The sequence below is a fragment of the Euphorbia lathyris genome, chromosome 9 (assembly GCF_963576675.1).
Source record: "Euphorbia lathyris chromosome 9, ddEupLath1.1, whole genome shotgun sequence".
In the NCBI taxonomy this organism is placed as follows: Eukaryota; Viridiplantae; Streptophyta; class Magnoliopsida; order Malpighiales; family Euphorbiaceae; genus Euphorbia; species Euphorbia lathyris.
Window position 1 is genome coordinate 20,735,695 of NC_088918.1, and position 72,089 is coordinate 20,807,783.

At 34.5% G+C, this 72,089-nt stretch overlaps 4 protein-coding genes and 1 long non-coding RNA gene across 9 annotated transcripts; 2 read left to right on the forward strand and 3 right to left on the reverse strand.

Moving 5' to 3' along the window:
- Window positions 1–10,253: 10,253 nt before the first annotated feature.
- On the forward strand, window positions 10,254–13,175 carry LOC136206299 (uncharacterized). Its single transcript, XR_010676239.1, has 3 exons — window positions 10,254–10,388; window positions 11,038–11,316; window positions 11,414–13,175. It is a non-coding gene; the product is annotated as an uncharacterized lncRNA (long non-coding RNA).
- Window positions 13,176–14,188: 1,013 nt separating this feature from the next.
- Window positions 14,189–18,736, reverse strand: LOC136206559 (nuclear transcription factor Y subunit C-9-like). The gene is made up of 3 exons (XM_065997656.1): window positions 18,398–18,736; window positions 16,045–16,850; window positions 14,189–14,436 (listed from the first exon to the last, which is right to left on the reverse strand). Exon 2 carries the CDS (start codon window positions 16,833–16,835, stop codon window positions 16,065–16,067), a length of 771 nt encoding a protein of 256 aa, XP_065853728.1. The 5' UTR covers window positions 16,836–16,850; window positions 18,398–18,736; the 3' UTR covers window positions 14,189–14,436; window positions 16,045–16,064.
- Window positions 18,737–25,420: 6,684 nt separating this feature from the next.
- Window positions 25,421–28,805, reverse strand: LOC136206996 (cation/calcium exchanger 5). Its single transcript, XM_065998233.1, has 2 exons — window positions 27,818–28,805; window positions 25,421–26,370 (listed from the first exon to the last, which is right to left on the reverse strand). Exons 1-2 carry the CDS (start codon window positions 28,643–28,645, stop codon window positions 25,609–25,611), a joined length of 1,590 nt encoding a protein of 529 aa, XP_065854305.1. The 5' UTR covers window positions 28,646–28,805; the 3' UTR covers window positions 25,421–25,608.
- Window positions 28,806–31,426: 2,621 nt separating this feature from the next.
- Window positions 31,427–38,562, reverse strand: LOC136205669 (uncharacterized). Of its 5 annotated transcripts, none has more exons than XM_065996364.1 (13): window positions 38,427–38,562; window positions 37,487–37,832; window positions 37,266–37,416; window positions 36,343–36,671; window positions 36,126–36,276; window positions 35,608–35,948; window positions 35,355–35,505; window positions 34,426–34,760; window positions 34,246–34,357; window positions 33,666–33,991; window positions 33,449–33,599; window positions 32,703–33,040; window positions 31,427–32,140 (listed from the first exon to the last, which is right to left on the reverse strand). In XM_065996364.1, the coding sequence occupies exons 2-13, from the start codon at window positions 37,817–37,819 to the stop codon at window positions 31,631–31,633; spliced, it is 3,228 nt and encodes a 1,075-aa protein (XP_065852436.1). In that variant the 5' UTR covers window positions 37,820–37,832; window positions 38,427–38,562; the 3' UTR covers window positions 31,427–31,630. The 5 variants fall into 5 exon arrangements, with proteins under 5 accessions (XP_065852436.1, XP_065852435.1, XP_065852437.1 ...); XM_065996363.1 differs by having other exon boundaries at window positions 37,487–38,125; XM_065996365.1 differs by lacking the exon at window positions 38,427–38,562 and having other exon boundaries at window positions 33,666–33,988; window positions 37,487–38,420.
- Window positions 38,563–45,566: 7,004 nt separating this feature from the next.
- Window positions 45,567–58,546, forward strand: LOC136207284 (uncharacterized). Its single transcript, XM_065998572.1, has 10 exons — window positions 45,567–52,584; window positions 52,980–53,420; window positions 53,597–53,650; window positions 54,212–54,316; window positions 54,445–54,672; window positions 54,748–55,147; window positions 55,976–56,613; window positions 56,728–56,778; window positions 56,969–57,778; window positions 57,872–58,546. Exons 1-10 carry the CDS (start codon window positions 49,825–49,827, stop codon window positions 58,544–58,546), a joined length of 6,162 nt encoding a protein of 2,053 aa, XP_065854644.1. The 5' UTR covers window positions 45,567–49,824.
- The last annotated feature ends 13,543 nt before the right edge of the window (window positions 58,547–72,089 follow it).

Below are 72,089 nucleotides of genomic sequence, written 5' to 3' on the forward strand. Positions count from 1 at the left end.
GCCACTGAGTCTGGACGAAGAATCATCGACTCAGCTCAAGCCCTACTTCAGGATATTCATCAGCCTTATGCCGATGCTGCTGGGTCTGCTACTGTTGAGCCAACACAGCTTTCCTCTGTCACTCAACTTTTAACTGAAATCAAGGGTCTCAAGGACCTGATGAGTGTCATGACATCCTTCGCATCTCAACAACCCAAGCAAGAATCAATAATGAAGCTGGCTGAACTCCAGCTGACAATGGTAAATCATATGAATTCTATCCAGGGCCAACTCAACACTTTGTCAGCTGTGAACTCAATCTATGCAACCTCTGCTGAGGTTAATCAACTTTTTACCCAGCTAACTTCTGAGCTGATCGGAACTCGTGAGTTAATCTCCTCCTCCTCCCAGTGTTCCATTGAGCAAATTAGTGAAGCTGTTCGACTACTTAACTTGAGTATAGAAGAAATGGATACTGACCAAGTAAAGACAAATGAGATTTTGCAGTACTCTCAAGCCACACTTAAACATGTCCGGCATACCAATGCTCAGCGTCAGTTCTATGATGCTGCGTTGCTCAAAATGTACCATCAATCTTATGCTAGGCTGATAGACTCTATCACTTGGATCGGGAAATCACAGGAATATCTTTTGAGTATGCTCAGTTCCACCATCAGGATACTCGCTTCCACTCTAGATGATGGCATGGCAGTCTTTGACGGTCTTCGGGAGAGTACGAGTCAACTCCAAGCGTACTCATCCAAACTGGCTCGTGCTGTTCTTCGCGAGACATTTATTCCTCCCTCATCTGATGATGGAAAAACGGGGGAGAAAGAAAAGCAAGCTGCTGGAACTCAGCAGAAAATGAGAGAGGCATCTGGTTTCGCAACTCAGAGTCAGCAACAAAGAAACGCCAAAGGCAAAGGATTAGCTAACCAAGCTCAAGTCAACAGGAAGAAATAGATTGACTAGTCTTAGTACTTGACTTGTAATTTCATATGGCGTGTTCTATTTTGTTAATGCTGACCATCTATATATATTTATGCATCCTTTATTCAAATTGACATATCGTATATGATGCTTACTTACTTATTGTGTTGTGTGCTGATCTGTCTTAAATGAACAAACAAACAAAATTAAAAAGAAAAATACTCAGTACACATTAGCTCTGATACATCCCTTCATAACTCTGATACCTAAACTGACTATGTATCAAACTAAGTAAACATATGTGTCAAGCATTGAACTCTTCTGAAAGCTGACCTTGGCTCATCTGAATTAGATCTTGGAAGGTCTAGAATTGAACTAAGTCAGTATAGGCATGTCTTAATTTTACTCGATTAAATCTTAGAAGGTTTAGAGTTAAGTTAAGTCAATAGATGCAACCCTTATGGGGGAGTAACTTCAGAAGTATAAAAAGAATTTCAAATCATGGGGAATCTCAATGTTGAGTTCCATAATTAAATATTTTGCCAACATCAAACCACCGTGACTGGCAAATAAGCACGAACCAGAGTGGATGATTTGTTGTTGATACAACAACAATCACAATGGCATATCAAATAATAAAAAAGTCATATGTCAGTAGACCAGTTATAAGAATTGACTAATTTTTTGGGAAATGAAAGGTGAAGACTGTTGAAACACCTTTCCACATGATTTTGATTTGACAAAATTATTTAAGTTAATCCATGATTAAAAGGCAATTAAATTTAAGTGCTTTGATTTAATTATACTAATATGTTTGTTCAATGTTGAGTATAAGTATAAATGAAAACAGACATAAAAAGTAAGACATGACGAAGTCAGCATGAGAACACAGCACAAGCTGAGTGGAGTGTAACTCAGCATAGTAGAAGAAAAGTCATCTTCAGAACAAACGCTTGAAGATGAAGCTGACCAAAGAAGCTGAGCGAAACGCAACTCAGTATGAAAGAAGAGAAGTCTTCCTCTAAACTAAAGCTTGAAGAGGAAGCTGACCACGGAAGCTGAGTAAGAATATGACTCAGAAACAAAGAACAAAAGCAACGTCAATAAAGTCAAGCTGAGTGTTCGTCAGGATAGCGCGATTGATCCGTTTGCTACAAGACAATATCCGACAACTGTCTGCACCAATAACAGAAGCTTTGGAATTACGCAGAGAGTCAATTTCGAGATGCATGGGTCAACTGTCTGTTAGCTAAAAGACGAACTAGTGCTAGAAGACGAACCTGCCGGAAGAAGACAAGCCTGACGCCTGCTAATTTCAGACGACAGGATTGGCCTGCAAATCTGAAGCTGACCAGAACAATGACGCAAGAAAGAGCCGTTTGAATTCAACGGATAGATCCAGATTCAAATGATTGAGACTTCAAATTTCAACTATAAAAGGACAAGTTCATTCTTGGATCCTTTACCGATAGCCGAAAAATACAAGAGAAAAAGAGCATACATACAAAGCACATTCAAACAAGAAAAAGATCTTACACCAAACTTCTATTTCTGTGTAAAAGCTAGATTGAATTTGTATTCATCTAAAGTGTTCTTCATTTAGAAAGAACAAGTTTGTATCAATTGTAAAATTGAGAGAGTGGTGTTGAGTACTCGATTTTAAGTACTCAGTGGTAGAGAATCTGAGTGTTCGGTTATAGCGCTCAGTAGGAGTTGAGTAGACGAATGGAGGAAGGTACTCTTGCATATTCAACTGCCTTGTAAATGGTTTGTGCTCTACCTTTAAAGAGCTCAGTATTGGATTGAAAAAGCCCGGAGGGATTCTGGGGACTGGACGTAGGCGGAGAGGCCGAACCAGGATAAGTCTGCTGAGTAATTTCTAACTCTCTCTCAGTATATATATATATATATATATATATATATGTATGTGTTGCTTGATTAAATTGCTCAGGATATAAATTGTAAAAGCTGACACTGAGTAATCTTGGTGCTGAGTTGGAAGTTGACCTCAAGTGTTAATTCCTAACTTACAAGTAAAACGGTTCTAGTCAGCATCTGACTAAAACTGTCTTACATTTCTTGGCCGTGCTGACCTAAACTAAGTTAAGTAACTTAAAGAATTGATTAAGTCAGCATAATTAAACGAAAAAGTTACATTAGTTCCTACCCCCCCTTGGAACTAATCACACGGGACCAACAAAGACGTGGAAGTTTTATACACAACCAATTGTATGGTTTAAATGGTGTATAATGCTCTATAGTTTTATACACAACCAATTGTATGTGAAAAAATGTCTCAATATTTTTTATTCTTTATCCTCGTATTTAAAAATTTAACCACACCTTTTTATTTTTTTTGTGGACGTTCTAAAAACTTCAACTACAAATTTGAAAAAGAGCGTCAATATTTTTTTAAAGTTAAAAAAAGTTTAGATTTTGTATGGATATATAAAAAGGGTTACATTATTTGGGTTATATTTAATAATAAATTAATGATACTTTTAATTTATTTTTTGGTATTTAACTAAAAAAATGCTGATATTAAAAAAAGAGTTAAAAATGGTTTAAATCAGGGCTACGTGAAGACTAATAGTTTGGATATGTTATTGGCAAAACTAATATTTTTTATAAGTTAATTAGTACTTTTGTTTGTAAAAAAGTTATATCTTTAATGTTTTTTTTTAGGAAATATATCTTTAATGTTAAATCCCATCCCATTTAAAACATAAACTTAAAATTATTATTTTATTTCTTATAGTTTGGATATGTTAGTGGAGTTAAACGTGGTGCACAACTAACTTCCAACAAAAAAAAACCAATCATCCTAATTAAATACAAACCAATTATAACCCCCCACTCACCTGTGGTGATTTCTCTTTCTCTTCATTCTTACTTTATTGTTACTCTAGCACGTTATCTACTCCACTATTTATGGTTTCATCTCTCCATTTATGATAGCCGAACCTATTTCAACTCCCCCCATTTATGGTTTCATCTCTCCATTTATTGTTACTCTAGCACGTTATCTCCCTCTTCTGAATCTTGACAATTTTCTTCTAATTTTTTGTTTTTATTTTTTTCCTCTGGTTTTTTAACTCTTCATGTCCTTTGTTTTTATGTTGGTGATTTTTGAACTGCATTAGAAATTTTTAATTTATGAATCTGACTGTTAATTTTTTTGTTTTTAGATGAGCATGGTAAAGATGGTAAAGATGGAAGAACCGAAAGAGAAGAATGATGTTGCTGATATAAAGGAAGAGAGGACTAATTTGTATTTGTATTTGATTTTCAATATTTGTAACGATCTTATGTTCACTTTTGAGCTTGAACTGGTTTAATAAAATGTTATAAAGAATTATTTATTTACATTCGGATACTCTACATAATTCTTCATATGTAATTTTGTATTACTAATGTGCCAGGTTGAGATTATATTTTATTATTTCAAGTTAATGTTAATAATAATGATGACATATTTTAATTAAGACGAGATTATACTAGATAGTAAAGAAATTATATTGAAGTGTCATAAGAGCATATGCATAATTAATTATTAAGGACATAATAGGTTTTTTTTTTGTAGCTAAATATATGATTAAATTTAAATATAGTGAATTGAGAGATGGTTTTAAATTTAAGTGTCGTAGTTTTTTGTGTAGCAAAAAATGATGTGTCGTTAATCTCGCGACATTTTATTAAAACGTTGTAGAAATTTCAATAATTAAAAATAAATAATATAAAATTATTACGACGCTAAAATGTAAATGTTGGAAGCATGACGACGCTAGAGACGACGCTTTGAATTTACCCACACAAGCTTTAATGTGTCGTTAAAATTAACGACACGCGATTTAATGACGCTTGTGACGACGCTTTTAAAAACGTGGGTAAGTGTTTAGAGACGCCGAAAAGCGTCGTTAAATCTTAAAATTTAGCGTCGTAATAGACCATTTTTTTTGTAGTGTATGTACCATTATATTCCGTAAAAAAATTTCGCAAATTATATCCAGTCCTCATAATTTACAAAGTCAGTCCTTATTAATTACAATTTTAATCCCTCTATTTTCAACAAAATCATCATACCAGAAAGGTGAGTTTTGCTCATTGCCTCGCTGAAAAAGAACAAAAATCATCATACCAGAAAGGTGAGTTTTGCTCATTGTCTCGTTTTCATCCAAAAATGAAAATAAAGTGAAACTCTAAAAATTGAACAGAAATTATAAAATTGTCAATGCATTAAAATTTATTAAAGTGTTCGTCAATTTGCAAATCAATAGAATTATTTATGAGGACATTTTGAGACCTTTTAAGAGAGAACAATTGGATTAAACCTTTGTTTGGGATAATTTTTATAAAAAATTACCCCATTAGACCTGGTTGGGAAATGTTTCCCTGAAAGGGGCTGTTTCCCAACCAGGGTTAAATATTACATTTTTTTTAATTTCTTTTACTCATTACTAGACCTGTTCATGGGTTGGGTCGGGCCGGGCTCGAGCCGGGTCTAACTGGACTTATTGAATAATTACTATGCCCAAGCCCAGCCCAACCCATACTCTTTTTATATCGGGCCGGGCTGGGACAAGCTACGAAAACTAAATCCCAAGCCCAGCCCAGCCCAGCCCAGCCCGCCCAATAGTATATGTATATATAAAAATTAAAGTAAAGTAAAATTAAACCATGAAAAAAGTTTTATATGGAATAATGTGTTCAATTGAGATAAATCAATAAAATGTGTATAAGATTTGTTTTCTTAAAGAGAAGCAGCTCTCTGTTGCTTAAAGAAAAAAAAAAAGAAGAACTCCGTATATTTACTAATTCAATTGTTATATGTTTAGTTTAAAGTTTTAACTATAATATATCAAATGTTAAATTCATAGTATTTTTTCTTTAAGAAAATTAGTAATATTTTTAATAAAATAATAATAATAAATAATCTAATTAAACAAAAAAATATTTAGAAATATATATATATATATAATATACGGTCGGGCCGGGCTGGGCTATATTCGGGCTTTTAAGCTAAATCCCAAGCCCGTCCCATTTCGTGTTCGGGCTTAAGCGGGACCGGGCCGGGCCGGGCTAAACATAAAATATGTATATCCAAGCCCAGTCCATAAAGAGCGGGCTTGGACGGGCTGGGCGGGTCCATGAACAGGTCTACTCATTACAGCGCCTATAACACCGTAATGAGTAAGTGGACAAGAATTTGGGATTCTTGTCCACAAGAGGGGCAGTGGAAATATTTAAAAAAATATATTATTTTATAAAGATAAAAATAAAAACAAAATTTATAAAACAAATATAAACAATTCTTTTTATAAAAATAAGATTATATATTACAAATTAAAATTTTATTTTATAAAATTTTGATTAAAATTAAAATTTAATTTTGCTTGAAAACGTTAGGATTAAATTTGCATAATATCATACATAGGGCTAAATCTGCACTTGACTTGAAACGTTACGGTTAAATATTTAATGCATTACTAACAAAAAAAAAAATATTTAGTATATTAAAAATAGAGTAAAATATTTTAGACATTTTCAAAGAAATTGTGATTGATTTATATGTAACAGGTATAGTTTTTTGAAACTGACTATATTATTAATATCGTTACAAAAAAAAAAGTATGAAACTGGTTCAATTTATAGATAAACTGGTCTAGAAGGTCTGACGTGACTAAATAACAGTCAAACAAATTTTTTTAGAAAAATTTCGACAGCGTATAGTTAAAATTGATCTTCCTTGGAAACGTTAGTGCTAAATTTGCACAATTTCATACATTAGGACTAAATTTGCACTTCGATTGAAACGTTACGGTTAAAATAGTGCATTACTAACAAAAAAAATAATATTTAGTGCATTAATAACATAATAAAATATTTTAGACCATTTAAAAAAATTGTGATTAATTTATATGTAGCAGGTTTAGTTTTTTTGAAACTGTCTAAAATATTTTACTGTGTTAAATTTAACGTATGCGTTTCAAACGAAGTGCAGATTTAGCCATAATGTATGAAATTGTGCAAATGTAGCACTAACGTTTCCAAGGAAGATCAATTTTAACCATACGCTACCTAAAATTTGAAAAAAAAAAATTGTTTCACTGTTATTTAGCCATGTCAGACATTCTAAATCAGTTTGTCGATAAACTGAACAGTTTCATACATTTTTTTCGTAACGATATTAATAATATAGTCAGTTTCAAAAAACTAAACATGTTACATATAAATTAATCACAATTTTTTTAGAAAATGACTAAAATATTTTATTCTGTTATTAATATACTAAATATTGTTTTTATTAGTAATGCACTAAATATTCAACCGTAATGTTTCAAGTGAAGTATAGATTTAACCTAACGTATGATATTGTGCAAATTTAATCCTAACTTCCAAACAAAATTAAATTTAAATTTTAATCAAAAATTTTATAAAATAAAAATTCAATTTGTAATATATAATTTTACTTTTATAAAATGATAAATTAATTACTTTATATTTGTTTTATAAATTTTATTTTTATTTTTATAAAATAATAAATTTTTAAAAAAAAAATTGTTGGGCCACTTGTGGGCAGGAATCTTTTGATTCCTATCCACTAACTCATTACGGCGCCGTACTGAGTAAAAGAAATTAAAAGAAAATTGTAATATTTAATTTTTGTTGGGGAACAGTTCTTTCGGAGAAATATTTCTCAACCAGATTCAGTGTCAAACCAAGGTTTAATCCATAACAATTCTTGTAAATTTTTAGTCTTGTGCATAGATTTCAAATGTAAATAAAAGATCAGTGGAATTTTATATTTGAAATTGGATATTGTATTACTAAAAGAAATTTTAACTTTAGCAAAAAAAAATCCTAAGAGATGATGAATTATAGAAAATAAAATTAAAATGGTATCCAATAAGGATTACACAAGGATTTGGTATGTTCTGTGTTGTTCTACATTCATGAACCGAACCTTTCTAAAACAATTTCCTAAAACTAGCAGGGCAAAGTTGTAATTTTATTAATTCAAATCACTTTTTCTCTTTTACTATAAAATGCTGCTAAAACCCTCTTTCTTTTGTAGCGCATGTGTTCTTCATTGCATAGATTATAACGTCTCTCTCCCTCTCTCTTTCTGCGTAGATAAGTTTGAGAAAGTGAACCTCTCTCATTTTTATGGTTAGTTTCTTCTTCTTCTTCAAATTTGCATTTGTCAATGGTGTGTTGGCATGCATTTTTGGGTTACCTTCCAACGCAAGATGCTCTCCAGGCTAGGGGTTTGCAAATTGTCTCTCGTTGTCCGCTGTGCTGTTGTGATTGTGAGACTTTGGATCATTTATTGGTTCATTGTTCGTTTGCTATGCAGGTTTGGGCCAGCGTTTCTTTACTTTTTGATCGTCGGCTGGATCTAACGCTTTCTTTGTCAGGTTTTATTCAACATGCTTTTGCTCATCGCTTTAGCTCTCAAATAAGATGTTTGTGGTATTGTGCAATTGTAAATCCAGTTTTGGTGACTTGGAAAACCAAGAATGATTGTATTTTTGGTGAACAGTTTCCTAATATTCATTTGTGTTTGCGCTCACTTTGGGCGGCTATTAGAGGTGCGGATTCTCTTGGTTTTGGCACCATTTGGAATTCGGTGGTGGAGAGGAATATTTTGTTGAATTTGGGTCTGCAGCCTAGCTATAGTCGTGCTCCTCGGATTATTGCGGTTCATTGGCAACCGACGCTGCTTTTGTGGGTTAAGGCAAACACTGATGCTTCCGTTGTGGCTGGCTTGGCGGGTTGTGGTGGGGTTTTTAGGGATCGCATGGGTGGTGCTTTATGGTCTTATACTTTTCCGCTGGATTGTGCGTTAGTGCACATGGTTGAACTTCAGGCAGTTTTATTTGCAATTTCTTATGCTTTTTCGCGTGGGTGGTGCAAGCTTTGGGTTGAGAGTGATTCTTCTTATGTTGTGCATCTGTTTGGTTCTCGATTGATGGTTCCGTGGACTATGAGGGTGGATTGGCAGAACTGTTTGGATCATATGTTACAGATGGAAGTAGTTTTTTCTCATGTGTTCAGGGAATGTAATCAAGTTGCGGATAAGCTGGCTAATTTTGGTAGAGTTAGTTCGGATTTTTGTTGGTGGGATGGAATTCCGGATTTTTGTTCTTTTCTCCTTCGCGATAATGCTTTAGGTATGGATTCTTTCCATTTTGTTTAGTTGTTGTTTTCTGGATGCTCTGTTATTAATTTTTTGCTTTTGCTTTTAATAATATTGGGTATCACCCAGCCTTTATTCAAAAAAAAAAAAAACAGTTTATAGTAATACATTTGAGAGTAATATTATGTTTTGAATTAAAAAATTATCTATTTCATTTTATCCTATTTCAGAATAGTTATTTCTAAAAATTTTTATTTCATTCCTTGTTATTCTATTTCGTTCAATTTTGTTCCGTGAATCAAAAGGCACACCTAAATAAAATAGGAAAAGACTTAAAAAAAAAGAAAAATTACATAAAAGCTCCGAAAACTGTAATTTGCAATTTTAAAGACCCAACGAATGAATTTGACTGAACAAGGACAAAATCATCATACCAAAGAGGCAAGTTTTGCTTGTTTTCATCCAAAACAGTATTTACAAATGAAAACAACTCAAACTCCCAAAATTGAACATAAATTATAAAACTGTTAATGCGTTAAAATTTATCAAATTGCTTGTGAACTTACAAATCAATTCTTCAGTAACATTATTTATGAAATTTTTTTTTTTTTTTGAAACCATGAAAACTTTTTTAGATCTTTTAAAGGAGATGACAATTCTTGCAAATTTTAGATTTTGTGCATCGATTTCAAATGTAAATAAACAGATCATTGGAATTTTATACTTGAAACCGAAATTTTAAACATTAATTTTTTAAAATATTAAATTAGTAAGAAGGTGAGTGCATCAATTTCAAATGGAAAGAAGATCACTAAAATTTTAGATTTTAAATCGGATATTATATTACTAAAAAGAATTTTAACTTTCAAAAAAAAAATCTTGTACATAGTTAATAATAGAAAACTATATTACGGAATAGTGCTTTCCCTCGACCCGTTAAAGAGTAACTTACTCTCTGAAGTAAGAGATCAACTCAAAGGCAAGCAGGACAGCTAATCGAATCTCTCTTAAAGGGAGTCGAGCGTCTTTCCACCAAAGGCTAAAGTCAAGTAAACTCCACTCCACCAACTCGTTCCGTAGTAGTCACAGAAATGGTATCCAATAAGGATTACACAAGGATTTGGTCTGTGTTGTGTTGTTCTACATTCATGAACTGAACCCCTCTCAAACAATTTCCTAGAACTAGCAGGGCAAAGTTGTAATTTTATTAATTCAAATCACTTTTTCTCTTTCACTATAAAATGCTGCTAAAACCATCTTTCTTTTGTAGCGCAGGTGTTCTTCATTACATAGATTGTAACGTATAAGTTTGAGAAAGTGAACCTCTCTCATTTTTCTGGTTAGTTTCTTCTTCTTCTTCTTCTATTTTGCCTTTTCATCATAGGCATGTAAGTTTTCTTTTGGTTTTTGATGAAAACCCAGTTTTAATTTCTAGGTTTCTGATCATTTTATGTTGCTGGATCCCTTAACCACTTTTAATTTCTAATTTTAATTTGCTTGCTTGTATTAAATGCTCTGAGTCATGTGCATTTGCTGAGAGACGACTATGATATGCGATTTTAATACTGTTGGCTGCTCTAGTTTCTAATACACTTATATTAGCAAATACCATTTGCTGGTTTTTCATTTATCTGCTAATATGAACCTTGTTGTCATTTAAAATGCTAATTGACTTTCTTCTCTCTCAGTTTTTGAATTCATGTTAAATCCTTGACAATTTCAAATGCAGTTATTTATCAGTGTGATTCATGATTTTGATTATTTGTTTTATGTTTCTGGATGCTATATATGTTTCTTGATTTCTTCTGTCTGGTATTTTTCTATTTGAGTTACCTCGATCAAGGATCTATGTACTTGACTGAAACTATATTTTGAGCTTATTTAGTCTGCCGAGTAACCCTAAGATCTTTTTTTTTAAGGAGCTTTATCCTTTTTGATGGAAACCCTGTTTTAATTTCGAGTTTTCCTATAATCATTTTATTTTGCAGGATCCTTGATTGGCTGAGCGAGGGAACAAGGCTGCCTGCTTGGATTTAACTGGTTCCTTAACATCTTGCAATCAGTTGAACTAAAAGCTTAAGCTTTTAGTTTCAAGTGGTTCATTGACATGGTACTTCATTTAATATGTCATTGGAAAGGGTTCAAAATGCCACCAAAACATCCTGCTCTGATTGTCAATACATCCAAGGGTAAAAGTACTTCATATGATATGCCAGTTGAAAGGGTTGAACACGTCAAAAAACGACCTGCTCAAAGATCATCCAAGGGTAAAAGTACTTCATATCATATTCAAACTTTTCTCTAACAGTATGGAAGTGATTGAATGTTTCCGTTTACTAAATTCTGTTGCTTTCTTATTTGCAGACTGATCCGCGAAATTTCAATCACAGAGGCTTTTGGAATCTCTTCCTCTTGCATCACCAACTTACAATGGCTAGTGATGACCAGCATTTTCTTCTCTACTTCGTCACCAGAATTTACTTCGGGCCTCATATGAAACCTCAGAGCCCATACAAGTCCATTTTTCAACGAGAAGCCGAAGGCCTCCCGAAATATACCTGAGATCAACTAGCTGGTTCATACATGAGAAAGGAAGAAGTCGAGCATGTGTACCATTATGCTCTTCGAAAGGCAGACAAATCTCTCTCAATGAAGTTATGTCAGCTGCACCAGTTCTTTGATGGCACTATGGTTACTTTGGGGGTCAGCCTCCTGCCGAATACAGTCTATTTCCGGACCTTTTTCCTCCTGCCGAATAAGTGCCAAGTTTGCCACTAAGAGCTCTAACAAGGAGATGGTAAAGGAAATAGGACTTCTTGGTTCAAGTGGCGTGCCGTCTTTGATACCGTCTTTAATACAACAAACCAAGTACCTAAAAGTCTTGAAACAGGATAATGTTCTGGAAACTTAATATCAGTAATTCCATTCACTGCATAGATTTCTCTGTAGAAATCCTCCATTGCTTTAATTGTAGCTTCCTCTGGAACTTTACTTGCAGCATGAATCCAAAGGCGGCATTCAAAAGACAAGACATGATAATTCATGATAAGTAACATGCTAGATGAAATACTTTCTGAATTATCATGTCTTGTCTTTTGAAGGCCACCTTTGGATTCATGCTGCAAGTAAGCTTCCAGAGGAAGCTACAATTAAAGCAATGGAGGATTTCTACAGGGAAATCTATGCAGTGAATGGAATTACTGATATTAAGTTTCCAGAACATTATCCTGTTTCAAGACTTTTAGGACTTCTTGGTTCAAGTGGCGTTCCGTCTTTGATACCATCTTCATCTACACTAAAGCTCCCGCATTCCCCAGAAAAGCGAGGTGGTTAACCAGACTGATCATTCTGTGACTGGAGATAATTGGTCACAGAAAGCTGCGCAAAACAATATTCTGACCGGTAAGACATATATTAACAGGTTCAATTTAAGTAAGACTTCCACTCCACTTGACATATTCAAGGAACTAGAAGAAATTGGGAGATCATCAGATCAATACTGCTCAAAATTCAGCTTCTCAAGACCAGGAGATGATGTTTCTGTAGTTCGTGACTTCTCATTGAGACCTCTTGCGGACAGAGGGGCTCAAATTCTTAGGCAGCTTAAGATCAGTTTGATGATATATTTCAACTATTACGAGATGTTCGATTAAGAACCTTATGGTGTCGATTATTACTCATTTACTACAGATAATTTCAATTGTGTAGTAGAAACGGGTGGTACAGTTCATATAAAAGGTGTGGCCGCAACAGAAGAGGAGTCCATAGAGTTCTCTCTCGCATTTAGCCTGCCTGGTCTTGTTGATGGTCGGCATTTTGGAGGTACCTAATGCTGGAGGGAATTGTCCTCAAACCAAAAACCTATTTTGTGAATAACTTCACCAATAGAATGATAGAGGGAATCTGAACTTCACTAATTGTTACAGATTGCAGAAACACAATTGAAATCTTATGTGAGAGTTGTTTTCGGAATGACATTATTATCTTATTATTATTACTAAAATATATGTTTTCTCTTCATGTATAAAGTAGCTTTTCTCTTTACTTAAAAGTAGCTTTGCAGTTAACAAGGAGAAGTCTTGAAATATTTATAGCTTGATATGTAAAATACCAGAGCATGAGCATGAGATGTTTCATTATCCATTTGGTTCCTAAACTTACTTAAGGTGACTTGTTAGTCTTCTAAACTTGGTTAAATTGATATGTAATTTGTATTGAACCTTTTTCGTTTTGGTTTCGAAAATCTATATTTGAAGTTTAATGGTGATTTATAAGAGAGTCTATTTTTCTTGGCATTCGTGATTATTTTATTATTTTATTGAAGATGGAGGAATTATATGATGCTACAATAGTTAGATAAACGTTGTTGTCGTGTGACCAAGAGGTCACGGGTTCAAGTCTTAGGAGCGGCCTCTTGCCAAATCAATTGGCAGGGGAAGGCTTGCCCCCAGTAAACACATAGAATGTGTATTCATGAATACACAGTCAGGAACAAATTAGAAACCTAAAACAGAAATCGGCCTTATTATAAAAAAAACAGAGAAATTGTTTTGCATTTCTTTCTGATCTGCCGTTCTACAAATCCAAATGTCAAAATATCATCGGGACCCAATAAAATAACAATTTTAATAAACCTCCATCTAAGGATCTATTGGGATAGATAAAAGATCAAATATGACCAAATAATAAATCAAACCCAATGATAAAATTTTGAATAGATCGAAAACCAAGGTTCTAAGCCTATTTCAAATTGATTGAGTTTAATAGATTAAAGTTTTAATCAATTAGAAAAATAAATAAAGAAGACGTGTAATCGAATCACTAAGACTGACTTTCGTAACTACTCGAAATACCTAAAATTCATTTTTAGGTCAGATTTAACCCTAGAAAAAGCCAAATGAATACCTAAAATTCATTTTTGAACCAAATTCATCATCCAAGCCAGGGTTAGGAGCCAAAATTGACCCTTTACCAATGCTACTTATTGAATGTGCAGACATGGTAAATTAATCAGCTACTTTCCAAGTCAGGATTGTGTTATTATCTTGACTCTAAATAGATACAACGTGATTTATAGAGCATCTTTTTCTTCCTGTAGAGATGAATGACTTTACCTTACCCCAGTTAACACAGTTATCAAATATGTTGCAAATAGGAAACATTTATACAGAGTAGAAGGACAATAGTATCCATTAAAAAAAAATTAAGTTATGGTTTTTTGCTAAACGAAAATAATCCCAAGTATGGAAAACCCCTTTTTATACAATGCTAAACAAAAGTCTAACATCAGCTTAGCTTGCTCTATTTAGGATAGTATATGCAGAGTCTCTGCTGCTACTTCTCAGCTCCACACATTTTCATCACCTAGATCGGTCTTCCTCTCTTTTCTGTTTCACATTCACAAAATGTTTCAATCAAATCAACATCTCAAGATCCTCTTGAACGAAATGTTCGATAAAATAAAACTGAATAATGTGAGATTATCAGGAGATTCGATACTGAAATATTACCAGATCATGAAGTAGAATAATCATGTTTTATACACCAAAAAAATGATAGAAACATTACAATAATTCAAGGACCACACACTAAGCCAATAGTGGGGGGAATGAATTTCATATACTCCTCCCCTTGTTGGAAATTTTCACTAAAAAGATAATGACCTTTTGAAACTTTCATCTATGCCTATCAGAAATCAGAGTAACTAGGAGTGCTAGGCGCCTTTAGGATGAGACCTCAAATTGCCTGTGATGCTAGGCGCTCGCCCGAGCAAATTTTCTCTACCGCACAAGGTGCAGTATTGAAGCTTCCAAGTATATGAAATAATAATGCAGTCTCTTTTTTTGTTAAAAACGTATATTCTTTTTTTGTTAGAACTGCCCAAAAGCACACACACTTTGAAGGTACAATTTATGTTATTGATGAGCATGATACGGAGGCATTACCAAAGAAAGAAGAAATCTTCAGCCTAATTACTTTCCTATTAATTACTTTCCTATCAGAAAGAGGCTCTGTCAAGGACTAGTCTGCTTTTGTCAATTCAATATAGATTCGAAATTCGAAAAAGAGTTCTTTTGTGTCTAGACCTGTGACTAGATCCTACGCCAAGGTTCATAACAGGCCAATCTCCATAAAAGAAAATGGTTACTAAACATTAAAAGATAACAATTGAAAGATAAATGGTCTGAGAATCACTCACTCACTCCCCCTTCTCTACTAGAAGAGCAGAGATCAAAATCACCGGAAAAGAGACCCAAAAAAGAACTTTCTGGTTATACAACCCCCATATATAGTACTAACAACCCTAACATAACAAACCCGAGCTAAGGGCCAGAACAGACCATGTGTCCCTCTATATCCTAACTACCCTTTGATGCCTCTATTCCACTCTCTATCATTTTTCAAAGGTCCCCTAATAGCTATCCTATACTCCAAATAATCTTCCTGTTCTACACTCCAAAGACATTCCGCAACATGCATCCTCTTAAATAGCTTTAAGAATACCATCTAAGATGTCACCTCAAATTGAATCTCCAGCCCTTCCTAATAATCCTTTAATTACTGACATACCCACTTTAGAATTGAATTAGAAAATTCGAAAAAAAAAAGAGCCAAAATATACCCTAGGTGCGCCTTCTTTAGCATAGTACCTGCACTGAGGCGCTCGTCTAGGCAGGAATATATTGGAGTTTCCTTGACCAGGATGTTGGGAGTCCCTATTGCCTAGCCTTGTCTCGCCTCCGCCCAGGCAGGCGCCCCTAACTCTACTAACAAAAATGTTGGGAGTTTTGACCAAACACATAGTGACTCTCCAAGACTTCATCTATATAGTCTCTACAAGAAGTCTACTAAAATTCGAGAGGGAGAGACAAGTTTTGCAGCGACAAATTATACTACAGTAATTATGTACAACATGCTCATAAGATTGCAATGATTTTCGGCTTGTAAACACAAGATTTATGTTGAATTAGTAGATAGCTTAATAGTTAACTTACACTTCCTCAAGGTGCACATACTAATGATCCGACGGTGACTGCTGGTCCGATCCCTGCTGTGGCCACATCTGTTGTGCCATATAAGCATGAGACTGCTGCGCATACATAGTTGGGTCCATCATAGGTTTGCCCATTATCATCCCAGGAGCTCCAACCTGAGCAGGATGTTGGGGCGGCATGTAGCAATAAGGAAGTGGTGCATCAGCAGGACCTCCAATAGGCATCGGTCCTCTTGGAATTGAAGCTAGTGCTTCATCTTTAGCGTCCTCCCTTGGCACAATGTCAACCAGAAAATCGAAAATATCAGTCCTGGTGATGGCTGCTGCAATGTCATTCTTTTGAAGTGTTCTCCTCTTGTTTTCCTCTGTATGATTCCACGATCGCAAGGTCAATTCTAAAATGAACATTTCACATGCCCTGGCAAAGACGACTGGTGCTTCAGCTGATATCATCCTTACATCCTCATCAGCCTTCATGATCTTCTTGATCCTTGCTAGAGGAAGGCTATGATTCTTAAAGTCAGTAACTTTTTCCACTTCTTGATATTGATTTGTCCAAAAAGACTGAAGTTGTTGCTGCAGTTGCTGTTGCTGTTGGTGGTGGATTTGCTGATACGCAAGTTGATGATGCGCAAGCTGAGCTCCTGCTGGCTGACCAGTAGACGGGAAACCCCCAACTGGTCCTGGACTTTGGCCAGAAGACATTTGGTTTGGCTGATAAGCATTTGTTCCATACGGCATTTGACCGCCGCTATTCACTGCTGGGGGCTGTCCATGCCCTTGCTGATCCATACTTTTGCAGGCAAACTGAAAAGCAAAGAGAAGAAGAAACATGAAAAACAGAATTAGGCACATTTCAGTACAATTAGATGCCAAGAGAAATTGTTGCAGCTGCTTGAAACCGAAAATAAATGCGATCGTGAGACTGATAAAAACTCTCACTGTACACATTCCAACAAGCAGAACTAATCACAAGACCTAGCACCCCTAGCCCCTAAGCTTTGTGTATTGTTTCTCACAGTCCCAAAATTTCATTCGTGCCACTAAAACCTTCTTATTGCTTTAGTTTAAGTGCCAGTAAAATCCTTTGTGACGATTCTCTCAACATCGACAGCTTACATGGTACCTTTATGTGTCAATTTAATTGTCGTGGTGGATGTCTAATAGACTGACACCATGTCAATATACAGTTTTTAGAGGGACAAATATGTGTTCACATTTGGATCCGAGATCCAACGAAAAAACCCACAATCACACCACGTGAGCTTTCTGTTAAGAGAATCCATAACAGATTTTACAGGAAAATACAATATAAGTAGGAAGGTTTTAGCAACGCACAAATTGAACTTTTGGTATTATGTGAGATAATTCGCGAACCTAGCAACTATGTTGCACGGAAACAGAAACACAAACTGAAACAGACACCGGGAAACACCGGGAAACGTTATTTATTTCTAAGAAAATTTATCTAGGAAACGGTAATGGAAACAGAAAAGAAACAGACACGAAACACAGAAACACAGAAACGCTAATCAAGAAGAGTTTCCGTGCAACATAGCCTGCTATCATGAGGGGTGGCAATTTCTGACACGACAGCACGATTTATAACTGACACGACACGATTATCATTTTTCTAGCCTCAATATCATATATAACCCATAATGGAAGATATATTTATAACATGACAAGGTAACCCGAAATTTCCACGCCTATCACGTGGATGCTTCTAACCCTCAAAACCCGAAATACTGCAATTATGGCATTTTCTTCTTCTAATAAGAACGCCAATAAATTGTTTTTCCTTCCCAAAAGGCAGTTATGCCAGTCCCCTAAGTACCAGGGACCTTTGTTTTAACCATTTGCTTGAAGTAATAGATACAATATTAGCTAAGTACATCTAATTTTTCACCAAAAAAATGAGTAATGCCAAAAATTCTGCATAATAAGAAACTAAAAACCTGATACTAAATAAACTATGAGTATCGGAGTATTTAAAATTAAGATCATGTTTATCTTGCTTGAGCTATCTTTAAATGCAAAACAATTTTATTCATCAGCATAGCTGCTCCAACGTTTAGATTTCACTTTTATGCATTCTTTCCAAATTTTAGCACATAAATATAAATAGGCATAAATAGCAACCAGGGTTATATATACAAAAAAGGAAACTCAATTAATAATCTAACCCAACAGAAAACATTCAAAAGTTTTACATGATTAAGATAAATATAACAAAATACAACAATAAAAAACAAAAAAATCACAGGTTGCTCTAAACCCAAAATCACAACGAAGAAAAGCAACATATACATACATGAGAGAAAGGGGAAAGAATTGAAGAACTTTGTTGTTACCTTATCTGTAATAAAGCTACTGAATTTCTGGCGAGATTAGATTAATTGGAGGTAAATAAATAAAGGAGAATATAGGGAAACTAGAAATTTAAGGAAGAACAGTTTGTAGGAGATCTAGTTGGCGTTTAGAACAATGGGATTGAAATAATTTACGAAAATTTTAGTAGTAATTGGAAGGAAAGATTCGATTTTTAAGAATTGTAGGGTTTTCAGAGGAAGAACAGATGCTGTGATTTTAGACGCGGTTGAAGATTTTTTTTAGTAATATATATGTTTCATAGGATGAAACCTAAATTACAAGTTTTTAATACAACAAAGCAGTTTGCTGTGTCTTCTTCGATTTTGACCCAATTTGGGTAACGAGAGGCTAATTTTAAACGAAGGTGAGGAATATATGAGATAAATTTACTAAAATAACCCTTAATTTAAAATTAATATTTATAATATTTTTTATAACTTATAAATATTAATTTTAAAAATATATATTATTATGATTAGCAACTCTATACGTTACCAAAATTAAATTTTGAAAATCCTAAGATTAAATTTTGTAACTGTGTTAATAACATAACTGATATTAGGAAAATCTGATACGACAGTTAAATAACAATCAACTCATTCTTTTTTAAATTTTCAGTAACGTACGGTTAAAATTGATCTTATTTAAAATTTTTAGAGTTAAATTTATATTATTTTATACATTGCCGTTAAATCTACAATTCTCTAAAAATATTATGGTTAAATTTGGTTATTATTCCAATAATTAATAAATAGTAATTTTTAGATGATATTTCATTATAGCTTAAAAGAATAAACAAATTACAGCTTATTAATAAAATTATACCTTTCAAAAACAATTACATCATTAATAAAATAAGTCATAACTTTTGAGACAAAAAGTATGTGAAAAAAATCAAAAGAAAAGAAAAGGATTTATCAAAGAAAAGAAGAAAAGGTGTTGTTTGTAATTGTAAAGAGCATATAGGGTTAAAATGGTAAAAGACAATGCATAACTTTTTGTACAAAACTAAAATTGTTAAAACTTAACTTACTTTATTAAATAAATTAATCCATATTTATACCTTTAAAGAGCATTAATGAATGAGGGAAGAATCTAGAATCTAAGGAAGATGACATTAATTAAGACACTAAACTAAATTGATGTTTGATAAAATTTAAAAATAATTATTGAATTTTAATTGTTGAATATTATAAATACTGAAAGTATTAAATGATATAATTGTTTAATAAACACTAATTTCTAACCCCTATATTGATGGTAAAAGTGTAAATTTCTCATCATAATAAATTAATATCTCAATTCAAAATGGAGAAATCCAGCATCTTGGAAAGAAATTAACGTGTTATTTGATTAAATTAAAAATTAGTTGATATTAAGTATTGAATATTATAAATATTAAAAGTATTAAATTATATAATTATTTGATAAATTAAAAAAATATTTATTTAATGTTATTAAGGTTTTTATTAAGGTTTTTATTATTACGGAGGTTGGCCTGGAGGTGGGTAATGGTAAGTACATAAGTTTCTGGTATGACACCTGGATTGGAGATAAACCTCTTATAGAGGTTTGCTGCTCTCCCCCGCCTAGCAATTTCCGCAACTGGAGGATTGCCGATGTGGTGGACTCTGATGGGGACTGGATTTGGTCTATGTTTGATTCCTTCTTGAGCCTTGATTCTCTCCTCAGAATCAGGGGAGTGAAGATTAGTAACCTTGAGGAGGACAAGGATAGGCATTGCTGGGCCCTGATAAAAAATGGAGCTTACTCTTGCAAGTCTGCCTTTGAAGCTTTTACTCTTGACAGATCCGACCCTCTTTCGGACACTTGGAAATCCATTTGGGCTCTGAAAATCCCTTACCGAATGAGGAGCTTCCTGTGGCTTGGAGTCAAGGACAGGTTGCTGATTAATTCGGATAGACATAGACGTCACTTGGCGGATTCAGGTGCTTGCAGTAGATGCAGAGGCCAAGTTGAATCTTTGTGCCATGCCCTTAGGGACTGCCCTAAGAGTAAGGAGGTTTGGCAGAAAGTTCTTCCGCACCACATTCTCCCCTCCTTCTTTGCCTACCCTGAGAATGACTGGTTCTCCAATGGGGTTAAAGGTAGGTTAATGGCTAGCATGGAGCAGGGAGACATTTTATTTGCTATTATCTGCCACCACCTTTGGAAGTGGAGAAACGAGGTGATCTTTGGTGAGAAGACTGTTTTTATTCAGAACTTACCCGAGTTCTTCTCTAAAAAGCTCCTTACCATTACGGGGAGCTTTAAAGGGGACCCCCTTGTCAATTCTACCCAGAATAAAGAGGTTCAACTCGTTGGGTGGTGTAGGCCAAAGGATGGGGTGGTTAAGTTGAACACGGATGGCTCCTGTCTCAACAATGGAAAGATCGCGGCTGGAGGCGTGCTCAGGGACGCGGGAGGTGCCTGGTTGTCTGGATTCACCCATAACCTGGGTTTGGGCTCATCCTTTTCAGCGGAACTTTGGGGTATTCTTTCTGGAGTCAAGCTTGCCAGAAATTTAGGTATTAAAAGGCTTGCTGTGGAGTCTGATAATATGGAGGCTATTAGTATGATCTCTAATAATCATGCTTTTTGTCTTAGTAGCCAGAACCTTATCAAAACAATAAGAAGTCTTGGCTGCTCCTTTGAGTCCTTAGAGTTCAGCCACATCTACAGAGAACAAAATCGAATTGCGGATCGCTTGGCGGCGGCTGGGCACGAGGGGATGTTAGGTGTTTCCACCCTTTCTGATCCTCCTATCTATCTTTCTTCTCTCCTTTTAGAGGACATAGTTGGGGTTAGCTTTCCTAGGCTGATCCCTGGTTAGCTTTTGTCTCGGTGTTGGTTTGTTTTCTTTCCTGTTTCTACCAAAAAAAAAAATTAAGGTTTTTATTATTAGTAATGTTCAACTTAAAATCAATAGGGATAATGTACAAAAAGATCTTCATTGTTGACATCAATGAGCAATTTTAACATTGACAAGTTGGACCAATTTCAAGAATTATTAAAAAAAAAACACAAATATAAGGTTCCCGTATTTTGCACTTGTTGATATTAATTATTTGTATCTATTAAAATAAAGATTTTTTTGTTTTTTTTGTAACTTCATAATAAATTTGAAGATGAAGTATCTTTAAACTCCACAAAATATTTGAATTTTAAATTTTATTTTATTAATTTTTTGGTCTGACACATCCAAGAGTACGAAAGAACTTTTAATTTTTAATTTTTAATTTTCTTTCAAGTGTATAAACATATTTGTGATCTAATACTGATAAGTGATAACATGATGTTTATGTGCACTAAAGATAGAATTTATGACAAGGAAAACAATTTTGTTAATGGTGTCTCAAATTGGAATTGACTAACGTTATAAGTAAAAATACGCCATTTTAAACATTATAGATAAAACTACTCTTGACTGTGAACGTTAATCAATGTTAATTATAAACGTTAGAATGATATTATTAAACAATCTCTAGATGTCTAAATCAAAACTACATATATACATATTTATTTATGGAAGATGCTAAGTTTACAATTCCATACCTAAACATGGCTTTTCTCAATATATGAACTGAAACTTGGTTAATCTTTAAGCAAATTATGTTTAGTTCACAGGACATAAAAAGTACAAAAGTTTTTTCCTTTACATAAAAAGCATAATCTTCCCCTAGTCTCCAAATTAAATTCAACACAACCTACCAAAAATATTATAAAAGAAAATTTAAGGAAATTAATATTAATATTAATATTAAAATATGATAATATATATTATATCCGTGACCGTGAAGATCTTTCCATTCTTTATTCTAGCTAGAGGTGTCAAAAATAGGCATAATAATATTATATACGCAATTCATTTAATAAACTCATCAACACGACATGAATATTAAATGGGTTAACATGTTTAACATAATTAACTAAATAAATTAAATGTGAGTTAAAACATAACACAACTTATTTAATACGACTGATTTTACCAATGACGGTTTCAAGAAAATATCAAAGGGGACAACATCGGAAAAGAAAAAATGCAAGTGATGAGAATAGAAATTATTATTTTTTTAGAATAAAATTTTTGTAAATTTTAGAAACAAATATGTCACTTTAAATAAATTTAGAAAGTGAATATGTCACTTTAATCAAATTTAAATAACCAATATATCACTTTAAAAACAAGTTCATGGGCTAATAAAAACCAATAAGGATAAGAACAAATGACACCATAGAAACAAATGAATCTAATAAATTATGTAATATTTGATAAATACAAAATATAAAAATATTATAGTTGATAATATTTAATTTTAAATTTTAAATTAAACATTTTGACTTGTCAAAATAAATAATTTTTAATTTAATTGAATAATTTAAGTGATTAATAAATAATAGTTATTAAAAACATTTAAATTCAATAAGTACTTAATATTTTATTTTAAGTGATTAAGTTATCAAACATGATTTAAGTTTTAAAAAAATGGTTTCATCAATTTGCAAGTAATTGAATGCAATATTTTTGTTTACAAAATATGGTAGGTGCTTTATACAATTAGCAAAAAAAAAAAAAAAAAAAAAAAACGAAATTTGACCAATATTGTTTGCCATTAAACACCCGATTTTTCATGTCACTTGGAGGATCCCTAATTCACATTTGGACATATATATTATGACCCTGCTTAATAATTAAAATAGTGATATCTCAATTATAAGTGTGGATCCATGTTACACATGGCAAAATATGTATGAAATGTCCCCCATTTAACATGGAGAACCAGGTACTCCTAATAATTTTCCCAATTTAACATGCTACATTAGTCAGCATTTCATTGTATCACGTCAACAAAATCAACTTGTCATATCATCGAATTCAACGTACCACACCATCGGAGACTAATATCATCAATCAATTTTTTTACTAATTGTATAAAGCACATGCTTTTTTTATAAATAAAAATATAACATTCTTCTACTTGCAAATTAATTCTTAAAGTTCTTAAAGTTCATGAAGAGAGTCCAATAGCTTTCGTACATTTTTTCTACCATAGATCTCCTCATCCATTTTACTGATCTGAAACAACTATGTTTAGAATTTAATCACATCTTAATTAATTATGGATCCAATCAATGAGTTCTTCCCACAAACTCAATTCATGTTGCCAATTGAATCAGAACCACTATATTAGAGGCTTTCATACATATAAAGCAATAGCAAAATCTTCATTTGCTACTGTTTGGCAATCAAGAAAATTGTGTAATTATCGAAAGGAAAGGAAATCGGTTAGAAGTGAAAGGAGAGATAAAGAACTGAATTGATACTAGAAAGAAGACTTTTTTTTATGCCGATTGAAAAAGCCAAAAAATAGTGGTTGAGATTATGACCATGATTGCCCGCTCATTTCCTGGTCATATACACTATAATGGGAGATCAAAACTAAATTGAAATATATGTGTAAAAATAAAAGTTATACACCATAAACGTGAAATCACGTATGTAATTTACCTAAAATAACCATGATCGTTAATCATTCCTAGTAAATACAAACACTAAGTGCTCTTTGTTTTTTTGTTTTTTTTTTCCTACCAGAACACAGTTTTTGATAATGATTGACAACTATTGAAACAAAACAGTTAAACATCTAACCGTAACAATAAACAGCAATAGCCGAACTACACAAGCCCTAAAAGTTAGTGGAAGAAGATGAACAAACAAGGGGTAAATTTCATCAATGGTGTACAACTTTAACCTCATTTCACACTTTGGTGTACAACTTTCAATTTGTCTCACTCACTAATTTGTACGACCTTATGGGTGACCGCACACTATGGTGTATTGACTGGTCAAACCGGTCAAACCTGTCATGTCACCTTTTTTCAACTCAATCTTTAAAAATATGGGACCCACCTTATATGTAATTACCATCATACCCTTTCCTTCATCCTATTCTCTAAATTTCTCTCTCTAATTTTACAACTCCTTTCTCTTTCCAACTCTCTCTCCAATCCTACCATTTTCAATTAGAACACTGTTATGGATCCAAGCCAGAATCTGAAATGATTGAATTTTTAGCCAAAATCTGTAGTCGCAAACTCTGTATTACTTAGGTTATCAATTGAAAAACAGATTTTGCCCAAGGTTTAATGTTCTGAATGTATTAGAATCAAAATCACATCTCAAAATCTTAAAAGCCCAGAAATCAGTAGATCCACAATCCCTCTCTCTTTAACTCCTCTCTCTAAAAAAAAATTTAATCTACTGATCCAATAAAACCCAGAAAAATGCCATAAAAAATACCCACAATATCATTATTAATTCAAACAGAGTATAAATCATTGTGTAATTAAGGATATGAAATAAAACTATAATTTCTGAATCATGAGAAGGATACATCCCGATTTTATATTTTCTAAATCATGAGAAGGATACATCCCGAATTTAAAAAGATTAAAAGATGAACCATATAAAAAACCTCGGAGAATGAAAAGCAAGATGGTGAGAAAGAAGATGGAAGAAAAAATTAGCCCCATGGAGGAACATCACAACTCTGAAACTTGGAATGGAGAGGTAGCTTGCATACTTTATTTGGCATAAGAAGAATTAAATTGAAATGGATAAAGGTGGAACTAAAAAAAGGAATTTGAGACTTAAAACTTGTTTTTTTGGTTGGAGTTAGAGAGAGATGAATTAGAGAGAGAAAGGGAAAGATAGAGAGATGGGTTGCAAGGAAGGAGACATGGGTATTTTAGTAATTGTATGTGGGGAAGGGTATTTTAGTAATTGTATAGAAAGTGGGTCCCACTTTTTTTAAATGAACATATAAAAAATGCCGAGGTGGCGCGTTGACCACGCGTTGACCAGTTATTTTTATCTGCTATACACTAAAACGGAAGGTCGCCTATAAGGTTGTACATATTAGTGAGATAAATGGAAGGTTGTACACCAAAGTGTGAAAAGGTTGAACGACATTGAATTTACCCAACAAACAAGCACAAAAGTAGAAATCTACAATACAAACTGCATTTCTTCAAATTACAGATCAAAAACTCCATAATTCTTGAAACATATTCTGATATCAATGCATATGTATGTATACTATATAATGGTAAAGATTCCTTACAAGTTTGTGTAAACAATATTGCAACAATTTATTTGCAAAAATTGTTGATTTAATGGATCCAATAATCATCATGAGAACATGGAAATGAGTAAGCTAACTACCATAAAAAACACATATAGTCCAACAAGGCAAAACCCCCAAAACTTCGGCACCCGAAATCTAGACCAAGTTATAACTAACAGAGATCCCATCAAGCTCAAAAACAAGAACACAAATGCAATCACAATTCCAATGTGGAAATTAAGTTGATAAGCTTTGGGATAACTATCAGCTGTTTGCACAACTAAAGCCATTCCGAGTCCAACAAGCATGTTAAACATCGGTCCAGCAAAGCACCCAGCCATTGCCATTGCTGGCTGCCCTGCTTTTGCAACTGCAACATCAGCCACAAGATCACCCACCGAATTTCCCCAAGCAAGTACGGTAAGTCCAAGGAGTGATGGAGGTACCTCGAGGAGCAGTCCGAGTGCTGCCAAGCAGTTCAGGAGTTCTCCGGCAACAGTCGATATCCAATACACACTCATTACAAATGCCACAAGCACTACGGCTATTTGCTCGGTCTTTGGGGGTTCATTTTCCAGTATGAAGTGAAGAAGTGCGAGAGGAAAACTTGCAAGGACTACTATGAACCAGAGTGGAAAATGGGCATTCGAAACGAGGAATTTTATGGGATGATCTATTGGCATGAACGAGTTGCAAGCATATAACAGTGCTAAGGGGCAAAGAACGATATTAGCAGATAGGTAGAACCTGTTCCATTCTGAAGGTGCCGTTTGTGGAATGGTGAGCTTCAGAAGAACTGAGACAGGGCGCTCCCACAATTTCGAGACCTGTAAGAATTACATAACCAAAAGAGTATTAGAAAAGAACTTGCTCGTTCTTCACTCCTACAGACATATTTACAAATAAGATTCAAATTAAGCAAATTCATATATTATTTGTCATTCATTCAGCTCCAAATTTCTTCTACCAACAGTATTAGTAGAGGATAATATGAAGCTAGAAGAACAAGTATAACAATTCCGCACAATAATGTACATAATTGTTACTAATTCAGAAAGCATCAGGATAAGTTAGAAGAGCATTGTGAATAAATTCTCGATTTGAAAGCATAATGAACAATCATCCGCCTTTTGTTATGGTGGGCGTGAAGTGACTAAATGATTTTACTAGTGTTCGAAGGCCAATTTTCCAGTCAATTCTATATAACTTTTAAGGCATTCTCATCAACAAAGAAATGAACAAGGACACATATCCCGGCCATAGACACAAGTTTAGAAAATGAGGCATGAACTAAGAGCACACCCCTCCTAGAATACCAACTTTGGCAACAAAAGTTCACAAAACGTAACAAGGCACCTAAAAACAAAATTTTGATAACCAAATAAGTACTTAAATCAAAGCACAGAGTGACTTGCATAATATCTTAAAACAAAATGAGGCCAACAGGTTCATTAGTATTCTAATCTAACAAATAAGGAAATGGATGCCACAGGCAAAGGAATGTTACAACTTGAAACCGCCCTATATGAAGCGACTTGCAGATTAAACATAATTGAATTCTTATTCATAACCCCTTCTGTTTGGTGATAAAACATAGAAATTCCATAAGAATTTGCAGCAAATCAAGTATCTGCTTAAGCCTTTGAATAGTTTACATTTGACAGTACAAAATAGCTATATATCCCTCACAAGTTTGACCTCTTATAAGATAACACCGTTTTTCAAAACAGAAAGTTTGCCTAGTTCACAAAAAGAGTTTGTGTCTGTTTGGTTCTCCTTTTTGTTTTTTTCACTCCAAACACTAGTTTAGAAGTGTTTGGTTAGGAGTAAGAAACAACTACTGATAGCTATTTCCGAAGCAAAATCAGCTAATTTCTACTACCTAGTAGAGGATTGAGAAACCATCGTTGATAGCTATTTCGGCAGCAAAATTAGCTAACTTCTACCACCTACCAGCAGAATTGAGAAACCACTACTCATAGCTATTCCGAAAGCAAAATTAGCTAACTTCTACTACCTACCAGCAGGATAGAGAAACCACTATGGATAGCTATTTCGAAAGCAAAATTAACTACCTTCTATTGCCTACAGGCAACAACAATAAACAACTAATAGCAACAGTTGCTAACAGTAGATATAAACCCAAGCCAAGACATCATAGTATTAACTCCACAAGTAACACAATTTAGTATCTAGACGAGCACAAACATGAAAATCATCTAAATATGTCCATTTAAATATTGAATTACTTTCCAACAAAAGCTCAAACTTTACCTTTCCATATCCAATTTCAATCCAACCAGAGTTCTGTTTCTCATCCTCCAAACTCTCCACCATCACCACAGCAGCTCCACCTCTTTCACAGTCCATTTCTTCGGCGTCTTTTCTATGACCACCACTACCACCGCCGCCAATCCCTAAATCCGTCCAAAACACAAACCCAACAAAGAACACATAAAACCCAACAAATCCAACAGCCTGCCAAAAAGTTATCTCCCCACTCAAATACACATAAAACAAGAACAAAGCACCCACCAAGTAAAACCCCACATCCCTCACAAAAGAAGAAGGATCCACATTAAACGGCGCCGCATATATGGCAACGAACCCAACCACAAATGCAGAAACAAATGTACCAGCAGATAAAATAGCCCCAAATCCAGTCCTGTATTCTCCAGACCGAACCGCCGCTAAAGAAGCAAAAACATCAGGCGCACCATTGCCTAAAGCCAAAAGAGTAACTCCACCCATGCTCGGAGATAGATTGAGGAGTTTCGTGAGCTTGGTAGTGACGATTGAGAAATGGGATTGGGCGGTTTTGATGAGAATATAGAAGTGAAGAAGAATGAATAGAGACAGGGAAGGAATTGAGAGGGAGAAGTTGGAATTGAAGAGACAGAAGTGGAGAGAGAGGTAATTGATGAAGCCATTGGTTGGGGGAACAGAGGAGCAAGAATGAGGGTTGTTTTGGGCATGGGAAAGGAGAGATCTGCGGAGAATTTGAGGAGATAAAGAGGAATTGGGGAAATAGAAAGTGGAGAAAAGGATTAAGAAGAGTGCTGCAATGGAGTTGAGAAGGGTGAATGGGAAAGAGAAGGCCATGCCATTTCACAAAATCGGATTTTTGAGTCTCTTCTTCGGGAAGTAAGTGACAACAGTGATGATGGTATCGGAATTTTGACTGAAAGTTGCGAACTTTACAGTTTGATTAGGATTTTTTTTAGTATTATTTATTTAAGAGGAGACATTTTGATGGTATCAGATTTCTTACTGTCATTAGATTGATTGATTATTTTGACGCGTTTTCTCGAGCAGATGCAGAAGACAAATAAATTCCCAAATTGTTGATTTCCTACAAGTGATATAAACTGTTTAGTAAAAGCTTATTTCTCACCTCTTAATCTATCGATGTCTAAATTGATATAAACAAATTCTATAACGGCGTGTTTGTTAGAAGGGATATAGGAGCTGAAATAGAAATAAAAAAACACGAGATGAGTTATCTCGTGTTTGTTTGGAAGATAGAAAAGTGAGACGGATGAGGAATAACCTTCTTATCCCTCAAATCTTATACCCAGAAGGGGGTGGTATGAGGAGGTGAGATTTTAATAGGATTGAAAAGTCCATCTTATCCCTCAAATTAATGTTATATAGTTTAAATAAGGTTAAAATAGTAAATGTATTATTTTATCCCCATCCATATCCCACATACCAAACATTGAATAATAATTCTCGACTATCATATTTTTATCCTCATCACATCCATCGACTATCATATTTTTATCCTCTATCTCTATCCCAATAGAATACCAAACGCCCCGTAAAGAGGAGAAAACTTGTTGTTCGGTAATGAACTAAGCTTTTACTAAACAGTTTGGGATGAAAATTTTTATGCAAAGGGTAAAATTGTTTAAATTGAGTAATATTTATGATTATTTTTTATTTTATAAAATTATCTAATTATCAAAATTATTTTGACTAAGAGGGTGTTTGTTTCAGCTTTTCGGAGGAGCGTTTATCGTTTTAGTCCAAACCGCAGGAAATATAGCGTTTGGTTAGGTTTATATAACCGAAGCATTTATCATTTTCTCTGGAAACTGCAACGTTTTGGAGCGTTTCACGTACAGCTGTTTGCAGTTAGTTGTTATTGACAGAATTATCCTTCTTATTTCCATTTATTCTTTAACATTATTTACATTTCTACAACATAATTACCGGAAAACAAGATTTTGTTGCGTTCAATAATTTTTTTATTTTTTATATAGATTATTTTTATTAATTTGTGTAACACATTTTTTATTTTATAATAGGATAATGTGCAAAAATACTCTAATATTGTCTTTTGTACAAGTTGGGATATTTTCATCGAATTTATAAATATTAATTTTCAATTTTATTATTAAATCACAAAAAAAAATATGAAATATCTTTTTTAGAACTACTGGTATGTGCAATTGGTGTATAATAAGAAATAAAATATCTATGTTTTCTAATAATATCTGAAATCGATCCAACTTGCCAATGTTAGAGGTAAATTGCTCTTAACTGCCAGCATTATGGGTAAAATTGCACCATTTTAGACATTAAGAGTAAAATTATTTCTAGTTGTAAACGTTAGGTGCATTTTTCACATTTTTCCTTTTATAATTTCATCGTTGATTAATTTAAAACATTTCCATTTTAGACATTTTAAATCCGAACAGCAACAGTTCAATATAATTTTATCAAACACTAGTAATTATACAGCTAACCGCAACAGCTAACAGCTTACTGCAACTGCAAACAGCTAACAGCAACCGCAACAGCTATTAGCTAACAGCTGAACCAAACAGGCCCTAAGATTCCTATCCATCGGATTAGATTTTATATGTTTTACTTGTTGTTTTTTCTTTTTAATCCATTTCCATATATTGTATCTACTCTCTATTATTCTTTCATTTATACTTTTTCGAATTTAGCAAATGCGGAAACGGTTTATCTTGTCTATGATCAATAGATCTATAGGCTTAAAGCATTATTTGGCCCCTGACCTATCCAAAATTTTGTCATTTAACCCTTGACCTATTATTTGGTCACATTTGGCCACTGACCTATCCCAATTAGTGAAATTTCACTCAACTTATATGAATAGTTAATCGAATCGTTATCTCATTGACAAGTAACGATAGTTTGACACTTGAACTTAACACGTGATATTTCTTAAAGTTTTTTTTACCACATTATGTGGAAATAATTAATTAGATTAAAAAAGAAAAAAACTAAAAAAAAAAATTCTAAACTAAAATCGATTAAGTTCAAGTGTCAAAATATCGTTACTTATCAATGAGATAACGACTCGGTTAAGTTTTAATACAAATTGGGTGACATTTCACTGATTGGGATAGATCGGGGGCCAAATATGACCAAATAATAGGTCAAGGGCCAAATGATCAAATTTTGGATAGATCATGGACCATATAGTGCTTTAAGCCTAGATCTATATGATCCGAATGTTCGGAATGACCTAAATGTTGGAGATTGGATTGCATCTACTTTTCTGCAGATTTCGATTTACAATAATATATTTATTGTTGTTTTGTGTTTTTTTTTTTATGCCTGTATAATCTCTTTTGCTCTCTTTAACCGTTTTAGTCTCTATCTTGTAAGATTTGATTCCTTACCATTATTTTCTTGCTGCACTTATTGTGTTTTAATCTACTCAAGCTATAAACATTTTCATATGAAAAAAACAGTCATACCAAACACTAAAAACAGCCAACTAATAACTAACCATAACAACTAAACAGAGTCTTAACCAACAAAAATATAATCCCCTTTCATTTTTTTGATAAGCCGCATTAAAATGAATTGAATATGCAATTTAATTTTTGAAAGATACTTCCATATTCTTGGTAAAATTTTGAACAAATTATAATCTTGTCAACAATTGTAGCTGAGTTGGCACCCCGAGATTTCAGATTCAATTCTCAATAAATACATCCGCAAGGTGAGTAAACAGACCCTAATCATGAAAAAAAAAAAAAAAAAAACTTTAAATCTATCATATATCTTCATTTAGGAGAATTTTACAATGTCCTAATACAATTCCTATCTATAGAGCTTTTTAAATAACCATTTCCTGCGCTGGTTTACATCCATTGCCACAAACACTTTAGCATTCTTCTCCTTTTCCAGAAGTTTACAGGCTTCTAAAAAGAGCTCGTCGTCCATTCCCGGTATAGCTTGAAGTGCATCAACAATGACTTCAATTGACATGCATTCTTTTACCTTCACACTTCCCATGTTTGGCTTCAACCCAACCGCTTCTGGATTCTCCATCTTCTGTCTTTGAACTTTCCTTGAGCCTACTGAGCTTGATGAATTTATAAGTTTCCGTTTTCTTCGATGATTCAACGTTTCAAATTCTCCGGTTGGATTCGTTGCATCCTCAAACATGTCATCAGATTCAAGCCCCATGTCTGCAATATTGCTGTGAATCTCCATTTCTGTACCTGAATAACTTGAGCTTCCGACAGGTGATTCGTTACCGTAAATCATGCAAAGATCACTGTAACTATTCAAGACTCTATCTTTATACTTGATTGCACCAGGATGTTCCTGCAAAAAGAGTTAATTGTAAGCAAATCTACATAAGCTCTTCGACCAATCTATTCAAGTTCGGTCGTGTAGACTGCAGTCTTTTTTCATAATCAAGTGATGCATACCGTTTTGGGAAAATGACACATATAGGGTAGTTTTCCAACTTATCTACACGAATAGGGTAGATGTCAACTTATTTCCAAGTTAGGGGTGAATTCAGTCACATTGGCTGACCAAATATTTCTGCCAATTACAAGGGCGCATAGTCAGAAAATTCTGACCTCACCTGCTAAAGTGGGGGGCAGAGATTCCCTGCCCCCCATCCGCCTTTATGGGGGGCAGAGAATATGCAGAGCCAAAAAAAAATTCTGACTCTCCGCTTTTGTAATTGGCGGACATAATACGTCTGCCAATATGACTGGCGGGGTGAAATTAATTCACCCCAAACCCAGAAATAAGTTGATATCTTCCCTATTCGTTGTAAATAAGTTGGAAAACTACCTCAAACGTGTCATTTTCCCGACCATTTGCAGGGGAGCAGGAATTATAGTGGCATGTAATTCTTCACACAAAAGCACACCTTCAAATAAAATTTCCAATCCTTATCATTGGCTACCACTGTTTGTTCAATCTCATCCCAAGCAAAACCATTCTGATTGAGAAGATCTGTGATGTTGTTGTACTCTTCCATCAAGCTTAGATACCAGTTTTCGGCAACATCTTTGTCACATAGAAGGCCAAACTTTTCACTGAATGAGACAATTACCCAGGACCATGCTTGCTCATTCAATGTCTGACCAATCTTATTCCCTCTAAGCACCTGCTCTAACAGGAGTTGAATGAAATAAACTTCCATTGCTTTTGTCCAGTTTATCTGTAGAGGATCATAATTAGCCAGGGATAGCATGTCCTCATCTGCTGCAAGTCAAGACGAAACATGAGTAAGCAAAAAGTTGTTTTCGCAGCATTTCACGACACAATTGGGTTTTGAAATAGCTGATTCCAGATTACACGGATCTGCAGTTTTTTCAAGGCCCTAAGTGCAGTACTGCAAGTAGTCCTACATCTTTCAAAAATGCTACTTTTGACAAACAATCTTTTTTATGCATCACTTTTAGTGTGTGCAGGGAGCAGTGACGGATCCAGGATTCATTGAAGGGGATGCTCTCTCGTTATCTACGGGTGCTCAATTGATATTTTTCGGGTGCTTTTATAGAAAAAAAAGTTAAAGCTCTGTACACAACTTCCATGGAGCTTTCCAACAACCAATGGGTGCTCAAGCCCTCCCCCTGGATCTGTCACTGGCAGCGAGAGAGGAATACATACCAACATCTAGTCCCATGAAATAGCCGTCAACAGCCACTGATCGACTAGAATAATCCAGTCTTCCATTATTGTTTGTATATCCAAATATCAAGAATAAATCATTATAATTTGGGAGAGCTCTATTGCGATATAACACGGCATCTGGGTATTCCTGCACAAAAAGATGCAAGTTAAATGAATATCGGAGATATCATATTACTAGATTAACGGAAAGCACCTTCAGATAGGAATTCCAGAGATCATTACTGGCAATTATCATCTGTCTCACTTCATCCCAGGCAAAACCTTTTCGATCAAGTAAGTTTTTCATATAATTGAAGAGCTTCCTCAAATTCATAAAACGACTCTTTAAGACATCTTTGTCATGCTGAGATCCAAATTCAGAACTGAACTTTGCCATTATGTCACTCCATGCTTGCTTAGTAAATCTTAGCTTAACTATACTTCCCTGACGAACATGTTCAAGCATCAGATCAATGAAAAACCGGTCCATTTGCAGATTCCAAACAACTCTGTGGTAATGGCTTTTGTTAAGATTAGCCGCTCGAACAAATCCACACAAAAAGGAAAGTGTTAATCATGAAGTACCAATACTAATCACAACAGTTGATGCATGTTAGAACATAATTTATCAAGAATTTCCGGATTAACACTCTTGCATTGCAGCCAATGAAAAACAAAAAAGAAATACTGAAAATCTGAAGAACAATTGGCTACTTTAGAGGAAAGCATAAACGGCTCACAGAGAACCATGCCGAGAGCCTAAAATATTTCACAATCATCCGAAGAAGCAATACCTGGACCCGATTGATTTTCCCCTTCATCCAAACTCGAATTTCCATAAATCAAGTGCAAGTCATTGTAATTTGGCTTGCGTTCAGTTCTGTAGGATCTGACATCTGGATTTTCCTACATTAGACTAAATGTTAGTCACTTGTGGAAATGACAAACATCATAATGAAAAACAAGAAAAACACCTCTGTATAGGCATCCCAAACATCACTATATGCTCTGACTAGCTGCTTCTCTTCATCCGAAGAAAATCTTCTCTCGCCAAGTAGATTCTTCATATGATCGAACAATTTTCCTAAACTTCTGTAACGACTCTTTAAATTATGTTTGTCAACTTCTACTTCAAATTTTTCCTTGAACAGCATGGTCATATCTATCCAAGCTTGATTACCAAAAGTGTAACCAATCTTATCCCCTATGCTCACTTGCTTTAACATAAGGTCAATAAAATATCGGTCCATTGAAGGTGTCCAGTCTGTTCTCGAATGATCACCATTTGCATAACACTGGACAGCCTCTCCTGTAAATACAAGTAAAAATCATTCACACTCCCGGATCATTGAACTCCAACCCCATGCTGATTTTCCTAGTTCTTGCATATCAAGGTTCAAGTTAAGCCCAGAATAATAAATTAAAATGCACGGCTGCTATGCAGATCATGATTTTAAGTTATTTAATTCGACAAACATAAAAATGTAAAATGGGGAAGATTAAATAATAGAAGGGGAGGTGAAGTCAGGGAAGGGGAGGGGAGGTTTAAACACTTAAACTCCAAATACCACCAATTTGGTGGGACTTAAAATGGAGGTTTTTGGTGTGTTTTTAACCTCCATTTAACCTTTGAAATCCCTCCCCTCCATTTAACCTTCCTTTCCCAATCAAGGTTAACTAATTAACCTCTCTTTAATTAACCTCCCTTTAATTAACCTCAAAACAAGCAGACCCTAGGGGTATTTTATTGATAGGTTAGGAACTGGACGATCCTAGATTATTCTCACAAGCTAAAGAGAGAATCATAATAAATAACTCGAGTATTCTGCAACAATTCAAAAAATAATGGTCCACAAAATACCGCAACATAAATTTTGATTAGATGATTATAACAAGAACATACCAAACGTAACAACTGGGCCTTTATTGTCCATATCTACATTATGAGTCATATGGCTGTATCTTCCATTGGAACTTTCTTCACCAAATATAACACATAGCTTGTGATAGCTTGGCACACATATATTTCTATATGATCGAGCATCAGAATGCACCTGTTTATAGTACATTTAAGTGAGAAAATAATATTGAATGCATAATAAATAGAAGAGCAACTCTGCAAATTCAGCTATAATACAAAAACAGGGACAATTCACCTTAATAAAGGAATCCCAAACATAATCTTCAGCAGTTACCATCTCCTGATTTTCATCCCAAGAGAAACCATTCTGCTCAAGAAGAAAGTTTATGCAATTAAATTGCCTCCTCAAATGTTCATACCGCTTCTTCAGAATTTCTTTTCCATAACGTGACATAAATTTTTCATTGAACAACCTGATTATTTCATTCCAAGCCTCTATTGTCAAATCATGTCCAATCTTATTCCCTTGGAGTGCCTGGTCTTGCAGCAGATCAATCAGATAACGATCCATTTCTGGTATCCAGGGAGGTCGAAGAACATTTGTTCGAGCAGAGGAATAAATGTCCTTTTCAGCAGCTGCATGAGCAACAACCCACTTATAGATGCATGAATTGTGATTTTATCATGTTTCACATGACATTGACAAAATTAGACACAAATATATTTAATACCAGTAGAACATCATATAAATCTTAGCAATCATAAACTTTACAATATCAAAGACAACTTGCTAAAAGAAAAGACAGAACTCACCATGATTAACTTGTACATTGCAATCTTCAAAGCTCTTATTATAATGCAAGTGATCTCGATGACCATTGACTACTTTATTTCCATAAATCACGCTCAAGTCCTGATAGTTCAATAAGGTCTTTCTCCGGTAAGAATGTGCATCTGGGCATCCCTATATCCACAAAAGTAAGTACAAAAATAGTATAAATTACAATACCAAATAGAATTAACATTATACCTCAATACAATTCGCCCAAACAGCATCATCAGCCACTACCACCTGCTGTCTTTCATCCCAAGAAAATCCTTTTCTTTCTAGTAGGCTTTTTATATCACAATAGTACTTAAACAATTTCTTAAACCTTAGCTTCAAAAAACTTTTTCCATATTGAGAACCAAAGTTTCCATTAAACAAACAAAGCATGTGTTTCCATGCTTGCTTGCTGAATGTCTTATCTCTTCCATTGCCCTTTTTCAGTTGGTCCAACATAAGCTCAATAAAATATCGATCCATTTCTTGTGTCCAATCTGTTTTCTCACGCTCAGTTTTTGGTGGGACAAGGCTACCTATACCAACACTGCTACCAATTCAGACATTACTAAAATAAACATTTCTCCATAAAGTATATGAAACCTTATTGTAACAGATAAGAATTAAAAACTGCAAGAGAGTGCAAAAAACCAAACCCAAGCTTACAATATGTATTTCCAAGTAAATTTCCACAATGACAGAAAAAGGTGAAGCAAAATAAATAAGCAGAAAGTCACTGCACTAAACTATGAACTCACTTCACTGCTCTTCTCAAATAAAAGCCATACAAAATGCAGGGGTACATTTACAGTAGCATATCTGGTCGAGTTTTGATAAATTTTAGTGATGCTGCTCCTACTATGATTGACTTTAATATTTCAAGGGAAATAAACAATTTTAATATTTTAGAGATGATACATTGACTTTTCCAGCAAGAATATGAAGCACCGCAATATGTGTCCGTATTGTTTCACCTATTACAAGCTTTGGGTTCTTTGTTAGTTGATAAATCAATAGCCCGATATGAAGAATCATATGCCCCAACCGAATATTGGAGACAGTAAGAGGAAGAAAAAAAGAAGTTTTAAATGCCAATTTGAAATATAACCTAAAGATTAAAGCATATATACCAATATTCAGCCCTTGTATATCATCATCTAAGTCCACATCATGACTAGAACGGCTGTACCGTCCATCTGCTGCTGTATATGCATATATCAAGCAGAGATCATTGAAGTTCATCAAAGACTTTCTCTTGTAGCACTGTGCATCAGGGTGAGCCTGCATCATACACATTATCAGTAAAGTTTCATAAGTATGTAAAGAAGCAAATACGAGCATAATAATTGACCTTGATAAAAGCATCCCAGATAGCATCATCAGCTATCACCATTTTTCGAGCATCATCCCAAGAAAATCCATTCTGCTCAAGGAGATTCTTCACATCATTGTATTGCTTCCATAAATTTGTATAGTGACTTTTCAGTATATCTCTGTCATATTTAGTCCCGAATTTTGCATTGAACAAAGTCAGCATATCTGTCCAAGCTTGCTTGTTGAAGGTATGACCCATTCTGTTGCCCCTATGCATCTGAACTAACATGAGATCAATAAAACAGCGTTCCATTATCGGGGTCCAATTTGTCCTTGTTCGATCGCCACCTGGATGGACCTGGCTGCCCATTTCCTTCCCCCAACTACAACAAAACTTCTCTTAAATTTCAAAATGCTAGAAATATCAAAAAATGTTGTTGGGACTCAGGCCTTGATTACACACAGCTACAATTTGCGACCAAACCATACATTTCCACATTGCAAAGCACCTAATCCGTTACATTGAAAGAAGACTTGACCTTATTCTGTCTGTGGGGATATAACTCTAAAGACATTCATGAAACTCGGCATTTCCACATGAAGTAGCAACTTTCGCACCTCAAAACCAGAAAACCTCAACAAGTTCATGAACTCCCATGTCATAAGACAATTGCTTCTTAATCAGGTCAAAATTAATATGTTAGCATAATTAGCTTAAGCTCAAAATTGCAAGCACACAAATGAAGTGAAGAAAATTCTGCCAAAAAATTGAACTTAAAGTAGCCTTTGTACTCTAATAAAGAACTATACAATTCTTTTTCTGTTGCTACTCGGGTTTTTTGAAAGATATGTGTCTGCTTCAACGAAGAAAACCCCAAACTCTCATTTTTCAGAAACTAAACACGAATTTCTTATGATATATATACATAGATAATCACAGAAGTAAAAATACTTTGTAGCATTAGAGAGCAGAGTACCTGATTCGGAAACCAGAGGACAGAAAGGAAATGGTGAATCGTTGCTCGGACAGCTATACGAATCTGTTGCACGTCAGTCCATGGCCAACGGGTATGATTGGCTGCACGGAATAATTTACTCCAGTGTGGAGACAATACTGTCCTAATTCTGTTCGAGGTTACCTTTATCCTAATCAATTTAAATGCAGGTAAATTATATACTCATGGGAATTAATTTTACTCCTATTAACATTATGACGGTCAAACTTTAATGTATAATATTACCACGCTTTAAATATTCAATTTCTTTAACCTAAATGACTTTAAAATTAAAAACCTAAAGTTGTTCAAAATATCATTTCTATCAATTTTATAATGGATAATTACTAATATTAAAGCAATCAAGATTGAGTAATTTTTATGTTAAATAGTGTAAAGTTGAGTGACTTTTTATGTTACATTTGAAGTTAGTAGCTATAATGTTAATAAAGTAAAGTTTAGTGGCCATGGATGCAATTTACTTTTAAACGCATTAATTTTTTAAAGAAAATAAAAGATAAGTATAAATGTGCTCTCTGATTATTAAGGAAGAATAGATTTTCCACCCTTCAATGATCCGGTCACCCAATAAAGTTTGGAATTACACACCTTCAGTGAATTGGAAAAAAAAAAAACTTAAATCACTATTTGATTATTGACCTATCCAAAATGTTAGTTTTTTCAAAAAATCTCCATTTGACATATTTTTGCAATAAATGTTAGTTTTTCCCTCTCACTTATTATTTGGTAATATCAAAATATTGGCTTTGCACACCTATTATTTGACATATTCTTTAGTAATTTACCCACTTAGTTGTTGTAAGCTCTTCAAAAATAGGTAGGGAGGTTTCAAAAAATCTCCATACAAGTCGGGCATCTCAATATGGACGTGATGGTGGATGTTATGGTTGCGAACTTCCGAAGTAAAGACATGTCTAAGGAGCTTACTACCAAATGACCCTAGTCCTTTATCGACCTCATGTGACAGGCCAAAGATTTTGTGAGTTGGGATGGACACAAACTTAACTCACTACTGAAGAACCATTTGGGTTAAAAAAATCACTACACAACAACATCGTGGAGAAGGAGAGAAATGTCGAAAGAGACCATATGAGAAGTTAGAACGTGACTTTGCACTGCTCAATGCTCCCAAGAAGGAAGTTTTGTATGGTTGAGAAAAATAAACAACATATCGAGTACCCATCAAAGCTCGAATTGGGGGGGGGGGGGGGGGGGGGTTAGAAGTATTTTGTTCAGAAAGCTCCACTAAAACACCGAGATATAGAAGACAAGTTCCCTACCACGAACTGCGTTAAGTAAGAGGATGATGATGTTGTTATGATGGCTATATTGTATATCATACATGGCAATATTATGGAAAACGAGCCCAAACGAAATGTCAATGAGTATCTTATGGAACTTACTGACTTTCCAGAATGTTTCACAACTTCGATGGGGTGTGGTGGCGTTTGAAGAGAGCATCAAGACATTTAAGTCTACGCTAGATAGGAGAGTTGGGAGTTTCAAGGAGCTTAACGAGGGGAAAAGAACTCAATGTATTCCATATAAACTATATGGATTTACTCATGCATTCCAGGTATGAAATTTTTGTATATATATTTATATATATATATTTGTTGCTTGTACAATGAATTGGATATTTGCTAAAGTTGATCGTAATTGCTTGACAGGTTTGGATTTTGGAGTTATGAAAGGCAACTCATATCTTTTATTCAAAGATCGACAGTGATATCCATAGCCTTCCTCGTGTCCTTCAATGGACACAGTTAAGGACCACGTCATTATCTGAAATCCAGACATTGTTTGAGGTAAGTGGATAAGCTATATATATGTGTGTTTTTCCATTATTTGAAAAGCTTTTTTTTCACTTGTACATACGGGAATTGTTTTGTAGGAAGCTAATCCTCCAAAAAAAATACTACAACTGAACCCGGAGATTGCAAGAAGGAATGTGCTTGGTTTCAATATCTAATGGACCATCTTGAAGAGGAAAAAGAAGATGATGAAAAAGAAGAAGAAGAAATTGATGGAGAGGAAGAAGATGAGGAAGTAAATGAGGATGAAGAACTTAAAGGGGGAAAGGAAGATGACGAGGAAGAAGATGATGATGTAAATGATTTTGTAATATGCCCAAGGGTGGATGCGAGAAAGGCAATTGTGGAGGAAATTATGGATCGGGTCAATCATATGTTTACCTCACATTAAGAGTAGTGCAATGTGAAATTTGTAAGTATGGGTGACCAACTAATGAGTTTCGGAAGTCGACTATCCTCGTTAGAGGTGGATGTTCATAACTTAAAGGGTTAAATCCGATCTGAGAAGATGGTTGATCTTGAAATTGTTGGGAGGGGAGACGATGGAGATGATAGAAGTGAGAATGTAGATGAAGTGGTGAATGGTGAGAGTGGTGAGGAAGAAATAGAGAAGGGGGATGAGGTGAAGAAAGAAGATAATGAGGAGAATAAAGAAGATGATGAGGAGAAGAAGCATGAAGGAGATGAGGAGATTGTTGAAGAAGAAAGAGAGAAGGAATATGAGGAGAAAAAAGGAGATAATAAGGAGAATAAAGAAGATGAGAAGGAGAGAAGCATGAAGGAGATGAGGAGATTGTTGAGGAAGAACTAGAGAAGGAAGATGAGGAGAATAAAGGAGATAATGAGGAGAGTAAAGAAGATGAGGAAGCATGAAGTAGAAGAGGATAAGGAAGAGAAGAAGCATGGAGGTGAAAAAGAGAAGAACCGTGAAGTAGAAGAGGCGTCTGAGGAAAATTAGATGAAGAAAAGGAAAAGGTAAGGCTTTGTGTCGCGTTTGATTTTAACGTGACAGCTTTTGGCTGATGGAAAATAGGCTAACGTATGGCAGCGGAAATATAAAAATTTTAACCTTTTTCCATTAACCCAAGATCCGTTAATCGTTATTTCATATAAAGAGGGATAGAAGGAAATACCTTTTGAAGTTCTATCTACCGTTGCAATCGAAGTGCCCACAACTCTTACTCCGAGTTCCCGAGCACAAGACAAAAACACAATCCAAAATCAAGTTAGATATCAACCGTGTAAAAGCAATCAAGAATAGATTGCCTCTAATAAATCAACACAAGATCAAGGAATAAGAGAAATAGATGAAAATCAATTGAATCGGGAGGAAGCGGTGAATGATCTCGTCCTCAACTATGGGGGTCGAAATTCTCTCTCTACGACAGACTAGGGTTGGCCGAAATTTACATATAGAGGGGGTATATATACTCTCTTGTATCTAAACCCTAGTTAGATAGAATTAGGTTACTGAATAAGAATTTAATTCGGAATATAATTCTTATTTATTATCTATAATTATATCTAAATATAAAGATAATAATAATAACCTTTTAGGATAATAATAGGAGCAATTTAATCTCATTAAACCTCCTAACTTATTTATCTTTTAATTAATTTAATTCACAATCATAATCTAATTAGGATTGCTTAAAATCAAATTAATTTCTTTATGCATTTAATACATAAAAATCGCCCTCCTCTATTTATTGGGCCTTGGTGGACTCAGTTGGGCTTCCATCAATTAATTAACATTTGTTTCTCTTTTGGTCTCCAAGTCTTATGTGTGACCTATTAGGTTCTTATTTCTTCTAGCCGTATGCAACTATTAAATTAATTTTCTCAGAATTATATTTAATCTTTGTATAACGGAATGAGTACGCGAAATGTGATTAGCAAATCCGAAACATTCCCCCAGAGCTATAAGAAGACAGGTTGATTCCGTCGTTGACCTTTCCGTATTAGTTACAGTATAATTCGATCCTTTATCAACTACATCCTTGAACTGAATCTTATGACCATGGATAATGTCAAGTCACATATAGCGAGACGTTCGTTTTACTTGTACAGACCGAGTTAACTCCAATTAGATAGGTTAAGTGAAATCTGTATTTCAAGTCTTAAGCTATCACCTTGCAAGGATTTAGAGTCAAGTCTTCCACAAGCGATCCTTGGACGTATCTCCCATTTATCGGGAGTGACAAATGCTCAATCCAATGTATAACTTTCCTGCAATTACTTCCTGTGATACCCAACGTCTGCCGTTCACACCCTAGAGTCATCTCTGTTATGTATCGTGTTACAACAGGATCAAAGCATCACATTCCATAATTCAGAATCACTAATTAACATTCCTTTGAGTTTAAGGATTACTTATACCTATTAATACCAATGAGATGAACAGGTGACAAGGATGAATCTACCCATCCTGTTATCTCAAGTCGGGTCCCCAATCCTAATGAACTCCCTTTCATTGGATCCACGTAACTGTCCAGATATCTGCATATCTGAAGCTTGTGAGATGAGCTTTCTGTCTCGACAGAAGACATTGTTACATGCAAGTCTCAGCAGTGATATGTCAATCCTAAACATATTACTTGACTTGGGGTGGTTTTAAGTTTGTAGTTTATTATAAAGTTTTGTCTCACTTCATGCTTGTATGAACACTTTATAATCACTTTAAACAAACTTAGGGATTTCCTTTTATTAGACTTTATTTAGTTCTTAAAAGAGGTTGCCTTTATATAGTTATGAAACCATATCTCATTAAAACAAATGATATAAAGAACACTTCATTTACATTAAGTTTATATCCTAGAACAATTGTCTATAGGACACTAAACCCCAACATTGGCTACTGGAGTTTGTCGCATTATGATATAATGCGACAAACGTGACAACTTTTTGCTACTGGATTTTGTCGCATTATGATATAACGTGACAAACGCGACAACTTTTTGAATGTGGAGTTTGTCGCATTATGATATAACGCGACAGAATTATGGATCGTTATCCGAATGGTCATTGTGTTTGACAGGCTGATAAAAGAGATAAACATTATGTTAGAAGAGGTGGAGGTAGACAGAAGAATTTGGGTATATGTAGAGGTAGAGGTAGATGTGTAGTGCCTCGACAACCCAAAGTCAGTCAGTTCCTCTGCTCACCTTACACCAATCCTTTCACCAAGAAGGGTAATATCGGAACATATGTGTGGAGAGTTATGGAGATGGTTGAGCATTGGTCGGAGGAACAAGTTAAATGAGACATCACATGGAGTAGAGTTCCTGGTTGTCCACAACAGGAGTCTGGTTCAAATAATTGTAGCATATTCACTTGTGCTTTTGCCCGGGTTTTAACTAAGAGGCGTACAACAAGACATGATCAATTTGTATGTAACTTTGATGGATCTTATGACGTTCATTTTCGATTGCGTGTTGCAGTCGAGTTGTTTCATCAGAGGTTGTTAGCAAATAATTTAGAGAATATAGTTTACATTTCTCTGATAGTTAGATATAGACATGAACAGTTTGTATATAACTTTGTAAGTATATTTATGTTATTTATACAAATTCACATGATAAAAATATGAATGTCCTGTGATTTTAAAATTACTTTGAAAATATATGTTTGTTGACCGTCCATGTAAGTCATATTATCTCGAACGGTTTTTCCATAGTCGTGCCACGATATATAGCATATAAGGAACAGTTCTAGTTGGCATACTTCTCCATTTAACAAAAAAAACACATTAACAAACAAACACGACAATATAGTGAAGCGACAAATCTCGTAAACAGTACATATTGTCGCATTATGATCTAACGCGACAAACACGGCAACATTGAAAACACATCACCATTGTCGCATTAAGTCGTAGTGATGCAATGCAACAAATGCGATAAGTGTTGGGAATTGCAGAAAAGTAACAAAAATGTAGAGTTTCAATAGGTTGTAGGGTTTCGAGATGCATGAAACTAAACTATTTTTCATTTAAATTTGATATACACATTACATACCTGATATTGTATTGAAATTGAAAGGCATGTAAAACTTAACACAAGACTTACATATCTTGATTGTTGTCTAAATTGTTATAGAAAATGAAAAGAAAGAAAAAAAAGGAAGAAGGAAAGGAGTTGTTGCTTCGAGCTTGTCTGCATAAAAAGAAGCATGAGAAAGAGAAGGAAATTAAAGTGTCTAGATTTGTAAAAAGTAAATGAACTAGCCCTAATTTGTAAATAAGCTTTCAAATTGATCCAGGTTTGTAATTAACCCAATTTTAGTGGCAAATGATATGTTAAATTTTGCCGCTAAACCCCAAACTCTCTTGCTTGTCAAATTTTGTACTCCATCTGTAGTAAGGATGAAGGTTCAGTTTCAGAGACAGTGGCATCGATTGATTTACAATGTTTAGTGGTAATCTCGTTCCTTTGCCTTCTTTCAAGTCACTCCTATTGCTTCCTCACCTTCGGCGCCTAAGATTACTTCTTGTACTTCCTTCTCCCTTTCTCTATGTGTATCTGACTGGTTTTCTTATCTTTTATTTATTTGATTTCGCCTACATGTTTTTTTTTTCTTAGGCTATGTTTGGGAGTTTGGAGGTTAATGGAGGTGAGAGTTAAAGGAGGTAATGGAAAGGGAAGGAAAGTGAAATGAAAATTAAAAATTAACCTTGTTTAGGAGTTTATAGGATGTAAAAGAGTTTAAAGGATGTAAACGAGGTTAAATGTTTAACTTTTCGTTTGAGAGTTTAAATTTGAAGGGAAATGAAGGTTAAATTTAATCTGCTGAGACAAAAAATTTTAAAAAATTTTAAGTTAGGTACTGTTTGATAAAACTGAAAATTAAGTGCTGAAAAAATAAATACTAATTTTTAAGTGCTGAATATTTTAAGTGCTGAAAATATTGAATGATTTATTTTTAAGAAAAGTATGAGTTGATAATGTTTAACTTAAAATGATAAGTTAAAAAATTTGACTTATCAAAATAAGTGGTTATTAACTTCATTAACTAATTTAAGTGGTGGAAAAACAACCGTTATCAAAGGCACTTAAATTGAATAAAGGCTTAACATTTTAATTTACCAATTAAGTGCTTTATCAAACAAGGCCTTAGTCCATTAACCTCCAATTTAGAGGTTGGAGGAAGTAAAGATTTAACCCCGTTAACCTCCATTTACTCTAAAAAAAAAATAACTCCCAAACAAGGTTAACTTAATACTTAAGATTACATTACTCCCATTTACTCCCGTTAACCTCTTCCCAAACAAGGGCTTAATGTTCTGGAAATTGATTTGGAGCTTCTGATCAGGGGCTTTGTAGCTGCAATTTGGGGAGTAAGGGCAGGATTTCAATCTCTCCGTCGAGTATTTCTTCTGCTATCGCCATGTGCTTCCAATTTTTCTAATGCTTCACTATTGGTTAGTATTATTTCAATCGGATTAGTTTGAGCTAAATCTTATAGGAGAAAGAGTTGTATTCTGGAAGTAAATGGATGGATATGTCATGCATTTATGTCTACATTAGAAACGGCTTTTGAATTTTCCTTTTTTTTTTAACTGGCAATGTTTATCAAGACACTGTGTAAGCAATCTACGAGAATACACCAGAATTTTCTTTTTATTATGTGAGAAATAAGTTAATGGACTGTGGACATAGGATTTTGAACCCCATCACCTTGCGAACTTAATGAAAATAATACAAGAGGCATCATGGAGTTCTAGAAGTCTAGAGATGTACATGTTTTCTTATTTTCTTGACTTTGTGTTCAGCATATTTGTGAAATTAAAAATATAAAGTTTGGGATGAAATTGTGCTTTAGTTCTCTTATCCATGATGTTTTTGGCAGACTCTTCTTTTTAAAGCAACTGGCACTTAAACTTGTCCATTAGAATCCAGGCCTTATACTTCGCTATTTGGGATGACTTTCAAGTTTCAACTGGGTATTATTTAAGTGGAGTTGATAGGAAATTACACAATTATGAACATCAATTAAATTTTTCTGCAAAAGAATTAATGTTGCATAACTCAGCTACTAATCTGAATGAATATACTTTTTATTGCTGGCAGTTGATTTTGGTGTTCTACTCTTTATGTTATGTTGACTGGTTTCTCTGATCCAGAAACTATGAAGGCTCAGAATTTTTTGGAATATATCTATATATTACATTGGCTTCTGGGCTCATATAACACTCAAATACTTGTTTCATTGTTTTGGTATTTCTTGTCTTGGTATCTCTTTTTATTGGCAGGATTCTATGTATACATGCTTACCTCTGTCTCACGAACACCAGAACAAATGAGGTTTGTGTTGCTTTCCTTACAATTTTCTACTTTGATTTTATGTATATGTTTTTTCTTCTTGGGAATAAGATTAGCAAGGAGTCAATTGATGATTTATGTCGCATGACAATTACAATTTGAAACCACTGACCCCTTGCTGCAATTAGCTACGTATCTCTTCTATGGTCTAGAAAAGAGAAATAACGATATTTTAAAAATTTAATTTAATTACAAATATGAGCACGGAACACAAAGGGTTAGGCATCTGCACCGCTTAGTTGAAATGAAATATCACTTTCCAGTCTTTCTAGACCAAACCAAATTAAATGGCTGTTGCAGTAGACTAGAATGTTTTGTTCCATTCCCTGTGCTCGAGGGATGTTGGGGCCAGTTTCCTGTGTATAGTGATAAATGTTTGATTGAATTAGAAAAGCATCTATCTGTGGTAAGAGTCTCATAAGGGCTGGACAAATTTTTTATCAGCTATCATATGGGCCTAAAATTTATACCAAAAGTTGATGGGTTTGTTTTGCTTTTGACCTCTTCAATTACCAAATCAAAATCTGCTTGTATAAATCTAAGAGGTGGGATTATAAAACTTGTTTAATAACCTAATAAAATACTATAAAATGGTTCTTGACATGGTATTAAAGCCTCTTAGATTAAGTAGTCCCAGACGATATTCGCGTGCAGGGTGTGTCAAGGATAATAATAGAAGTTATTCTTAGACTTCTAACTACCAGCTTAAGTTTTGGGTTCAATTGGTTCCAGAGACGACTAAGCTTATATACCAAAATAGTCATAATACTACATGACAAAGTAGGGCTGAGAAAAACGATTGATAATCGATTACCGAACCGAAATCTATAAAAGGGCAGCCCGGTGCATTACGCGTCCCCGCTTAAGCGAGGGTCCGGGGAGGGGTCCCACCACAAGGGTGTACTGGGGCAAGCCTTCCCCTGCCAATATTTTAGCAAGAGGCCGCTCTTAAGACTCGAACCCGTGACCTCTCAGTCACACGACAACAACGTTTACCGAACCGAAATCTATATATAAAGAAAAATTATAATTTATTTTTATATTCAAGAAAATAAACCATAAGTATCAAACCAAAAAAATGGCACATTCATCACTTTATTACTATAAAGGGCGGCTCGGTGCACTACGCGTCCTCTCTAAGCGAGGGTCCGGGAAGGGGTCCTACCACAAAGGTGTACTGGGGCAAGCCTTCCCCTGTCAATTTTTGGCAAGAGGCTGCTCCTAAGACTCGAACCTGTGACCTCCCGGTCACACGACAACAACGTTTACCGTAGGCTCTCCCTCTATCACTTTATTACTATAATGAATTTTATTTTTACAAAGTAAACAAATTTTGTTTTACAAAAATGTGAGTTTGAACATTTAAATTGGAAATTTATAAATTTTGGTTATTTGGTTGGTAACTGAACTGAAATTTTTTGGTTTGGTAATATTCTGCTTGGTTCAGTTCCCGTAGAAGCATAAATTTCGGTTCGGTTAGTAACCGAACTGAATCTATGCTCAGCCTATTTGAAGAAGAAGAATATGGTAAGAGAGAAGAAGATGAAGAAGATAAGGTTTTAGTTGAAAGAAATGTGAAAAATTAATTGCTTAATTAAACAGGATGGTTAAGGCATGTTAGGGGTTGTGTTGTGTTGACTCCATGCTTATTGCTTACATGTTCCCTAATGATAGACACGATCCTTGCCATCTGGTGGGATTATAAAACATACACCAGCATGTTATTTTTTATAATATTAGCAGGTTATTTGCTTGTTCTTTTCATTAATGCATTTAATAATATTGTGTCTATAATTTTTTATTCTGGACTACTGAGACTTTTTTTTTCTGAATTTAAATAATCATCTTATTTTAATTTGTATGAATAGGCAGTTGTCTTAGTTTCTGTTCTTAATTTCTATGGATTTGGTTTGCCATTGGAATTTATAAAACTTATCTCAGCCTCTTACAATTTTTAACAGTAAGCTAATCCTCAACTTTTAGTGCTTAACAAAGAAAGGTATGGACCTCTTCCTCTTCTTTTTTGAGTTCTTTTTCTGTCTTAATTTTATCATTGTTTCAGATTTGTTTGCCAATTTTCTTAATTAGTCAAAACTTGATACTGTGTTTGTTTTCTTTTCACCTCTTAAATTACCAAATCTGCTTGTATTTTCATAGGTACTACAAGTATATGATTAATTAAAAACTAAAATGAAATTGATTTTTGAGACCTTAGCAGCTTTAAATCAACTTTGAACTGTCTGCCGTTCACAGCTCTTGATAGTCCTCGATTTTTTTCTTTTTTTTGAGACAATAGTCCTCAACTTTTACTGCTTGCCTGTGGAGGAACTTGTCAGAACTTAGGGTTCTGATCTTCAGGAATTAGAAATAGGAAGAAGAAGGAGAAATAGAAATAGAGAGAAGTTGAAAGAAGAAGAGAATAAAATCTTCATTAATTTCAGGATGCTTCAGAATGTACTAGCATGACCCCTAATATAGGATTGAGGTCAGAACCCTTACAAGGAGAAGGACAGCTGTGACCACAAGCATAAAGCAAACTAGCATAATTCTAGCTAGCTAACTTAGTTGATACAGCCTTGAGGGAAAGCAATACACAAAACAATAATGAAGCGTAAATAACAGAATAACTGTAAACTATGAAAGAGGAGAATTATTATCACAAATAGTCATTAGGGGGCGTTTGGTTCACAAGGGGTAAGGGAAAATGAATCAAGAAAGGGAAACTAAAGGAAATGAAATGAATAAACATTAATTCCCCTATGTGTTTGGATATGTTTAGGAAAGGGAATGGGGTAAAGGGAATCCAATTCCCTAAGGGGCCTGGGGTAATGGGCTTAACCTAAAGTGGGGTAAACCCATAATCTAAAATGGGTAAAGGGAATGAGTTTTTTTTTTAAACAAACAAGAACAAAGGGAATGAAACCCTCCCATTCTCATTGCCATTCCTAAAGACCCCGAACCAAACGCCCCCTAAAACTTTCTTTTTTCCGCTGATATGGAACAGAACTCTGATTCTTTGATAATCCTTAATTTCTATGTATCTTCCAGTTCTTTTAGTTTGGAAGTATACAAATTTGGTGTGAAATTTTAATAAAGAAAAAAAACTTTAATAAAATTAAATGTAAATTTTTTGAATATAATTATATCGTACAAATTCAGTTGCTAAATTTTTTTTCCAGGTCTCTCACTTTTTTTTTTTCATTTCAACATTGGACAACAGAGAAAATGGCAGCAGCATCTGCACTAGCGGACGCTGTAGTCGGTAAAGTTGCCAATGAAGCCGTTGATTCGGTCTGGCGTCATATTGGGTACATATGGAACTACAAAACCAACATCGATGACCTTCAGCACCAACTTCTGAAGCTGAAAGCCGAAAGACAGAGCATGCTAAACAGTGTGGATGAGGCCAAAAGGAATGGGGAAGAAATTGAAGACACTGCAACCATCTGGTTGAAGAGTGCGGATAAGGCAATCATAGCAGCAGAGGAGATCCTTAAAGGCAATGACACTTCGAAAAAGAGCTGCTTCATGAGCTGTTGTCCTAATCTGAAGGTCCGTCACCAATTTAGCAGAAAAGCAAAGAAGGAGACACCAGGCGTTGCATATGTTCAACAAGAAAGAAATTTCATCCATAAAATCTCCAATCGTCTAGATGTGCAGGCAATGGAGCCTGTCAAAAGTTATGAGGTTTTAGAATCAAGAATGAAAGTGTTGAAGGATATTACAAGGGTGTTGAAGAATGATGATGTCAATTTGATTGGGGTTTATGGTTTAGGAGGCGTCGGTAAAACTACGCTCGTGAAACAGCAGGTCGTTGCTCAAGTCAAAGAAGAAGGGATATTCAAAGTGGTGGCTATAGCAAACGTGACACATACTTGGGACCTGACCAGAATTCAGCAAGAAATTGCAGATTGGTTAGGTCTCAAGTTTGACATTGAGTCCACTGAAGTAAGGGCTGCAAGGTTACGTGCACGGTTGAAACAGGAGGACAAAGTTCTTATTGTTCTAGATGATATTTGGGAGAAGATCGAATTGGAGAAGATAGGAATTCTTGATAAGGATGAACATGAAGGATGCAAAGTATTAATGACGTCTAGAGATCTAAATATATTATTGAAGATGGGTGTGCAGAGACATTTCCTGCTTCAAGTCTTACAAGCAGAAGAGGCATGGCAGCTATTTGAGAAGAAAGCTGGTGATTTGAAAAACTCACAATTACAATCGATTGCAATTGAAGTGACAAAGAGATGTGCAGGTTTACCCGTTCTTATCGTGGCAGTTGCAACCTCATTGAGAGATAAGGATTTATACGAGTGGAATGATGCCTTAGAACACCTGCAAAAATTCGATGACAAGGGGGTGGATGAGCAGGTTTACTCAGCCCTGGAGCTGAGTTACAAGTTTTTGGGTGATGAAGCCAAGTCCTTATTACTCCTTTGCGCACAAGCAGGTGGATCCATAATAAACATTTGCGACTTGGTAAAATATGCCAATGGGTTGGGCTTATTTCAGAGATGCACTACAATAAGAGTTCTAAGAAACAGACTACTTAAAGTGGTCAATGACTTAAAAAGGTCATGTTTGTTACTGGAAGGCGACGACAGTGATGATGTCGGAATGCATGATGTTGTTCACAGTTTCGCTACATTAATTGCATCCAAGCATCATCATGTGTTCACTGTAGCTTCTCAAACTGAGCTGGAAAAATGGCCCGAGAAGGATGCATTTGAACAATGCACTTCCATTTCTTTGCCACATTGCAAAATCCCCTACCTTCCTCAAGTATTAGAATGCCCAAAACTTGAGTCATTTATCTTCTACAATGATGATCCCTCGCTCAATATCCCAGACAAGTTTTTTAGTAGAACGAAAAATTTGAAACTCATGGATTTATCTGATGTGAATTTGTTAGCATTACCATCCTCACTTGGGTTTCTTCGGAACCTTCAAACATTGTGCTTGGATTATTGTGTTTTCAAAGATATAAGTGCAATCGGACAACTAAATAAGTTGCAAGTTCTCAGTTTAATTGGTTCCAACATTGTTCAACTGCCAATGGAAATAAGGAACTTGACTCGTCTACAAGTTATGGATTTAAGAGATTGTCGAAGATTTGAAGTGATTCCACCAGATATCTTAATTTGCTTGGCGAAATTAGAAGAGCTGTATATGTTGGGTAGCTTTGTTCAATGGGAGGGTGAAGGTCATACTGGCAAAAGAAATAATGCAAGTCTTTCTGAATTGAAAACTTTGTCTAACCTAATCAATTTGGAAATTCATGTTCTCGATGCAAAAATCATGTCTGCGGATCTGTTCCATGGGAAGTTAGAAAGATTTAGAATATTTATTGGGGATAATTGGGATTCTTCTTGTGGTAATTCTGACGTTTCCAAAATATTAAAACTCAATCTCAATGCTGGGTTTGAATTGGAGAGGGTAAAGGTCTTGTTGATAGAAACTGAAGATCTGTTTTTGGATGACCTCAAGGGCGTGGAAAATGTGGTGCCAAAATTAGAAAGACAAGGCTTTCCCAAGTTGAAGCATCTACAAATCCAAAATTGTCATGAGATGCAAGTAATTATAGGTTGGACAGGGATGGTTGACATCATCACTTTCCCAAGTCTTGAGTCATTATCTTTACTCAATTTGAACAAATTGGAGAAGATCTGCAATCGCCCATTTATAAGCAGCTCTTTTAACAATTTAAAGAAGTTGAAGGTGGGGAATTGCAATGCATTGAAGAATCTGTTTTCATTCGCTATGTTTCGATGCTTTGTCCAGCTACATGAAATTAATGTGAGGCAATGTGAAATTCTGAAAGAGATCGTTGCTGTTAGATATGAAGATGAAACAATCGAGTTGACTCAATTACACACGTTGACGCTAGAAGATCTACCCCAGCTTGAAGGCTTTTGCTCTCCAACTAACGAGGCTTCAGCCGAAATTTTAGCAGTGGATGAAATTGAAAATCTTTTCGACAAAAAGGTTTGATCCATCCTTTTTAGCTTATTAGCTAGTTCAATAGGTTGTATTTTAATTTCATTTTGATGAGTTATGACAACTTGCTAAAGGTTAAAGAAAAGCAACTTTTATGAACTTAAAAAACAAAAACAGAACAAGCTAGATTAAATTCATGTAATATATTTGTTAGTTTTTATCATTTTTAAGTCAAGTTAGAATAGTAATTGTAATAGCTTTTGGAAATTGTAGGGGCGAGACAAATTAAAAAGATTTTATCAACAAGCTATTGGTTGGAGTGCATAGGATAGGAGTCCTTCCTTAAGTAAAGCCTTAGTTGTTGAGAACAGTATCTTATAATTGTTTTGTCTCATTAGATAACAACAAAATTTAACTCTATAAAGCAAAAACTATGTTGACAGATTCAATTCCCCAATTTGGTAGAACTGAAATTGTCATCAATAAATGTGGAGAAGCTATGGCACAACCACAACACAGAATTCTGTCCATTTGAGAAATTGATAACCTTAACTGTTGAAGGCTGTGGAAATTTAGCATCCGTGTTGACATCTTCTATGGTTAGGAGTCTTGTTCAGCTAAAGCAATTCGAGATATGTGACTGTAAATCCATGGAAGAAGTGATAAGAACAGAAGGAGAAACAGAAGAAATTGTATTCCCCAAATTGAAATATTTAAAGCTGAAAGGTCTTCCAAAAGTTGTAAAATTTTGCAAGGGCAACTTAATTCAATGTCCCTCCATGGAAGAGTTATGGATACGTAATTGTCCTCATCTACAAACATTTATCTCAACTAGTATTGTAGTTGGTCGACAACAAGATTCCAGTACTCTTTTTGATGAAAAGGTTACGTCTTCTCCTTTTAGTCATTTATTTAATTATTTGGTCTGTCAAAAATCTTACACATCAAGACACATGCTTCCTGCATATATATATGTTTATTTTGGTGTTACTTTATTAACTTTTTGTATAGTTTCATATTTATTTAAGGGAATATGATAAAAGAATAATGAATGATGTAGGTTGACTTCCCTAACTTGGAGAAACTGGTAATTTATGGAGTTCATAGTTTGAAGGTAATATGTGTTGAGGAAATTAACTATTAATTTAAAACAATTAAATAAAAAAAAGGGAATTGTTGTGAAGTTTTAATTAATGAGGGATTATTTTTATAATTTGTAATAATTAAGGATTGTTTTTGTAATATGTAAAAAAAAAAAAAATATGAAAGTGTGAAAATTGACCACCGAAATCAGTGGTGGTCAATGATGAATTAATTGTGCCAGCACAAGTTGCTGGCACAATTATTTGGGTGCATACCTTGGCTTATAAAAAGCCAAGGATGCTCATTCTCATTTAGGGGAGTAAGTTGAGAGTATTGAGAGAGGGTAAATTACACAATATATCCTATATTGTGTATTTGCTCTCTAATTGAGAGGGTAGTCTAATTGTTTTGGGGAGAGACAAAAATAGTAAGATAATTATTTCGGGGTATTTTCGGGAAACACCGGAGTGTACTATTTTTGTTTTATCTCATTGTAACTCTAGAAAGTTTCTAGAGAACACCCTCTTGTACACCTCCACCTCATAAATTCAATAAAATTGCCTTCAAGTTTTAAGCTATCTTTTTTCTTTAGCAATATATTACTTGTGCTTTGAGAATTATTGCTTTCGCTAAATTGTCGCAACCCAGAAAAATTCCCAACAACTGGTATCAGAGCTTCAACGATTTTAAGGGATCAGTGAGTTTTGGAGAATGGCAGCCCACCAATCATCCTCTGTTTTTCCTCCTCCAAGTTTCAATGGCGAAAATTATCAGATATGGGCTATCAAAATGAAAACTCATTTAAAAGGGTTGGGCTTGTGGCAGTGGGTTGAATCTAAGAAGGAGGTAACACCTCTTGGAGACAACCCAACTTTAAATCAAATAAGGGCTCATGAAGAGGAATCATCGAAAGCTCCAAGAGCTTTGTCTATCATTCATGGTACTGTCTCAGAGTCAATTTTCATGAGAATTATGACTTGTGAAACAAGAAATGAAGCTTGGGAAAAGTTGAAAGAACTTTATGAAGGCAATGAACGAACAAAGAGGATGCAAGTCTTGAATTTCAAAAGAGATTTTGAGACTTTGAGAATGAAAGAAAATGAGTCGGTACATTAGTATTATGACCAGTTGATGGCGGTCGTGAACAAAATCCGGCTAATGGGAGAAGATCTGCCTGATAGCAAAGTTGTTGAAAAATTGTTCGTGAGCTTGCCTGAAAGGTTTGAGGCAAAACTTTCATCTCTTGAAGATTCAAGAGATATAAGTCAACTATCCTTATCTGAATTAATTAATTCTTTGCAAGCTCAAGAACAAAGAAGAGCAATGAGAAATGGAAAAAATGAGAAAGCAGTTGAGGGAGTTTTCCTTACCCAAGATTCAAAAGGAAAAAGGGAAATTCCTCAATGTGGTCATTGCAAAAAGCATGGTCATGATGAGAAGGACTGCTGGTACAAGGGGAAGCCTCAATGTTTCAAGTGCAAGAAGTTTGGGCACGTGCAACGGAATTGCAGAAACAAGAGAAAAGAAAGTGTCAATGTGACAGACCATGTTGGCGAAGAAGAATTTGCTTAATTTGGAGACAAGTGCTCAAATAATTGAAGGTTGATGAGAAGTGCATCAACAAATTGATTCGGTGAGAAGTGCACCGAGAAGTTGTTTGCGGAGAGAAGTGCTCCAGTGATGATGGGAAAGTACATCATTGATTCGGTGAGAAGTGCACCGATATGAAAAAAAAAATTGAAAGTTTTAAATTAATAGTTAAGGGGAAGATTGTTGAGGAAATTAACTATTAATTTAAAACAATTAAATAAAAAAAAGGAATTGTTGTGAAGTTTTAATTAATGAGGGATTATTTTTGTAATTTGTAATAATTAAGGATTGTTTTTGTAATATGTAAAAAAAAAAATGAAAATGTGAAAATTGACCACCGAAATCAGTGGTGGTCAATGATGAATTAATTGTGCCAGCACAAGTTGCTGGCACAATTATTTGGGTGCATATCAAGGATGCTCATTCTCATTTAGGGGAGTAAGTTGAGAGTATTGAGAGAGGGTAAATTACACAATACATCCTATATTGTGTATTTGCTCTCTAATTGAGAGGGTAGTCTAATTGTTTTGGGGAGAGACAAAAATAGTAAGATAATTATTTCGGGGTATTTTCGGGAAACACCGGAGTGTACTATTTTTGTTTTATCTCATTGTAACTCTAGAAAGTTTCTAGAGAACACCCTCTTGTACACCTCCACCTCATAAATTCAATAAAATTGCCTTAAGTTTTAAGCTATCTTTTTTCTTTAGCAATATATTACTTGTGCTTTGAGAATTATTGCTTTCGCTAAATTGTCGCAACCCAGAAAAATTCCCAACAATATGGGACAATGAACTCCGTGGAGATTCCTTTTGCAAACTGAAAAGATTGAGGGTAGAATGTGCTAAAGCAGTGGTGAAAATTTTCCCGCCCAATTTGGGATTCAGAAGATGTCAGAATCTTGAGGAATTATATATACTTAGTTGTGATGCTCTGACAGAGGTTTTTGACATCCAAGCTATGATTGATGTGAAGGAAGAAAGAGGCTGTGTAATAGGTTCTCAATTGAAAACACTATGGGTACGTAATACCCCAAATTTGAAGCATGTATGGAACGAAGATCCTAAAGGAAATGTCGACTTTCAAACTTTAAACTACGTGGATATTCGTGATTGCCCAAGTCTGAAAAGTGTGATTCCAGCCTCCATAGCAAGAGGTCTTCTGAATCTAGAAAAGCTTTATGTATTAGATTCGGCAGTCAAGGCAATCGTTGCAGAGGATGAGGGACGAACACAAGGTGCATCTGCGTTTGAGTTTTCTCGATTGAAAGAATTACGCCTTAGAAGGTTACCACAGCTTGAAGCATTCTGCCAAGGAACTAATACCTCAGACTGGCCAGCATTAATAGCATTATTCATCACTGAATGCAATAAATTTCACCTACAGACTCTGTTCCATGATATGGTATGCTATCTAAACTCTATTTCACCATATGTAATATATATTTGTTTTTTTTTTTTGGTGTTTTAAATAGAGTTATGGGTTGGAGAATTATAATTATAGCAACTGTATAAATAGAGTTTGGAGAAGGAAAAATGGAATAATGGGTTGAAGATGGTCTTAGACTTGGTGATTTATACATAATGGTTTGAAGATGGTATCATGATTTTCCTTATTAATTAGGCAACTCCATAAGGTGATTATCTGCTTCATTAGAATTAGTAATTTATATCCTTTAATGATGTAATTGAATGTTGAATTTTTCCTATTTTTATCGTAATTATTAACTAAATAACTAGAGTTGTTTTTATGTGATTAGTTCCAGATCATTCCCAACTTGGAGGAACTAGGACTAAATGGCAAGGAAGTCAGAATGATACGTGAAGGACAACTTCCAGTGGAGTTGTTTCACAAACTGAAATTTGTCGAGTTCAATTTTTTCAATGAAAAGACAGCAGTTTTCCCATATGATCTCCTTCACATATTCCACAATTTGGAAAAACTTGTAGTGTCACGCAGTAAATTCAAAGAGCTTTTCCCACCTCAAGGAGTTTTTGTTGGTCCACTGATTCTTACAAGAATGCATTCCTTGGAAGTGTACTCTCTTCCGAATCTAAAGACCATATGGAACCAAGTCCTTCAAACTCTTGAAAGTCTACGTATTTATGGATGTGATAATTTAATCATTTTGGCACCGTCCTCTGCATCTTTCCAAAGTCTAACATCCTTAGATATATATGACTGCAGAGGATTAGAGAGCTTAGTGACATTTTCTACAGCGACAAGTCTGTTGCGGCTTGAAAGTTTGAGAGTACGCAGGTGCAATCAGTTGAAGGTTATTGTATCAGATGAGGGAGATGAAATAATGGATGAGATTAACTTCATCAAATTAGAAACTTTGGTACTTGATGGTCTGCCAAGCCTCACTAGCTTCTGCTTAGGGAATCCAAGTTTCAAATTCCCTTCTCTAATAAAGGTAGTTGTGAATCAATGCCCCAACATTGAGTTCTTTTCTAAGGGAGTCTCAAGCACACCACTACTAGCAAGAGTACAAAAGACAAAACAAGACAACGGAGGAGATTGGCTTGGAAATCTTAACTCGACTATGAGTTTCTTGTACAAAAAGATGGTATGCATTACATTTACCAAATTTCTATGTATTAGTAAATGTTTTGCAGTCAACTTATGTCATAACTAAACAACAGTTTTTCGAATTTTGAAGGTTGGGTTCTGTGGCGTGCAGCATCTGAAAATCTCTGAATTTTCAAACTGGAGAGATAGATGGAACAGCCAACTTCCGGTAGAGTTCTTCTGCGATTTAGAATCACTGGTGATCGATGAGGTTGCATTTTCCTCGTGTGCAATACCATCTAATTTACTTGAGTACTTGAACAAATTAGACGAGCTAGATATAAGTAATTGTGAAGTACTGGAAGATGTTTTTGATGTACGAGGTTTGAGTGCAGAACTTGGACACACTGATCTTCTGTCTAGGCTAAATAAATTTCACTTGATTAGTTTGCCAAGGTTGAAAAACATATGGAATGAACATGCTCAAGGAATGTTGAACTTTAAACACCTTAAATTTCTTAAGTTCGATAACTGTTGCAGCCTGAGAGTGATATTCACTCCATCCATGACTCAGGGACTTGTGCAATTGCAAGAAATGGAAGTGAAAAACTGTATTTCCGTGGAAGAGATCATTTCAAAAGGAGCAGAAGAAGATGATATGATCAGTTTCCCACAGCTAAACTCACTTGTTCTCGACTCTCTGCCCAAGTTGACAGTTTTCCGTCCAGGAAGAGGCATTGTGCAATGTCCATTCTTGGAAAAAATTACTGTAATTGAATGTCCAAAAATAGAAGTATTTATGTCAGGACTAATGGTTCTGATGTAGAGAATCAGTTTAGAATTTAGAAAGAGAGAAGGAGAAGAGAGAAAGAGAGAATACAGAATAAGAGAGAAAGTAGAAGGAATTAGGAATAATATTCTTCATTGATGTCTTGCCTCTCAAAAGGCATGACCCATATAAAGCAGTGTAGTACAATGATGATGGGACAGCTGGTATGACAGCTGGCCTTACTTTTATGAATACATCCAAAATAGCAAAAGCAATCATCTAAAATGCATAACAAACTCACAGCAGGAGAACAACACAACCTAAGCCACTAAAAAGCATAAAGGACCTAGCTAACTGGTTAATAACCATTTTAGTCCTTCTTCTTCCTATTGTATGTGACAATTCCTCCCCCTTTAGCACATTCTTGTCCCCAAGAATGATAAAAGGCTGGAAATTGCTGGCGAATAGTAGCAGCATCTTCCCAAGTAGCATCCACAGCGGACAGTCCATTCCAGAAAATGAGTAGTTGATACACAGAAGTGTCCCCACGAATAACATTCCTTGTGTTGATCACTTTTAGAGGGGTCAACTCCCATTCATCATTGAATGGAGGAGGCAAAGTAGTCAACACTGGTGTAGCAGGGCTGAGTTGCTTCTTAAGGAGAGAGACATGGAATACAGGGTGGATTCTGCTACCTTCTGGCAAAGCAAGCTTATATGCAACCTTGCCAATCCTCTCTAGAATAGGATAGGGCCCAAAGTATTTAGCAGTAAGCTTGAGAGAGTTGCGAGAGATGACAGTAGATTGCCTGTAGGGTTGAAGTTTAAGAAACACCATATCCCCCACTTTAAATTCTCTGTCTGACCTCTTCTTATCTGCTTGTTGTTTCATTCGATTCTGTGCCTTAGCTAAGCATTCTCGAAGAAGAGAACTCATTTTATCCCTGGCCTGTAAGAGATCTTCCACTGCTGCAACAGGAGATGTAGTAATAGGAAGGACTGGAAGCTGTGGAACAATTCCATAGAGAGCTTGAAAGGGGCTCATTTTTAAAGAGCTATGGTAACTAGTATTGTACCAATACTCTGCAAGACTTAACCAATTGGCCCATTTTTTTGGAGTAAGGAAACACATACAACGCAAATAGTTCTCAAGGCACTGGTTCAATCGCTCAGATTGGCCATCCGTCTGAGGATGATAGGCACTAGAATAATGTAGAGTGGTCCCTAAGAGCTTCATAAACTCTTTCCAAAAAGTACCAGTAAAAATTTTATCCCTATCAGAAACGATAGAGCGAGGCATGCCATGTAATTTAAACACTTGGTCCAAGAATACCTGAGCCACAGTAACAGCATTGAAGGGATGTGATAAGGGAATAAAATGACCACCTTTAGAATATCTGTCAACAATCACCAGTATGGTGTCATACCCTTTAGATTTAGGCAACTTTTCAATAAAGTCCATGGCAATGTCTTGCCAAGCAGCTTGAGATATAGGAAGTGGCTGTAAGAGACCAAGGTAGGCTACATGGTCAGCCTTGCACCTTTGACAAATGTCACAATTAGCCACCCAAGAAATAACATCCTTGTGAAGACGAGGCCAATAGAAATTCTGCTGCAACCGAACTAATGTGCCCTTAATGCCTGAATGTCCCCCAAATGAAGAGTTGTGGCAAGCTTGCAGAACTTGCTGTCGCAACCCTGTAGAACTGCCAATGTAGATTCGAGTCTTGAATCTGAGAATTCCATTCTGTAATGAATACTTAGGATCACTATTAGGTTGAATAGTGAGCTGTTGCAGGAGGGTAGAAGCAATAGAATCACCTTGATAAGAAGAATGTATTTCCTCTAACCAAGTAGGAATAACCATAGAAAGAGCCAATAAGTGGGCAGAATCTTCTTGTTGTCGAGAAAGGGCATCAGCAACCCTGTTGTAAACTACCTTTTTATATTGGATGGTGTACTCCAATCCTAGCAACTTGGAGACCCCTTTATGTTGTAAGTATGTATGGAGTTTCTGTTCAAGCAGATGCTTGATACTTTCGTGATCGGTTTTGATCACAAATGGAGAATTCTCTAGGTAATGGCGCCATGTGGTGCAAGCATGAAGTATAGCCAATAATTCCCGCTCATAAGCTGACAATTGTTGGTTGCGTGGACTTAAAGCCTTAGAAAGGAAGCAGATAGGTTTGCCTTGTTGCATCAGGACAGCTCCTATTCCTGTTCCACTAGCATCACACTCTAGAACAAAAGGTAAGCTGAAGTTAGGAAGGGCCAAAACTGGAGCTTGAGTCATCAACTTCTTAAGTGCTAGGAATGCCTCAGTAGCTACTGATGTCCAACTGAACTGATTTTTCTTTAAGAGATCAGTTAAGGGTTTGCTAATAGAGCCATATCCCTTGATAAAACGCCTGTAGTAGCCTGTTAAGCCCAAGAATCCTCGCAATCCTTTAAGTGTTACTGGTAAAGGCCAATCCAGCATAGCAGATATTTTAGCTGGATCTGTTGCTACTCCTTCTTGAGACAATAAATGGCCCAGATAGGCTACTTGAGGAACAGCTATATCACATTTGGATGCCTTAGCATACAACTGTTGATCAAGCATTAACTGAAACACAATCTCAAGATGTAAAAGATGTTCCTCTGCATTGGCACTATAGATTAGTATATCATCAAAGAAAACTAATACAAATTTGCGTAAATACGGTTGGAATAAAGTATTCATGAGGGATTGAAATGTGGCTGGTGCATTAGTCAGGCCAAAGGGCATGACCAAAAATTCATAATGCCCTGAATGCGTACGAAATGCAGTTTTATGAACATCTTCCACCTTCATCTTTATCTGATGATACCCTGCCCTGAGATCCAATTTAGTAAAGATTGTAGCTCCCTTTAGTTCATCTATTAACTCCTGGATTACAGGAATAGGAAATTTATTCTTGATAGTGGCTTTATTAAGTTCTCTGTAATCTACACAGAATCTCCAGCTTCCTTCTTTCTTTTTTACTAGCAAAACAGGGGAGGAATAGGGGCTTTGACTAGCTTGGATAACACCACTGTTTAACATCTCTTCCACCAACCGTTCAATTTCATTCTTTTGATGATGAGAATACCGATAGGGTCTCACATTGATGGGATCTGTGGCATTTTTTAGAGTGATAGCATGATCATGTGATCTAGATGGAGGTAATGTAGATGGTGTTTGAAATAGGTGATTGTAGTGGTGAACCAGGGGAGTGAAAGCAGGAGGTGTAATTGGTAAGGATTCTGAAGGTTTGGGTTGTTGTGAGGATACTTGATTAGGTTCAATTTCTGTGAGAGATAAGAGAAATAAGCTTGATGTAACTCCCTTCCATCCCTTAGTTACTAGTTTATTCATGGCCTTTAATGACATAGGTTTAAGGGAATGAGAAGCTAAGATGCCCTGCAATTCTATAGCCTTTTGTTCCTTATAAATGATTAGCTTATTTTTCTCAAAATCAAAAGTCACAGGAGAATGAGCACGCATCCAGTCAGAACCAAGAATTATATCATAATCACCAAGAGCTAAGACTCTAAGGGTAAAAGAAAACCTGTTGTGGTTCATGGACCATTGGCAGTCATTACATTTTGTCTGGACAAGCAATTGTCTGCCATCAGCCACAGATACTGCTGCAGGTTTCACCTGAATCAAGGGCAGCTTCAATTCCTGAGCCAGTTTTTGATCTACGAAACTGTGTGTACTACCACTGTCTATCAATATCATGATAGGTTTCTTGTGTAAAATGCCCTTAAGTCTTAAGGTGTTATCATTCTTGCCTCCATCTAAAGCATGAATGGACAGGGAGATTTGCTCTACCTTTTCAGGTTCAGCATCCACTTCTGTACTGTTCTCCTCCTGTATCTCCTCATCCTCATCAGCTTCTTCAACAACTGCTTGAAGAAGATTCAACTTCTTATTAGTGCAACGATGACCTGGGAAAAACTTGTCACCACAAGTCCAACAAGCACCAGGGATACGTTTCAGGGCAGGATTAGAAGTGGAAACAGCAGTTTTTGGTTCAGGTAATTTATACCCAGGTGTAGTGGTGGTGATTGGGGTTGTAGGTGTGGGTCTGGAATATGGATTTGCAGTCCAGGGTTTAATTGGATTAGGCGAACGATAGGTAGGTTTAGGTTTAACTGCTTCCATAATATTTTGGAGATGAATCTCCTCATACTTGGCTTGTTTGATAGCTGTGAAAATATCAGCAGGCTCCTTAGATCTGACTGCAGATTTAATCTCAGGTTTCAGGCCAGTGATAAAACTAGAAACAAAGAAGGATTCCGTTGTAGTGGGGTGGACCTTCTCCATTCTTAGTTTGAGGGATTCAAACTGATCTTGATACTCCACCACAGTTGAAGTCTGCTTAAGCTGGTATAGTAATTCTACTATATCCTCCACTTTTGTTTCCTGAAATCGCTTTTCGATCTCCTCAACAAATTCTTCCCAAGTAGCATGTGGATGACTGGGAATCCAGTTCTTATACCACTTCTCAGCCTTTCCCTGAAGATACAGCCCAGTCAGGGCTACCTTCTTTGAATTATCAACTTCAAAAAGTTGAAAACATTTAGAGCACTTGCTCACCCAGTTTTCCACTTCTGTACCATCAAATGAAGGTAACTCACATTTAGGCAGTAGTTTGTTAAGAGTAGGAATTGGAGTTTGAGGTTTGGCAATATTAGATTCTCCTGAAGAGGAAGCAGGGAAACTGCCCAGAATTCCCTTATTTGGGTCAATGTTTAGGTTGGGTGTTTTGAGAGGTGAGAGATTGGATTCAGTTTGTGGTTGAATGAGTTTGGCAAGGGTGGTGATGGATTTATGAACTAAATCTTCAAGAGATTGTTGAGAATCGATCTGATCTTTCCTTAGTTGGTTTTGCTCTAAAAGAATAGATCCAATCCTCTTTTGTTGAGCTGTTTGAATGGCTTCAAAATGAGCCTCCATTTTTTCTAACTTTTCTGCTGTGGCTTCTGATCTGTTATGAAACTGGGTAGTGAGCTCCTTCAACTGGAGTTCTAAAGCTTCCATGGCTGCTTGAACTTGTTTTGCTGCTCTGGTTTTAGCGTTTACCATACAAGTTGGCCGGAGAAACGAGTATCTCTGATACCAATGTCAGGACTAATGGTTCTGATGTAGAGAATCAGTTTAGAATTTAGAAAGAGAGAAGGAGAAGAGAGAAAGAGAGAATACAGAATAAGAGAGAAAGTAGAAGGAATTAGGAATAATATTCTTCATTGATGTCTTGCCTCTCAAAAGGCATGACCCATATAAAGCAGTGTAGTACAATGATGAGGGGACAGCTGGTATGACAGCTGGCCTTACTTTTATGAATACATCCAAAATAGCAAAAGCAATCATCTAAAATGCATAACAAACTCACAGCAGGAGAACAACACAACCTAGGCCACTAAAAAGCATAAAGGACCTAGCTAACTGGTTAATAACCATTTTAGTCCTTCTTCTTCCTATTGTATGTGACAATTTACTTCCTCGGCTGATGAAGAAGAAGAAGAACAAGAACAAATTAAATATGATGGAAATTCCATCTTCTTTGGAAAGGTCAGTTTGTCCAAATTATTTTTCATGTATATAACTTAATCTGAATTACTTGAGGCTTTATTTGGCTACATATCTTATTCTGAATTACTCTCAAATAGGCAGTTTTGTAAATAACTAATCCAATTTGCTAATGATACTATTTGACTTTAATGAGCTTTAGATATTTATTTTTATTTTTCTACCTTTCTATAATTTCTCAGGTTAAATGCCACAGTTTGAAGGAATTGAGAGTGGATTGGAGCAACAATATCAAGAGGATATGGGACGGAAAATTAGCAGCAAGTCATGAGTTTTTTTGCAGTCTAAAGGTTGTTGAGCTGAAACACTTTCCTATTGAGTGTTCTATTTTTCCATCCAGATTCCTTGAGAGAACACCCAATCTGGAAGAGCTTGTTGTAAGTGATGCTTCCTTTGATGAAATATTCTCACAAGAAGTGATAGCTAATGAGGAAGAATCTTCAAAGAGCGTAACACACTTGAGACGATTGACTCTTTCTAAGCTTCCCCAACTGAGACATCTGATCAAGGATCAGAATGAGTCAGGTTCATTGATTCAAAAGCTGGAAGATGTTCAAGTATTGGAATGCACCAAGTTGATCATTTTGGTGCCATCATTTATTTCATTCCAGAATCTGATAGCTTTGAAAGTTTCCAAATGCCATGGCTTGTTAAATTTAATAACTTCCTCGACAGCTAGAAGTTTGTCGCAACTCACAAGATTGGAAATAACAGAATGCGAAATGGTGGAGGAAATAGTTGCAAGCGAAGGAGATGAAGTCGAAGCAGAGATTGGATTCAGTCAGCTGAAACATCTGAAACTTCATAGTTTGCCAAAACTCACAAGATTCTGCTCAGGAAATGGAAGCTTCAACTTCCCATCTTTGGAAGAAGTAATTGTGCGAGAATGCCCCAACATGGAGATTTTTGTTCAAGGAGAATTGTCCACCCCAAATTTAGAGGGTATTCAAACTACAGAAGATGAAAATGAATGGTGTTGGGATGGGAGCCTCAATGCTACTATACAAAACTTGTTCAAAGGAAAATGGTAAGTTACGTTTATTTGCATTTGTTGTTGCGGGTTTTGATTTTGAAGGCTCTCTAAGATTGGTTTATAATGGAAAAAGATTCCTAATAAAGTTATTGTTATAATTCTATGCAGAATGACAGAAAGGTTGAAGAACATTGAAACAAGCTCAAATCAGTTTGAATTTTGTTTATATTCAATTGATGTTAAACTTTGTTTTCTTTAATGTTTTAAGTTTGTATTCATAGAGTGGTCTGTCTTTACTCAACATTCTCATCTGATGTGAAACAGCAAAACTTATTTGATAATATTTGTTAAAATTCTGCTTAAAGCATTATTAGCTCCGTCTTTGCTTTTGGTATTTTACTCTTAATCTATTTGATAACATTTATCAACCAATTTTAATGTGATGGTAACTTTTGTTTAATTTTTAATTTTTAATTTTTATAGAACAGATTCTATTAGTTAGATTAGGGTTTTAATAAAATATTACTCCATCTCCATTCCCTTATATATGCCATTCTAGCAAATAAATGTTTTTCCTAAATATAAGTCTTAGTCGTTCTAGGATTCCAAAAATTTTTAATTTAGTTTTTTCTATTCAAGCATTAATTTTTTTGTCTTGGTTAATGTATTTTTTAATATTCTAAGATTTATTCTCCAACCAACTATAATATGAGAGAGAATTGTTTTTTAGTTAACCAATGTAAATTTATTAATTTGACTCTATATTAATTGTATTTTTTAATTTGTGTGAAATATCCTAAAATGAATAAAAAGAGTATATTAACAATCAGTTGCATTAGTAGTTGACTATTATTGCATTTTTCCTACGTATCTATGTAGGATTGACGTGTATTTGTGATCAATACAATAAAAAGTAGCTGTTTTCAGTGATTTTTTTTTTTTTTTGTAGTTCCTTACCATAGCACCGTTTCAGCGTGCCAGTAATGTTTGTATGGACCATGAATGACCAAATTTGAATCTCCACCTAAAATTCATTTAAATCTAATTTAGGTTTATTAAATCTGAATCTTAAAGATGTTTTGAATCTCCACATAAAAATTCATTTAAATCTAAATGTAGCCGTGTTTGATCAAAATTTATTTGATCATTTAGGAGATATTGTATGTCATTGGATGCTTTTGCTTGTAATGATGTAACTTTGGTGTCTCGGAGCAATTGTCATTGCAAATTCGATAAATATATGTGACATATAGATAAAAGAAATGGAAGAAATTGGAAATAACGGGTTCAACGAGAAAGCATTCAACTAATCAACTGCGTACTTGAATAATATGTATATAATATGAAGAAAGAATACTTACATCAACTTGAATAATATATGAATTTGCTTAAATTTTGAGTTGAATTATTGAATTTTATTGTAAGAATTTGAAAGAAATGAAAATGAGAATGAGGTTGGGGGAGGTTAATGGACAAAAATATCTAATTTAGTAAAATAAAAAGAAGTGTGTCAAATATGTTAATGGATCCTCTTATAAAAAAAATAAAATAAAATAAAATAAAAATAAATACTTTCTTTATTAATAGAAAACCATTCAATTTCGCAGGCTAGATTAGTAATTAGCCACTAAGGCCATCTCCAACCGTGTTCTCTATTTAGCTTACTCTATCTTCATTTTTCTCTACTCTATCTTTAAATATAGAGTTGCTACAGTGAAAGTTCTCCAACCATATACTCTATTTTACCCACTCTTTAAAACTTTTATTATTATTATATTCATTTTTCACGTAACAATTTTTTTTGAATAAACATAACATTTATATTCTTTATATTATTAATCAAAATATATCCATTTATTAATTTTTATCATGTTTTATAATTTAATATTTTTATTTTAAACTAAATAATTAAATGATAATTATTAAAATCAATAATTAATAATTCAATTAATTATTATTATTATTAATTTGAAATATAATTTTATAAAAAACACATTATTTCAATACAACAACACATAAACTAAAAAACACATTAATCCAATAATACAACACATAAATTAAAAAACACATTAATCCCTCATATCAATCCCAACAGACTGCTCGGTCTCAAAAATCTCTACAGCTTCATGGGTGATAATGGAGGCTGAGATGGGTGAGTCTTATAGAAAGCATAAATCTCACTATCTCATGTGCTATCTACGGAATCATTACAGAACCCACTATCCCATGTGTTATCCTTTGGAATCATTACAGAACCCACTATCTCATGTGTTATGTATAGAATTATTACAGAACCCACTATCCCATGTGTTATCCTTTGGAATCATTACAGAACCCATTATCCCTTGTGCTATCTACAGAATTATTACAGAACTCACTATCTCATGTGCTATCCTTTGGAATCATTACAGAACTCACTGTCTCATGTGCTATCTACAGAATTATTACAGAACCCACTATCCCATATCAATCACAACCACCGCCTACCTCAAGTGATTTCGAATTTTCCGGGTTTTTCAACAATCTTGGTGGAAGTGGAAATGATTTAGGACCTTATTGAGTAGTATGTTGTCTTTGTTGTTTTTTATAATTCGTGTAATGTTTTTATAATTCGTGTAACATTTTTATAATTCGTGTAACGTTTTTATAATTCGTGTAACGTTTTTATGATTCGTGTAACATTTAAATGGTTTTATAATTTATATAGTATTTAGTGTTTTTATAATTATAATTTAATATTTAAATGTAAAACACAATAAAAAAATCAAATAACACTATAATTAAAAATTAAATAACATGAAATTAATATTTAAAATAAAAACAAATATTTAAAACAAATATTATATAAACCAAACATTATACAAAACTAAGAAAATTAATTATTAAAACAATTAAAATAAAACAATTAAAATAATAACATTATAGAAAACAAAACATTAATTATTAAAAAAATTAAAAAAAATAATAAAATATTAGTTTCTTGGTACTGCTTATTTGCAGTCAGGGGCGTATACAGGGGGGAGGCCTGGGGTGCCCGGGCCCCTCCTGCCGCTGGAACCACCATGGTGACGAGTAATTTCGGCCCCCCCAAATATTAGTGTATATATATTTTAGGCAAAAAGCGTCCTGAGACCCCTAATCTTTCATTGTTTGGTGCATTAAGCCCTCGATCTTTTATTTAGACACATTGAGCCCCTGATCTTTCACCATTTGGTGCATTAAGCCCTCGATCTTTCATTTAGACACATTGAGCCCTTGATCTTTCATATATGGGTGTATTAGGTCCTTCCGTAAATCAATTAATATATAGGTTTATTAAGGGCATGTTTGGTGTGACAACAAATGATGTTCTAAAAATAAAAAATTCTAAAATAAAAAATATATTATACAAATTAATAAAAATAATTTAAATAAAAAATAAAAAATTTATTGAACACAATAAAACCTTGTTTTTCGATAATTATGTTCTAAAAATAAAAATAATGTTAAAATTGAAGCACATTTTATGGAAATAAGAAGGATAATTTTATCAATAACAAGTAACTAAAAACATGTGAAACGCTGCGGTTATATAAACCTAACCAAACATGCCCTTAATAAACTTATATATTAATTGATTTACGGAAGGGCCTAATACACCCATATATGAAAGATCAAGGGCTCAATGTGTTTAAATGAAAGATCGAGGGCTTAATGCACCAAATGATGAAAGATCAGGGGCTCAATATGTCTAAATAAAAGATCGAGGGCTTAATGCACCAAACAATGAAAGATCAGGGGCCTCAGGATTCCTTTTGCCTATATTTTATGTAGTAATATTTCATTGTTTAAAGGTAGCTGAGATGGTTAAAACATTTACTTCTTTTTAAGAGGTCCTAGGTTCAATTCCTTCTAACCTCAATTTATTTTAGAAAATGTTTATTTATTTAAATTTTATTTTTCAATAATTATAAAATTATGTTACCATTATTAATTAATTTATTTATTTTTATAACACTCTTGAACTCATTTTTATTATGTCTTTTCCATTAAAAAATTTAATTTCTTATTTTTGAGACTCAGACAACTTAATTTCTAAATTAAATTTTAAAAAAAATATAAAAATGTTATAATTTTTTTAGAAACTAGTATTGAACTAATAAAAAACATTAAATATATCTCATTACGTGTTAGGCTTGTCCAAAATTCAAAATTTCAATATTTTGGATCTATTAGGTACTACATAAATCCAAATTTCTAATTTTTTTTAGGTCTGTTAGGAATTTCTAAATCCAAATTTCTAATTTTTTTGGCTTGTTAGGCCTCTATAAATCCAAATTTCTAATATATTTTTTTTTGGCTTGTTAGGCCTTTCTAAATTCAAATTTCTAATTTTTTTTGCCTGTTAGGCCCCCATAAATCCAAATTTCTAATTTTTTTGGTCTCTTAGGTCTCCTTAAAATTGGTTCTTGACCATTCAAATTATAACACGCATATATACAAAAAAAATTAAGCAAGTTCGATTTAGCAAAAAAAAAATTCCCGAACGCACGTGTAAAATCGGCCCCCCCAACCGACTAATCATGTATTCGCCACTGTTTACAGTACCACGCACCTTGCTGCATCTTTGCAGCAAGGTGTTCCAGCTCCTTTGGAGCTGGAAAAACTAAGGGCACTCTAAATTTAGAGTGCCTTTGGAGATGCCCTAACTCTATTACCCTTATATTACTATAAACTTGTTCATGTGGTCTACTATTGTGCATATATTTATAAGGTTTAATATATCAAAGCCCTAGAACTTGTTGGATATCTAAATTTATATAGTATCTCGTTAGTCCCTTCGACTTGCTTAAAATAATTCATTGACTACCTGAATTTGTTTAAAATGATTTATTGGCTCCTTGAACTTGCTTATAGCGATCCATTTGCATCCCGAACTTGTTTAAAGTGAGTTACATTACAATTTTTTTAAATCCGTAAAAAAAAAAAACTTAAAAAGTAAAAGCTCAATTCATGATTTTAAGTTTTTAAAACAAATTAACTTTTGATTTGATACATTTTATGACGTTTTTATAGATTTAGGGACTTAATTATGTTATTTTAAGTAAGTTTTAAAGGGTAATAGACATTATATAAGTTCAGAGGCCAAACAACCTTTTTGGATAAATTCAGGTGCAGCGGATATATTAAGCCTGTTTATAAATTGCATTAAAATTTAGCTCCACAGAACATTATATACAACCCATGTATTGGATCATAACCATAAAAATTACCTTTCATGACTTGGACATCAATCTTGCCGGATCAATTTGAGTTCATTTTAACTCAGTCCATAGTTGGTCTCACCCGTCCAAATTTGTGTTTGAACTTTTTATTTTAACTATAACCTAGATTTAAAAAGATATTAAAACTTGTTTAGTTCAATTGTTGAAGTCAAAGACAAGTTATAGTTGTTAATAATGTCATGAGATTTTCGGACAACATCGTTAGCTTGCTCTCCTCTTGCACTGGAAACGGTTCATGTAGATCCTCTGATAATCAAGTTAATAGACAGAAAAGTGATAAAGTAAGTAGTAAGTAGAGAGTTCTAGAGATAGAGTGAGAGTGAGAGAGATTTCGGATCCTTACCAAATGGTGTGGCTCATTTATTTATAGGGATTCTGAAATGGGTTTGAAGACTAAAGTGTCCTTGTATGCATGATTCGGTCAACATGTCTTTGGCCAATCCATTCCTTTAAATGGAGGTTGAGATAGGCCTATTGGGCTTCTCAAGTCTGCGAGTCCATCATCCTCATCAGTTATTACTTATAGAAACAAAATATTGCGTGTTTGATGACAAAATTAGTAGACATAAAATGCCAAAATACCTCAAAGTTGACACCTAAGAGAAATTTTACCCTTAACGTTTAAAATTATCGAATTTTACTTCTAACTTTAGTACCAAAAGATAAATTTAATATGGCAAGTTTGATCAATTTTGAAAAATAATTTATCAAATTATCTTTTTTATCATGAATCTTGTCATTTACGCTTCACGTGTGCATCATTTTTATTGACAAATTATAAATATATAAATAGACATGAAAAAAAAATTAAAAAAATTATACTGTATTTTGTAAGAGTTGATAGAAAAATCCAAATATTTTGCCAAAGGTCTCCAATTATATTATTAAATTACAAAAAATGTGATTTTTTTTAACCAACTGATATTCAACTAATGCAGAATAAGGAATAAAAAAATATGTGTTTTATGATGATATCTCAAATTGATCAAACTTGCCGATATTAGGAGTAAAACTGATCTTGGCTACCAATATTAGAGATAACATTGCACAATTTTAGACATTCGAGATAAAATTACTCCTAATGGTCAACGTTAGGAGGTATTTTTATACATTATCCCAAATTATTAACTTTAAATTATAATTATGATTGGAATAAGGTGCAAAAATACCCTTAACGTTTACAGCCAGGAACAGTTTTACCTCTAATGTTTAAAATGGTTTAATTTTACCCCTAATGTTGGCAGTCAAGAGTAATTTTACCTCTAACATTGATAAATTGGATTAATTTCAATTAAACTATCTGCTCGATCATGAATCTTGTCTTCTACACTTCATATATGTGTTATTTTTATCACTAATTCATACTAGATCACAAACATATAATTCGACGTGGAAAAAAATTCAAACGAAATTTAAAAATATAATGTATTTTGCACGAATTGGACAAAAAAAATTTCAAATATTTCACCAAATTTAAAAATACTAATCTCTAATTCAATTATTAAATCTGAAAATATGATTTTTTTTTTTCTTTTTGAAAACAACGGATATATAATTGGTGTAGAATAAAAAAACAAAATGTATATTATATAATGTCTAAAATTGATCCAACTTGCCAATATTAGGGGTAAAATTGCTCTTAGCTACTAACGTTGAGAGTAAAATTACATCATTTTAAACGTTAAGGGTAAAATTGCTCATGGATGTAAATGTTAGGGTATTTTTACATCTTTTCCCGTTATAAGTATACGTTTTATTTTAAATTTC

Coding starts and splice junctions, on each gene's coding strand:
- LOC136206559 (XM_065997656.1), bottom strand. CDS start 16,835: ATGGATCAGCAAGGGCATGGACAGCCCCCAGCAGTGAATAGCGGCGGT.
- LOC136206996 (XM_065998233.1), bottom strand. CDS start 28,645: ATGGCCTTCTCTTTCCCATTCACCCTTCTCAACTCCATTGCAGCACTC. Junction 26,371..27,817: donor TTGAAATTGGATATGGAAAG/GTAAAGTTTGAG, acceptor TAATTCTTACAG/GTCTCGAAATTGTGGGAGCG.
- LOC136205669 (XM_065996364.1), bottom strand. CDS start 37,819: ATGGGCAGCCAGGTCCATCCAGGTGGCGATCGAACAAGGACAAATTGG. Junction 34,761..35,354: donor AGGCCCAGTTGTTACGTTTG/GTATGTTCTTGT, acceptor TTGTATTTACAG/GAGAGGCTGTCCAGTGTTAT. Junction 33,992..34,245: donor GGAAAATCAATCGGGTCCAG/GTATTGCTTCTT, acceptor GATTTGTTCGAG/CGGCTAATCTTAACAAAAGC.
- LOC136207284 (XM_065998572.1), top strand. CDS start 49,825: ATGGCAGCAGCATCTGCACTAGCGGACGCTGTAGTCGGTAAAGTTGCC. Junction 54,317..54,444: donor TCAACGATTTTAAGGGATCA/GTGAGTTTTGGA, acceptor GGCTTGTGGCAG/TGGGTTGAATCTAAGAAGGA. Junction 55,148..55,975: donor CAGAAACAAGAGAAAAGAAA/GTGTCAATGTGA, acceptor GTCGCAACCCAG/AAAAATTCCCAACAATATGG.